Here is a 72,089-nt window from a genome sequence, read left to right as displayed (position 1 = left end):
AACTTTGGTACGGATGTCAACTGGGGCAACTCCATTTGCTTTGGCCTATGGGATGGAGGTTGTGTTACCCATTGAGGTAGAAATTCCCTCAATTCAAGTTTTGTCGAAAGTGAAGCTAAATGAGGCATAATGGGTACAAGCCAAATATAACCAATTAAATTTGATCGAAGAAAAAAGATTGAAAGCCATTTGTCATGGTCAGATGTACCAGGGGTGCATGATACGAGCACACGATTAGAAAGTCCATTCCCGAGAGTTTCACGAGGGAGATTTGGTTATTAGAAGGATCCTACCTATTCAAAAAGATTTTCGAGGAAAATGGATGCCAAATTGGGAAGGATCTTATGTTGTAAAGAAAGACTTTTCTAGAGGAGCTCTAATCCTTACTGAGATGGATGGGTCGAAATTACCCAACCCAGTGAACACCGATGCGATCAAGTGATACTTTGCCTGAAGAAAAAAAGAAAAAATAAAAAGAGAGAAAAAAGAAAAGAGAAAAAAATGAAAATCAAAAAAAATGAAAAGAAAAATGAAAAACAAATAAAAGGGGGTTCAAGATGAAAATCCGTAAAGGGCGTCTTAGAACCAAAAGAGGCCTCAAGTTTAAAACCCATAAAGGGCAGCTTGATTATCGTTCAAATTCAGTATTCGTGCATGGTGGAGGTTCTTAATTGATTTTGAAGTCGAAAGAGCTCATGATTTGAGCAGTAACGTCAAATGATGGTTAGAGTTGGGACTGAAGACTGAAAATATCCTATGTAAAACAACCAGAAAAGAAATTGAATGCATATGAGATTCAATAATAGTTTATGGCATTTAGTATCTAGAGATTTGGTAGTCTAGAGGGAACTTCACACCCTCACGCCTCGTCACAATTCACGAGATCCTTTTAACAGAAGCTACAGTTGAGTCACTGTACGGTGTGTCAGTTCAAAAGCATTTGTATTATTGATATCTGAAGACACCTACTTCATTTTCTTCTATTTTCTTTTCCAGTTAAAAGCTTGTCATGTATTTACCTAAAACCTCTTTACATACATATAAATAAAAAGAGGTCTTTTCTGATTAACACCCTGTTGCAAGCATCCTACTTTGAAAATTAAAACACACATAGTTTAACTTGAAAAACATGAGATCATCGTGTATTGTTGTGATTTTTTTTTTATAGAAATGTGTAGGTTTTCTAAAACTGATAATGGTTTTAGCATGAGACTTACATGAAACTAAAACCTGGGAGTACATAGAAAGTTTTCACAAGATGGGGCTAATCTAAAACATTTGTCACTGATCAAGATGGGAGTACATAGAAAGTTTTCAGCTGGGGTGAACCAATCGTGATTTCTGTACCCAAGATTGGACCGAGTCACAAGATGGCCAACTAGAAAGTGTTTCCCATTGAAAAGGAAATACACTAAAATTGCATTATTGCACTCATTTTAGGCATAAACAGGAGCATAACATTCATAATTTCATGATAACAGATGTAAGTAAGCATCAACAGGTAAACTGAAAGAAAGCTGGAGGTTGAAGATGCTGAAATTTCAAGATAAAAATAACCAATTCAAAGTCCTCAAAAGGGAAGGGTTCAAATGACACTCGAGTCAAGGCAGATTCCTATATCTGGTGGCAGCGAGACATGGTCCCACAAGAGAAATGATTCTTAAAGATTCTCTATATTCTAAACCTTCGGGTGTGGGTTTTAAATTCTCAAACATACGCTGATGATTAGCAATGTTTAATTTCAAGTTCGATCTTCAAAACAAATTGACCCCGATTCAATTCCTCCAAAAGTTTGGAGTAAATCAAATTTCTTTAAGAGATCTGATTACCCAAAAGAGTGGAACAAATTTTTCTTCTTTCAGATTTGGTCTTCTTGAAGAGCAACGAAGAAAATCAAATTCGGTTCAATCTTCCCTGAAGAGCAGTGAAGAGGAATCAAAATTTTCTCAAGTGTGATCTCCCCTAAAGTGTAGCGGAGTAGATTCTTCTTATTTCAAATTTGGTCTTTCTGAAGAGCGGTGAAACAAATTGACTTCGATTCAACCTTCCCTGAAGAGCAATGATATGAATCAAAATTTGTCAAGGTCTAATTACCCGGAAAAGTGGGGCGGATTTTTCCTCTTTCAGATTTGGTATTCCTGAAGAGCAACGAAGTAGATCAAGTTCGATTCAATTCCCTAAAGAGAAGCAAAGTAAATTAAAATTTTTAAGTATAATCTCCCATAAAGAGTTGCAGAGCATGTTCTTATTCTCTCAGGTTTGATCTTCTTAAAGAACAGTGCAATAAATCAACTTCGATTCAACCTTTCCTGAAGAGCAGTGAAGTGAATCCAAATTTTTCAGATCTGATTACCCAAAAAAATGGAGCATATCAAATTAGAATGAGCAAAGAATGAGCAAAGAGGGGCAACTGTGGATGCTCGTTTTATCCGAAGGTCCAAATTAGAAAACTAGAAAATTACTGCCACCATTGGTGCTCTATTTGTCGTGACAGTGGCAAAGAGCAAGGGTCTCAGTTACCACAAAATGCTGAAAATGCAACCTTTTGTCCTTCCTCTCACATGCAAGACCAAAAACCAAGAAGGACATCATAAAAAAAGGGTAGATTTCCTCCCCTCAGCAATTGAAACAATAAAAGAAAACATGCAAATGTGATCTTTTTTATCATCAGCAACCGAAACAACAAAAAAATAAAAATGAGACTTGAGACTTTTTCTTTATCATCAATAGCCAATGCTTCAAAGAAAAAAAATAAGGATTCCTCCTTCATATATGAAACGAAAAAGTAAGGGGGCTCTCCTCAGGCGGGGGATCGAAAATCAAAAAAGAAACCGATCCTTTACATTATTTTTATAACCAGTAATAGAGAAGGGATCCATTAACAACAACAAAAATTAGCAACACTAAAAAGAAGCATCAACAACCAAAAACAAAAACAAAAACGAAAAGAAGGGAAGAACTTAAAAGGGATGAATACTCATCTTTCTCATTAAAAAAACGATGCCACCAGCCTCGGGATTCAAGCATCTCTAGTCGTCGAGTGTAAGCCTTCGTGTTCTCCACCTTGTTTCATCGATTTGAAGTTTGAGGGGGCCTATTTCTTTGGGTTTTGGTGACCTTAGCTTCGGTTTATGAGTGAGGGAGAGCGTTTAGACTATTCTAGGCTCATTGTCGGAGCCGATTAACGGTGTCAGTCATGGTGGCCGGTGTGAAGAGGTAAAAAGAATGAGAGAGAGAAAAAAAGAAAACAAAAAAGGAGATAAGAAAAAGAGAGCAGAGAACAGCGAGGGAGAATAAGATAAGGCTTAGATTTAGGTAAGTTTAAAAAAGGGTTAATTTCCTTTCAAGGGCTCGGACTTTTTTTATTCCATTATTGTTACCTACAATATTAATGAAAAGTTTGACTTTTGGCTATCTATTATGCCTGCATTATATTTTGGTCCCTTTTGGCAGGTTCATTTCAATTTAGGCCTATTTTATATTTATTGGCTTTATTTTTCTGAACTTTCATTTTAGTCCTAAACCATGTTATAGTTTTATTATGATTCCACTGTTTAGGTTGTATGATATTTTTGTTAATAGCCATGATTCTTGTTGGTTTTATAGTTTAACCCTTAAAGTTACTATCTTTTTACTTTGGTTATCCATTTACATATTTGTTTAATTTTCTATTATTTGCATTTAAGCTTCCTATATTTATGGTATTTTGTTTAAATCCTCTTTGGTTTCTCTTTATCATAAGGGCACATTGTATATATTAATATGTCTATAAATATAGTTTATAATGTTATTATTATATCTATATACATATTTTTTGTACAGTTTGCCTCATTTTTCACGTTTTGTAACTTATTTTGTATATAAGTTTATATATGTATATATTAATATGTTCTGTATCGCATATGGCATATTACAGTGTATATTTATATATATATTTCATGATTTACATCATTTTTATGTTGCACATTGAATATCAATTTCAAATACATATGCAATATTTATCTTTGAGATAACATTTTGTGTGAGAAATTTATGGAAACGCGCCTTAATTGACATGGAGTGTATTTTCGAGAATTGTTCATATAAAATAATATATATATAATGTCCCAATGATTTTTTATATATATTTATTAAATATATGTATTCTCTAGAAAAATTAAATCAATATTATTTTATATGGAAAATTTTTGTAAACGCGCCTTGACTAACAAGGAATGTATTTTCAAGAACTATCCACGCAAAATAATATCCCTTTTCTATATTCAAGTGATTTCTTTATTTTATATATATATATATATATATATATTAAATATATAATTTAAGAAAAAAAGTATGGTAATGATCTTTTGTATGGAGAATCCATAAAAGCGCGCCTTAACTAACAAGAAGTGTTTTTTAGGATTGTCCGTACGAAATAATACCCTTTTCGAAATTTTTTTCTAATAGGATAATAATTTAAATGTATATTCAAATTTGCAAATTTCAATATTTAGATAATGTATAATCGCTTAGGTACCAATTTTAGGCGGTGTGGGGGTTTATCCTTCCCCACGAATCAACTCTCGAACCCTTTTCAAAATGAGTTTCTGGTTAAACGCACATCACTTTTTATCTTTTAAAATTATTTTTTTAAATTATTTTAAAGGATATTTTTAAGTGTTCGACCTAACTAATCCAAAAGTCGATGGCAATTCTAAATTTATTTACTTATTTATTTAAAAACCCAATATTTTATAAAAAAATTAAGTTTGATCACTCCTGCCATAGCCCAAAAAAACTTAAGGACCGTTTCGACATTGAGTTTGATTCAACTAAAAAATTTGTAAGTTTAAAGTTCAATTTGAACTCAAATAAGAATTTGGAGTTCAATTCGAGTTCAAAAGACTTGAACTCAAATATTCTCAGATTCAATATGATTGAAACTCGAATTTGAGCTCGATCAAACTTGAACAAACTCGAACCTAAACTTGAAGTACAAGTATATATATATATAAAGTAACATATAAATGATAATAAAATTAATAATTTAATTTTAAAAATAAAAAATTTAATATATTATATTTTTTAGTTACGAGCTTTTCGAGTTAGGAATCAAATTGTTTGTTAAAAACTTGAGTCGAATTAAATACATTTGAATTACGTGTTAACATAATTTTAATCAAATCAAACTTGAATAACTTGATATATGTTTTGTGAGATTTGCGATCCTAAGTGGAACACAAACAACTTGAGAAAAGAAAACCATCAATTGTCACCATTACTTTGAACATCCAAAACCAATATGGTAAGTTGTTGAAGGGTTTCAACAATAAGAAGATTCAAAAGTTGAAGGCTGCTGTTCACTACTTTGCTTCATCTTTTCATATGCTCGGCGTCCTTATGTCCCATTTCAACCACAAGGATTAAATCAATATTTTCATTGTTATTTTTTGGGTTACGATCTCGTCTATTTTTATTTTGGGTAAATTATGCGCTTTGTATCTAGGCTATTTGTTTGGCTCGTTTTAATACTTAAACTTTCAATTTCTTCAAAATCATACATTAGGTTTAGTTTTTGTTTAGTTTTAATACCCGCCATTTAAAACTTAACGGGTGATTTGGCGCATTTTTATGGGTAAATTGCATCATTCATCACTAAACTATCTTCTCACTCCTATTTTGGTCACTAAATTTTATTTTTTAATTTATTTACTTAACTTTCAAATTTAAATTTTTTATTTTAATTATATATTAATAAAATAATAATAAAAATGTCATGTCAAAAAAGTATTAATAAAACAAATTAGAGTGATTAAAATAGGAGCAATTTAAAAGTTGTGTAGTTAAATTGAAAATTTGTAAACTTTAGTACCAAAATAAGATTGACAAGATAGTTGAGTGATGAATGATATAATTTACCCATAAAAAATACAATCGTAAAGTTTTCAACGACAAGGTACTAAAACGAAACAAAACTAAACGTTAGATATAGTTTTAAAGAAAATGAAAGTTTATGTACTAAAACGGATCAAAATTGATAGTTTAGGCATTAAATGCGTAATTATAATTATATATATATTATTTTTAATACACGAGGACTTATCATCTCACGTATAACATTTATTAATAAATTACATAAGTTAATTTTATGAACAGTTAAGGATATAAGGAGCCCCGATAAACTTAAACAGTAACAAACTTGAGTTCTACTCAATATTTAACCAAGTATGGAAATATAAAATTTAGATTCAACTTGAGATATAATTAAATTATTTGAGTTTGAAGTGTTTAAACTTGACTTAATTATTATCTAATCAAATTCGATTTTTCTTCACAAACTTGAATAGTTTACAAATACTAGTATCTCATTTATATCTCTATAACAATGGTTAAACTTGTATGACAATGATTAACTGGGTAAATTATGTTTAGTACCACAATTATCATTTTTGTTATGTTTTAGTCACCTAATTAATTTTTGTTCAAAATCACACTTAGTATTACCTCCTGGCTTCATTTTGGTCAACCACCGTTAAAAAAATAATGATAATATCGACGTGTCACATAAAATAATACCATCTCATCATTGAAAAAAATAATTTAATTTGATTAATTAGTTTCTGTTTTCACTTAAAAAATTTATTTGATTAGTTGATTTAAACGTTGAATTCTAACATTAAATAAACATTAATAACTGTAGTCACAAAGTAGGTGACGAAAAAGATTATATTTAAAAATGGTAATTGTTCTTTGGGTAAAATATATCTTTGTCTCATTGACCATTAAACTATTTAACTATTTTATTGTACTATCGTCTTTTAATTTTGTCAATCAGACCACCTAATTATTTAATTGTTGTCAATTAAGTCACTTTTTGTTAACAATTGACGGAAGTTATTTTTTAATTTAATTATTTTATTTTATTTTCCAACAATTAAATTGTGACATAGTAGTAGAAGAATTAATCGCGCAAAATAGAGGCGTGGGAATTGAACCTCAGGCATTTGAGTTATATGAATGCCCAAACTACTGAGCTAAAACAACTTGGTTATAGAATACAAAATATAAATATATCATAATATAATGAACAGAAGAAAAAACAAAAAAAATAATAATTTTAACAGTTTTTAATAATTTTATATATTTTAATAAAATAAATCGAGTTAAAATATAAAATCATTAAAAATATTTTTTAATTAAGTTAAAAAATTAATTTAATGATTATATATAAATATATATTTTTTTGTTAATTTTATCAATCAATTTAAATTTTTTAATTTAAATTTGAGTTTATATATATATATATATATATATAAAAGAAATTATTAATAAACATTTGAAAATTATTACTTAAGTTAAAGAGATTCAATTGGATGATTATTCATATAAGTTATACTTTATTAGATAATATATATATATACACACACATAAATGAAATTACTAGAAAAAAAAATATTACTTGGATTAAAAATATTTAATGATTATATATATAATTTTTTGTCAACTTTATCAAATAATTTCATATATTTTTTAATAAAAATAAACTGAGTTAGAAATATATATAATTATAAAATTATTACATTTTTAACTTTTTTTTTATGTCATTCATTATATTATATATGTTTTGAAAGTTGGGTCTCTTAATCATGTAGTAGGTCTGGCTATGTAGTTTAGGCGCTAATTTTTAACCTAACTGCTGCAAGTTCGATTCTTGCTCCCTTAATTTTGTGCGACTACTGTAGACAGTGGTTTTCGTCCCATTTTATTATTATTATTATTATTAAATAAAAATTACAAGCCCAATTGGGCCTCAAAAAATACAAGTCCAGATCCCTAAACCCAAAGCACAATACAAGCAAACTCGATCCAGGCCCAGAACCCGGTTCAGGTCCAAAATCACCCCAGCAAGCCCAAAACCCATCTAAGGTTTCTGTTGAAGATTCTAACCGCCCGTTGTTTGTAGCCGTTGGATCTTACCATGATCCAACAGTCCAGGTTGATCTAGATTAAACCCTAGGGTTTCATCATAACCCTAGGGCTATGGTGCCACTGCCTAGCCCGAAGATAAGTCGTCGCCGCCAGATGTTCCTCTTAGCCACCGCCACGTGAGTCGTCGTCGTTGAACACCACCGGCCATATCCAGAAGATCTCGTAGTTGCCCCTAGTCATCGCCATAGATCGGTGACTCACCGGGCTTCATCCATCCGACTAGTTAAAAGGAAGCACCACATGGCCTATAAAAAAACCCCAAACCTACAAGAAGAAAAGACCAATAGAAAAAAAAAGCAGCCAAACAACACACCAACAAAAAATAGTAGAAAAAATCAAATAAAGAAAAAGAGAGAAGAAAGAAAACTTATCTCGTAGTAATTGAAGCCTCCAAACCGTCGTCGAACCGTCGGATATTTCGGAGGTAAACACTTAGATCTAGGCCGATTGACTAACTTTTAGGTAAAAGGGAGACCAAATTCGGGATTAGGGAAAGTCGAGGGTCAATTTGGGGTGTTTTTATTACTCCGACCGATGTCGACGGTGGCGGAGATCACTGGGGAAAGGTGGTCGGCGATGGCCGGCCGTCCCTCTGGTGAGGGAGTTTAGAGAGAAGTCAAAGCTTCTCTCTTTTATAGAGAGAAGCAGAAAAGAGAAATGTGAAACTTAAGCCATTTTCGGCTGGGTTTAGTAGGGGTGTATACGAGCTGAGTCGAGCTCGACTCGACTCAAGAACTCGCGAGCTTAAAATTTTCAAGCTCGACTCGAACTCGAAATCCTGAACTCAAGCTCGTGAGCAGCTCGAAAAGGCTCGAAATGAAAAAAATTCTTAAACTTAACTCGATTGAAGCCTCAAACTCGAACATGAACCTTAAATACATGAAATCTTACTGTATTTTAAAAAAAAAATCAATAATAAATATTAATATATTAATAATTTATTTTTTTTAAAAATAAAATCTTTATATATTATATTTTCGAGATGCTCAAGAGCTTTTCGAGTCGACTATCAAGTAGCTCGTTTCGGCTCGTTAAGAACTCGAGTCGAGCTCGAGCTCAAAATACGGAGATAACCCCTCCTTGAAACGACGTCGTTTCAAGGAGGGGTTATCTATGTATTTTGCGCGTGGGTAAATCATCCCCGCAACCCCTGTAGTTTGTAATTTTACAATTTGGACGTCGTTTCAAGGAGGGGTTATCTGTGTATTTTGCGTGTGGGTAAATCATCCCCGCAACCCCTGTAGTTTGTAATTTTAAAATTTGGTCACTAAAATTAATTTCCACATATTTTAATTTGGATCTTGGATTTTATTCTGTTTATATTTTAGTCACTAACTGTATTTATATATTTCTGTTAAATCCAAATTAGTCCATATTGGTTTAATAATTTACATTTTGATCCTGACATTTAGTTATGGTTAAATTACAATTCCAGTATCTAGATTTCATGATGTTTTTTTTAGGGCCACAAGTTTTTAATATTTTATAATTAATCCTCGAATTTAATATTTTTTATTTTGAATATTATTATTGGTTTATCATTTGAAACACCTAATATGATATATTTTCAAGTGTTGCCTAGATCTTTATTATTTTTGTAATTTAATCCCTAAAATTACTATATTTATAATTTTTATCCTTTATTTACAAATTTTGCTAGAATAAATATTTTCGTATATTATTTTATACAATTAATTTAAAGAAATACCCCTTAACTAACTAGGTGTGTATTTCGAAGGATTGCTCAAATAAGATAATATTTTTTATGTTTTAAATGAATTTTTTTATCTATTTATTGTATATAAATTAGGGTAATACTATTTAGTAAGAGTAATCCATAAAATACCTCCTTAACTGGTTAAGAAGATATTTTCGAGGATTATTCTATAAAATAATCCCTTTTATTTTTCTAAAAAATATCAGAATTAAATATTATTCGAATTTGTCAATTTCAATATTTAGATGATGTATAATCGTGGAAGTACCAATTTTTTGGCGTTGTGGGGATGTTATTCCTTCCCCACAAGTAACTGACTCCCGAACCCATTTTCAAATTGAAATTTTGGTCAAACGTGTATCAAATTTTTATCTTTTAAAATTATTTTTCTTAAAACTATTTTAAAAGGTATTTTTAGGTATTCGTCCTACCTAACCCAAAGGTTGATGGTGACTCCAAACTCATGTATTTGTTTTATTTTAAAACGCAACATGTTCCCAAAATTAAGTTGGATCGGTCCTCGAGAAAACTCTAAAAAGACGACAGGGACCGTTTCGACAATTTGGCGACTCCTCTGGGGACATCTTTTTTAGAGAGTGAATCTGTAATTGATTATACATCATCTTTTTAGTTGAAAATGGCAAATATGAATGATATTTTTGTTTGCATCACATCACATTTTTTTAGTCATACTAATGTGATTAGTTTTGTTTCAAATTTCTAACCTTTTTTATGTTGATTGTTCTACGATAGAGGTAAAGGATTATGAGTTTCCCCTCACAGACTACAACTGTTTGATATTGAGAGCTTAACTGTGCTCTGTCCCATTATATGGGGTGAACGCTAAGCTTACGTGAGAAGAATTATTTTTTCCGATAGGGTTAGCAAGTAACCTCTGGGATACATATGCCTCATGTTTACAACTGAAACATCGAGTTTCCTTGCATGGACATGGGGAAATAATCCTCTCGAATTGAACTCAATCCGTTTAAGCCTATAATAGGTGAGGATCGAGGGTCTGGCAGGCTCAAGGCGGCACCAACAAAGGACAATTCGTAGGGTGTTCAAATTTTCGAACTAATGCTTTAACCGACAGTTCAGTCGGTTAACGGTTAAGAAAATTTTTAGAATTCGGTTAACGGTTAATTCGGTTTGAAATCGGTTAATTAACCGAAATTAAATTTTAAATATTAAATATATTATATAACATATGGGCTCAACCCAAATATTTAAAACCCAATTAATAATTTAAGATCCAATAACTTTTAAACCTAAATCATTATTAAATAATTAAAAATTTTATATTAAATTTTTAATTTTTAATTATATTTAGTTAAATTAATTGTAACTGTTTTAAATAAAAAAATATTAATATATTATACATATGGGCTCAGCCCAACCATTTAAAACCTAATTAATAATTTAAGATCCAATAACTTTAAACCTAAATCAATATTAATTAATTAAATTATATAAAATTTTTATTTTATAATTATATTATTTAAATTAATTATAACTGTTATTTGAATTAAAAAATATTTAATTTTATATAAATTAGAAAATTTTAAAAATTTTAGTTAATTCGAAAATTAACCAAATTAACTGAAATTATTCGGTTGGTTAATATTTTTGAAAAAAAGTTCGGTTCGATTAATAGTTAAAGAAAAAGTTCGATTAATGGTAATTCGGTTTTCGGTCGGCCACCAAATTACGAATAAACAACCCTAAATTCTATACCCTGTTAGTACTACCGAATTTCTGCCATTTTATACGGAATTTCTGTCGGTAGGGGAAACTCATTCTAACCTTTTCCTCGAAGCTATTTTTGTAAGAAGCATGAGAACTAGAAAATTATGCGGTTAGGTTTTATATTTTTTTTTCAAAGTTTGCGAACTAGAAAACTGTTAGGATTTATTAGAATATTTCTTGATTATTTGATTATTGATTGTATATACTAGCGCATTCTGATGTTTTTTAGTATTGTTACATTGCATGATCATTCATAAATAAAGGTATTGGTTCACAAAGTGTCATCAGAGTAGAAAGCAGTCATACAATGAACAAGAGTTTTCATAACAAGGAAATAAAGAATGCATAAGTAGGTCATGGTCTGAAGAAACTCAAAGAAAGAAGGGGGATAGTCTAACCGAAGACTACATATCAGTGCTACCGGATATCGCTCCAGTCAATCTGAAGCAATATGATCTGCAAGGGCTACGTGACATTTGGGAGAGCTGGGAATCTGATACGAGGCATGCATTCTAGTAAAAATATGGTGACATAGCTATTCTAATGTATGTGAAGGTAAATGACCCTTGATCAAAACACTGATTAAGTTTTGGAATCCAACATATAGTTGTTTTACTTTCAACAAGGAAACATGATTCCCACACTGGAAGAGTACACATCTTTGTTTCATTTAGAAACGATACACTTTGATAGAATCTACTCAAAGGCAACAAGAACACAACTTTTCAAGAGCAAGCTCGAAAAGATTACCGGAATGAGGGAAAAATTGGTAGCTGACTGAATTTGAAAGAAATGAGGGCCTGGCTATTTTCCTTAGTCGTGTATTAAAGAATTGATCTTCAGACACATTCATATTGAGAAGAGCATGGAAATGTTCGCTTTGGGAATTTACGGGTTAGTGATTTTTCCAAAAGTTCTTTTCCACATAGAATCCACTTTAGTGGATTTATTTGAACATGTGGAAAGGAAGGTGAATCTTGTTCCTGTAATTTTAGCGGAGACATTCAGGTCGCTTAACAGCTGCAAAAGAGCATAAAGTAGCCGCTTTAATGGATGCATTCAGTTGCTTACTGTGTGGATCCGTATCTATTTTTGGAAGATTGATCGGGAATACAATTGTCGATTCTCAAGTCCTTATTCACCCTTGAAGGATTTCCTCACCAAAGAGTGGCCTGAACATCTCACAAAAAAATATTGGGTTTCACTTTTCAGGAATGTCAAGACCACAATATAGGCATGTCCCCTGGTTAGCCTTTGTGACATATTATACAAATGTGGGATTCTGATTAGGTAACTCTGTTAGGGTTATGGGGTGGAGTAGGTTATGCTCCACTAATGGTGTTAGGTAATATAGGGCCCGCCAATTTGTTCTAGTCACCTCAGGCCTAAGAAAGTCTTAGTTTGTACACCACGGAGATCATTACAAGAAGACCGCTCGTTTAATGTCAGATGCTTGGAAGTCAACCTTTCGAATCGATGTGGTAGCAGCGAAGGCCATGTTAACACCAGATTATCTGGCTTGGAGGGCTATAAGGAAGAATGACATCATCCCTTTAGTTGATTATGATCAAGTTATTCCTTTAGAAGAGTAATTCAGATATGTGTCATCTGAGTTGAAAATACTGAAGAATGAGTATGAAACCGAAATTTCCAGGAAGCAAAAAGAGTGTGAAAATCTTAAGCAACATAATTTTATGTTGGACCTTGATAGTGGTTTTTATAGTAAACAATTTGAGCTCATGCGAAAGAGAAAATGTGAGGTTAAATCCAATTTCATGGACTTACAGAAAGATTACCGAAAAATAAATCGAGCATGGGAAATTGCTGGACTAGGGAAGACTTCAGAACAATGGAAGTTGGAACTCAAGGCTGAAAAAGATCGTCATCTTAAAGACTCAGAGCTGAAAGAGAACACCGGGTTAAAGAACAAGAGCTTGAAACAAAAAAAATCTTGGGCTAGAGCATTAAGTGGTGAAAGAAAAAGAAGCAAAGAATTGAGACAAAGGCACACCTTGAGAAAAAAATGAGAAAAAGAACTCACCATTGAAGTAAAAGGTTTTCAAGTTGAGATTGCAAAGCTCAAAGTTGAAAACCATAGAAGATTCAGTAAGATGGAGGAAGGGAAGCAAAGAATAGGTGAACTTGAAGCTGTGAAAAGACGGACCATTGAATAATTGAAATTAGAAAGGCAATATCGAGATCATATGCTTCAAGACAAACATGATGAAGTTTTCCTTTGGATGAAAAGATGTGGGACAAAGAACGAGAGAATAGAGGTCCTTAATCAAGAAATGCAAGAAATGGAAGCAAGACATGAGAAAGAGTTAACTCAGGCTCAGGCAAAGAATGAAGAGTATAATACTTACATTATGCAGTTAAAAAATTCCTTATTTACAGAAAATGGTTGGCACAGGTCGACAGATCTAAAGGTTATCCTTGAAGAAAATAGTAATTTGCAAAGAAAAGTTCATGATCTAGAAGGTGCCTTGCGAAGTCGTCAAGTACAGATTATTGGTCTTGAACACACTATTCAAAGTACCAGGCAACAGTGGCAGAACGAATGTGATCACTCTGAGGACTGGAAAAAATGTGAATAAGGTGATAATCATGAATCAATTAAGTAGTGTTGCAAGACAGCTGGGAGAGATCGATATCCAAGCAAGAGTCATCGAGAGCTATATAAATCTACCATCGGATTTGGGAAAAAGGGTTACTTGGCTTGTCAATGAGATAATGGAGCTGTATAATAGAGCTAGTCCTTTTCTGTAATGGAATCTTTATGTAATGATGATGTTTTTGTCCTAAATGAAAGTTGTTATACGTCTGATCACATTTTATGAATCAATGCCTTTCCACATGCATTTGCATTTTATTTAAGTTTAGTGTTCTGCATTTTATTTGCCTTATTACAATCATTTGTTTAGCATTTTATTTTTTATATAATTTACATTCATCTTCAAAACACCAAAATTAACAAAAAAAAGGTTTTGTTTTTTTCGTAGAATACTGGACACCTATAAGCATCCATACATACCTAGAAAAAAACCATGGACGATAAAATCGCCCAAATAGAAAGGACTCAGATTGAAATGCAAGAAAGCTCAGGAAGAGATGAATGAACGAATTTTGAAATCCCAGAATGATCTGATGGAGAAATTTGCAAGCATGTTACAAGGAAGAAGTATAGACCGAGAAAATACCCCAGCTATTGGTAATACCACCGAAGAACCTTTGTATCCTCCGGGTTTTACACTACGAGTGAATTGTGAAAAATCTCCATTTATTGGTGTTACCGAGGAACCTTTATGCCCCTATGTTTTACTCCACCTCATGTTAGAGCACGACAAGACATGGCTGCACAATCAGGAAGAATAAACATAAGCTTACCTAGTGCCTTTATAAACCAACAACAAACTGAAGATGTTCCAAATCTCGACAAAGAAAGTAAAAAAGAACAAACTAAACAGTTTGAGGAAAAATGGAAAAAACTAGAAGAAGAAATTAGGGCTATGAAATAGGACCCTAGCATGTATGGAATTGAGGCTAAATAATTGTGTTCGGTTCCTGATTTAGTGTTACCGCCTAAGCTCAAAGTTCCTAAATTTGAAAAATTTGATGGCAAAAAATGCCCCTATGATCATATCAAAATGTTATGTAGAAAAATGATGGGTTATATAGGGGATGATCAATTGTTGAATCATTATTTCCAAGAAAGCTTAGCGGGTTCTGCCATTTGATGGTATAACCAATTAAGTAGTGCTCATATCAAATCTTGGAAAGATTTGGCAAAAGCTTTTCTTGAACAATACAAGAATGTGAAAGATATAAGGCCCAATCGACTTGTGTTACAGAGCATGGAAAAGAGATCTAATGAGAATTTTAGACAATACGCCTAGAGATGGAGGGACATAATTGTACTTGTGCATCCACCCCTTGAAGAAAAGACACAATTATGCTCTTTGTAAACACTTTAAGAACTCCTTTCTTTACTCACCTCATAGGGAATTCCTCTAAAAGTTTTGCTGACATAGTTACAGCTGGTGAGATGATTGAAATGGCAATTAAGAGTGGCAAACTCGATAGTGGTGAATCTAGCAAGAAGCCATCAATGAAGAAGAAGGAAAGTGAGGTCAATAACGTGAGGAAATATGAATCCAATAACATTACGATGTCTCGACCTTAGGATACATGATCATCAACACAAAAACCTGCCAAGAAAGGGACAAGGAAGCCAAGACAAGAAAGAGATAAGCCCTAATTTGATCCAATTCATATGACCTATAAAGAGTTATTTCAGATATTGTATGACAAACATGTAGTGTCACCCTATCACGTATCACCTATAAAACCTCCATACCCCAAGTCGTACAATACTAGTGTGCAATGTGAATATCATGCAGGGGTTCATGAACATTCTATTAAAAATTGCATTGCATTCAAAAGAATCATCCAGAGCCTTAGAACAATGAATGTCATAAATTTTGGTGACAATAAGCATCCAAATGTGGCCCATAACTACGCAGGGACGAGAATAAATGTAGTTACTGAGGAAAAGGGAAAGAAAATTATAATGCAAGTTAGTGAGGTGGAATCACCTATATATTGGGTGTGGGGTCAAATGATTAAGATTGGTCTATTGATGCCCAATCTGTCAGCAGAACAATTTGATAGTGAAAATACATGTCATTACAACCACTGTAAAGGAAATGTTATAAAACAGTGTCTAGATTTCAGTGCTTTGGTATAAAAGATGATTGATAGAAAAGAAATGGAGTTTTTCAAGGAAGTACCAAAAGAAGAGAAAATGGAAATTTGTGCATATAAGGGATCATCTAGAGGGGTTTACAACTCTAACTGTCCTCTAATTATTACGCCAAGGACTCACGTATCAGAGAAATAACTCCAAAGGTGTTTATCACACCTCCATATCCGTTCCCTATAAAGATAACCAGTAGGTACCATGGAAATATGACTGTAAGACGGAGGAGATAGTAAAAGAAAATAAAGAAATAGATGAGGTTGGAAATTTTACTCGAAGTGGAAGATGTTATTCCAAAGAACCTAAGAAGCAGACTACCATTGAAAAATGAAAGAATGTTGACATGAAATTAAGAGAAGATGAACCTGTTATCAATGAACCAGTGACTGAGAATGAAGTTGTAGAATTCTTGAAATTTCTCAAACATAGCGAATACATCATTGTTGAGCAGTTACACAAACTGCCCGCTCATATATCAGTCTTGGCACTTCTATTAAGCTCCGAGGCACATCAAAATGCTTTACTGAAAGTGTTGAATCAGACCTTTGTGCCGAAAGAGTTGTCAGTAAATAAGCTAGATAGGTTGGTCGCAAATATACAAGCCGACAACGTTATTTCTTTTTCTGAGGATGAAATCCCCTCTGGGATGATCGACAATCCTAAAGCCCTACATATCAAGGTTAAGTGCAAAAGGCATATTCTGTCTCTCGTATTAGTGGATAATGGCTCTAATTTAAACGTAATGCCATTGGTGACTTTGAAGAAACTACCAGTCGACAGTACATTTATGAGAAATAGTCATAGCATTGTCCGAGCTTTTGATGGAACCAAAAGGGAGGTGTTAGGAAACATCGACATTATTTTAAATATAGGCCCAACTACATATGAGGTGGAGTTCCTTGTGATGAATATTATACCCACTTACAATTACTTACTGGGGAGGCCTTGGATTCACCAGGCAGGGGCAGTTCCATCGAAATGCACCAAAAGCTAAAGTTTGTAATTGAAGGGAGATTGGTATGTCTTAATGCTGAAGAAGACATCATTGTCTGTCTCTACCACTGATCCATATATTGAATTGGATGAAAAAGCTATTGAATGCTCGTTTAGATCATTGGAGTTTGTTAATGCCACATTCATGGCTGAAGGCAGAAAGATACCTAAGACCAAACTTTTAAATTGCATTAGAATGGAGCTAAAATTGACTCTAGGGAGAGGAGCAAAAATAGGAAAAGGGTTAGGAAGTCACTTACATGGACTAGTTAATCCAGTTTTTCCCATCACTAAGAAAGATCATTTCAGTTTAGTATATCATCAGACTGTAAGGGAGAAAATAAGAAGTATTAGGATGAACCAAGAGAAGAGGAAAGCAAAGCTAGTTGGAGAAGACATCATCTGGGACCCAATGACTTTCCCGCCATTGTGTAACAATTTTGTGTCTGAAGGACATATGTTTCAAGAAAATCAGTAAGACAAAGGGTTGATTGTTGAGAATACTTTGAAAGAGCTGAGTATCAATGTCATATCAGACGATGAATCTGAAGAATGGTGAGCTATGTGCATCTACCCCGTACCACCAGGCTTTAAGTTGAATAATTTGACTGCGGAGGAATTACATATAGTTTTCAAGTCTTTTTTAGAATAATACACAAGAACTTTCCCTATTGCTTATACCCTGGGGCAATAGTTGATTTTGTGTAAAGGGTTAAACTATGTGTTTTTCTTACTTTCAATGAAAGATGTATTCCAACTAATTCCAAATGAGAAATATTTTCTCATGCATTGTTTTCATTTTTTGTTATATATATGTATTATTTCTTTTTATATCGATATGGGATAAAATTATCCTATATATACTCTCGTTCATTTCTTTTTTCAGGACCTCATATATCAATAACATGAATGCTGATGACACTGACCCGAAAATTGATTTCGAGCATCCTATATGTAAAGGGGAAGTCAAGGATTGAGATGATGGTGAGGGATGTGACTTACCTTACGAGCTGTTAAAAATGGTGGATAAGGAGGATAAGTAGATTTTGCCTCATGAGGAACCTACTGAGATCTTGAATTTGGGGTCAAATGAGGATATGAAAGAATTAAAAATTGACACTACTTTATCTGATGAAGGACGACAGAGTTTGACCAAATTGCTTCAAGAATACAAAGATGTATTCGCTTGGTCGTATGAAGACATGCCAGGCTTGCATAGAGAGTTGGTGGTACACAAATTACCGATAAAGCCTGAATATAAACCTATACAACAAAAGCTGAGAATAATGAAACCTGAAATACTGCTAAAAATTAAAGAATAAGTGAAAAAGCAATTTGATGTCGAGTTTTTTAAAGTGGCCAAATACCCCTAAGTGGGTGAAAAATATTGTCCCAGTACCAAAAAAGGATGGGAAAATTCGTATGTGTGTTGACTACCGAGATCTCAATAGAGCTAGTCTGAAGGATAATTTTCCTTTGCCACACATAGACAGCTTGGTGGATAACACTGCTAAAGATTCCTTGTTCTCATTCATAGATGGTTTCTCTGGCTACAATCAAATTAAAATGCACCCTGATGATATGAAAAAAAACAACATTTGGCATTATATGGGGAACATTTTGCTATAAAGTGATGCCATTTAGGCTGAAGAACGTAGAAGCAACATATCAAAGGGCTATGGTAACATTATTTCACGATATGATGCATAAAGAAATAGAAGTTTATGTCAATGATATGATTGTTAAAGCCAAGTTCGAGGAAGAACATGTCGAGAATTTGAGAAAGCTTTTCCAAAGACTAAAGAAATGCTAGTTGAAGCTTAACCCATATAAGTGTACCTTTGGGGTGAGATCTGGAAAGCTCTTGGGGTTTTTTGTGAGTAAAAAAGAAATTGAAATAGATCCACATAAAGTTAAAGCCATTCAATATTTACCACCCCCGTGAACACAAAAAGAGGTTCGAGGATTATTGGGAAGACTAAATTATATAGCTCGATTTATCTCGTAGTTGACTGAAAAATGTGATCCCATTTTTCGTCTCATCTGCAAGAATAACTCAGGGGCATGGAATGACGATTGCCAAGAAGCTTTCGAAGTAGTTAAGTGATATTTGTCAAATACCCCAATCTTAGTGCCACCCATCCTAGGTAAACCCTTAATTCTTTATTTATCAATTTGTGAAAATTCAATAGGGTGTATATTAGGACAACATGATCAAACTGAGAAAAAAGAGAGGGCTATCTACTATCTCAGTAAGAAGTTCACTGAATACAAATCATGATACTCGCCAATTGAAAAATTGTGTTGTGCTTTGGTATGGGCTACCCTAAGGCTCAGGCAATACATACTATATCACACCATTTGGCTTATATCTAGACTCGATCCTTTGTAGTATATGATGGATGTACCTAAAATATCTGAAGATTACCTTGTTGGCATATTTTGTTGTCAGAGTTTGACATTCAGTATGTAAACCAGAAAGCGGTTAAAGGGAGTGCCATAGCATAATTTATTGCAAGTAGAGCTTCTCAAGAATATGAACCATTAAACTTTGATTTCCCATATTAAGACTTAATGGAAATTTCAGTGGAAGAATTAGTCATGTCCACCAATGAATATTGGAAGTTGAATTTTGATGGTGCTTTGAATGCCTTAGGGCATAGGATTGGGGCAGTTTTGGTCTCACCAAATGGGGAGCATTATCCTTTTACCAGCTGACTCAATTTTGATTGCACAAATAATATGGCTAAGTATGAGGCTTGAGTTCTGGGTCTTAGAGCTGCCATTGAACGTAAGGTAAAAATGCTCAGGGTATATGGGGATTCAGCTCTAGTAATTTACCAACTTAAAGGAGAATGGGAGACAAAATATCCCAAGCTTATAGAATATCGTAAATTGGTTTTGGAACTTATCAAAGAATTTGAACAAGTAATCTTCAATTACCTCCCCAGAGAAGAAAATCAAATGGTAGATGCCTTAGGCACTTTGGCAGCCGCATTCAAAGTAGATGAACATTCGAACATGATGCCAATCAAAATGTAGGCTTATGAGTACCCAACCCATTACTTTAACATTAGGAAAGAAGAAGATGGAAATCCATGGTATTATGACATCTTGCAATACATCAAATATTAGAGTTATCTTGAACAGGCAACCGAGAATGATAAAAGAACTATTAGAAGAATAGTTCTTATTTTTGATTTAATATTAATAAAGAGCTATAAAGTAAATCAGGTTCGATTCAATCTTCACGAAAGAGTAGTGAAGTAAATCAATCTCCATGAAAGAGTAGTGAAGTAAATCAATCTCAAGTCTGATCTCCTCTGAATGAATAGTGGAGCAAACATATCTTCCAAAATGAATCTAACTACCCGAAAAAAGAGGTATAGATCAAGTCTGATCTCCCCTGAATGAATAGTGGAGCAAACCCATCTTCCAAAATTAATCTGACGGCCTGAAAAAGAGGAACAAATCAAGTTTGATCTCCCCTGAAAGAAGAGTGGAGTAGATTTCCCATCAAAACATGAAGTCAACTGGACGAAAACTCATTGTCTTTTCGTTTTTTCCCTATTCTTGTTGACACAAGAATGAGCAAAGAGGGGCAGCTATAGACAGTGGTTTCATCCCGTTTTATTATTATTATTATTAAATAAAAATTACAAGCCCAATTGAGCCTCGAAAAATACAAGTCTAGATCCCTAAACCTGAAGCCCAATACAAGAAAACCCGATCCAGGCCCAGAACTCGGTTCAGGTCCAGAATCACCCCATCAAGCCTAAAACCCATCTAGGGTTTCTATTAAAAACTCCAACCTCCCATTGTTACATTCGTCCATATCTAGAAGATTTGGGTGTATTAAATGCACCCAGCTAGTCGTAGTCGCCCCTAATCACCGCCATAGACAGGTGACTCACTGGGCTTCTTCCATCCGATCGGTTAAAAGTAAACACCACGGGGACTATAAAAGAACCCTAAACCTACAAAAAGAGAGGGCCAACAGCAAAAAACCAACAACCAAATAATACAACAGAAAGTAGTAGAAAAAATCAAAGAAAGGAAAAGAGAGAGAAAATAAGACTTATCTTACCGTCGTTGAAGCCTTCAAACCGTCATCGAACCGTCAGATATTTCAGAGGTAAACACTTAGATCTAGGTTGATTTACTAGCTTTTAGATAAAAGAGAGGTCAGATTCGGGATAAGGGAAAGTCGAGGGTCGATTTGGAGTATTTTTATGGCCGCCGTCAGCAGCAGCAAATATCACAGGAGAACAGTGGCCAACGGTGACCGACTGTCCCTCCGGCGAGGGAGTTTAGAGAAAATTCAGAGCCTCTCTCTTTTAGAGAGAGAAGCAGAAATGAGAAATGAGAAACTGACACGATCCAAATTAGCTCCAACTTTCTCCATTATTTCATCACTCCATGGATGGTCTTCATTGTTGTTTCCAGGGGAGTTCTTCCTTATCCTATCTTATGTTATATCATTTATGCATTTTATTCTATCATAAGCATGCATTTACATGTTAATTATCCTATCATTATCCTATGTTTAGTTGATCATGTTATTCATATCATTCAAATATATTCTATGAGTACATATCATTTCTTAGGATATTATTACTACATGTTTCCATTTATCATTTATTTAATATTCATGCATACAACATATTCATATCTCTATAATTGATGCACATTTTTATTTATTTATGTAAAGCATGTTTCCATATAGAATATTTATCATTCCACGTGCATCTTGTTATTTTATTAGAATTGGCTTGTATTAGCATTTAACATGACAACATGTTTAGGTAGCATATTTGCATTCATTTTAACACTTAAGATTTTCAAGTTTGTGTTTTGCATTCAACTAAGCATATTTTAATAATAAGCATACATATCATTCATGTATCTCAATTACACACACCCAAGTACTTATCATTTTTCACGTGTTGTTTTACATTTACATTCATCATGGCAGAATAATTCATTCGTGTAGATCATTTGCATTTCATCTTATCTCTTAGTTTTTTCACGTGATATTTGATGGTATTTAATAAACATGCAACCATGGTTCACAAAACACAAGGACATTCACAACAAGTACTTTGTTTATAATAGGCCACTATCATTTAAATAACTTGCTTTCTTTCACATGTAGGAACATGTAGAATCTGCCCCATGCTGGACGGTTTAGTGGAACACTAGAAGACAAATCCAACTCATAAAACATGGCTACAAAGGTTAGTGGAATATGGCACACAATTGGAAGCTTGTTGGAGCACTAACAAGACATAAAGAACTCCCCACAATTTAACAAAGATAAAGCAACACGTGGGACACTAGAAAATGTTTAAATTCAACTGGAAGTGCTTCATGACAACTCAAAAGCACCAACCCTTGTTTTGTTAATTATTTTCCCACTCAAATTAAGCTTGGAATGAAGATAACACATGCCAAATTGCTGCTGCACGTCCTATATTCATTTGCACTCAAGGAACAGCCCATGTGCATGCCAAGATGCTTGTCTCCACTTAGTTTTGTCTCCACTAGCCATCACTTGAAGGAAGGATTCGGCCAAGGCACTTATCTCCTCCATTTGACCGAATATATGCATGAAAATCATGCTCAAAATATGTTTGGATTATTTGACAAAGAGTGCCACATCAACAAAGCACCATTCGGCCAATTATGATGGAACCTTCGGCCATGCAAAGTGTAACATACGGCCATGCATGCTCAAGTCCTATAAAATGGACTTTCATATTGCATTGTAAACTTAACATTGAATTTGAATTAAAATTGAAATTTTTCTCTTATTGAGTCCTTTGTGACTTTTATCGACTTATCAAGTAACTTGTTACTTGTGGCATCATTCCTTTTCACCTTGATACTTGTGGTTCCTATCTCTTTATAGATAGTGGGTCAAAGTCCTAATTACTATCCCTTAGAACGATTTGTAAGGATGGGTCTTTGCTCTTTATAGCATTGGTTCTTCCTTGGTTATTCTAAGATACTATCATATTTACCATTCCATTATTTCGTAAAACCATTTCATAACCATAACCAAATGTATTCCGCTACCATCCCTTAAACCGACCATTTACCACCTTAATCTATTCATTTGTTACCATTATCTTATGCAGGTTGTTTTGCTTCCTTCCTAGATCCATAATCAATCGTTAAGGTAAAAACACCTTACATCAAGTGGCGTCAGAGCTTTGGTGGAAGAAGCAAACTTATATCAACCGGTAATCCGAAGAAGCAACGTAAAAAAAAAGAAGGACGAGTGAGTTGCAAGTGAAAATTCAAAAATCAGCAAAGAAAAGTTGAGAAGCACTTATCAACAAGTTTTATCATCAAGTGAATCAAGTAAGCCTTGTTAATTGATTGTGGTGATAGAAAGGTTGTAAAGTGACTTTGTGTAAGTAACCTTTTTTATTATTTCTTTTTATTTCTAAGCCACCCTTTCATTATATTTTGTTTTTCCTTCCTACTAACCCTTTTTGCAGCATCGCACATCAGTAAAATTTACTTGATATAGTTTTTGAGTAAAGTCATTTAGGACTTGAACTAAAGAGAATTGAGCGGTAAAAGGCAAGAGTGAACACCAAGGGTAAAAGCCATCCCGAGTTAAATACGAGTGTAAGTTTTCTTTGGAGTGTATTGGTGAGGTATATTTTTTTCCATTTTTTTATTATTAATCATGTCTCGTATTTCGAGAGACAATTATCATGTTTCAGGAAAAGGTGATAGCAAAAGTTACGATGTTGCACCTAAATTACAAACGCAAACAATGATTCGTAAGTTGTCAAGATTATGGAGGGAAGAAATAAGAACCATTTCAAGAGAAATAAATGTTGTAAAGCACCTTCCGGATTTCATCTCTAGCTTGAGTCAAAGACCAAAAAAAGATGGCGTATTTTCTCAATCGAGGAAGTACATAGAGAAGACTACTCCAACTAAATGCAACTTACATCCAGATTTTAGATGCTATCATTGCATGGGAAAAGGACATGTACCTAGTCAATGTCCTATTCGGAGTGCTACAAAGTCTAAAGTTGTAGCCAACCATCAACCAAAAGAAGAAATCAAAGTAGAGGCGAATGAAGAAGTTAATCCGAGACAAGATATGAGCAAAGATGCAAAAAGCAAGGGAGAAATCACATCCGAGGATGTTTCAAATCACAACACCAATAAGATCACTTTGTCACCCCAAACGCAAAATCAAGTGAAGGAAGGTCACATACAATTAATAGAAAGTTTTGAAAAAGCTAAAGAAAATGAGAGAAGAGCTAAAGAGAGTGACAAAGATGAGGGAAAGAAAATCAACATATTTGTGAGAGAAAAAGAGATTCAAAAAGAGCATAAGAGTGAGAATAAAGAGCATAAAGAATAAAAGGAGAAAGAAATTTCATCTCACACTAACCTTAATTTTCTTCCTCCTCTTGATTTTTCATTAATACAGGATGTTGAAAACATTTCAAAGGATGTACCTCTTGTGGTTCAAAAGAATGTGTTAATTGAATATCCAAGAATTGTGAATTTTGACATCCCGAGTGCAAAATCAATCACGACGAAAACTCAGCAACCAATGGAGAGTCTAATCATCAAGCAACCGTTGCCCATTAAACATCCACCCTAGTTTACTAGTTCTAATCATTTTGTTAATAGTTTTTCATTCACTAACCTTTATTTATTTTACAGCAATTTGATTCATTTAAGTGGTGTTATCCAGCCAATTAATGATGACAAGAATATTTTTCATTTTGAGTTTGATTGGTACATCAAATCCAGCCACCACGATGGTGTGAAATAAACATTGTGTCCTCCCATTAAGGTATGTGAAGATACCTCATTTGAAGCCAAGAGGTTGGACAGTTCGTATAGAACATCCATTGGAGGAAAGCATGAGGATTCAATCCTTCCTATATCAATAAGGTCTTCAATGAGAAACTATTTCTATTTTAGGACAAATCTATCTAAAGAAGGGGAGGATGACACGATCTACACTAGCTCTAACTTTCTCCATGATTTGATCACTCCATGGATGGCCTATAGCTAACACTTCAAATCTATTAGTAAAACCACAACTACGCTAAACACTTGCCATATTAACGAATGGAAACTTAGTCTCCATAAAGAAGAATATAAATGGGATCATATCTTTAACTGCGTGTTTAAGATGCCTAATTGTCTGAGATTGCACCAAACCTCGAACATTCCAACAAAGAAGTTTCATTGCTCCCAGATGGCCATCTAAACTTGGCCTATCGATATAAATTGGTTTAGAGACTCATTTTCTTTCGACACATCCCTCGAACCATCTGGCTTACCCTGAGCCAGCTCCACTTCCTCTCTTATTCTGGGCCTCTTCTTTAATTCTAATGCTGTTATCAGATTTTCATCCTCCAGAGTGTCCATAACTATATCAAAATCCAGTGGCCTATTATTATCTTGAACCGCCTCTCGACCCATTCTTAGAGTTCTCTCCACATTAAGCTTTCCGAAAGCTATTTCTTTTGAACTTTATACTTGCGTGAAAATATAACAGAATTTCTCCCCTTTTTAGGGATAGAATAAAGTCAAATCGGACATAGTGATGAGATCCATCCTTTAATTGGAATTTCTTCTTCCGTTTTAGCCCCAATTGAATGTCCATATGCACCCTTATTCTCATGATTTGCTTGTAATCAAGCGTTGTTGTATTTGCATCGCACTCCATGAAGTTTGCAATGAAGTTCCTAAACCTCTGGCTATCTTTTCCGTCATGAAACCTAGAGGAGCATCATGAACTAAAACCAAATAGTTGACACGTGTTAAAGGAACTATTTTCAGATCTTCCCCTTCATTGATACTGTGAAGTATCAACAGATGGGAATTGAAATTCCATGGACCCCCGCCTCAATTCGACCTGCATCCATAGCTAAAAATAGTCTAAAGAGAAAACTGTTATTCCTCAAATCCGAAATTGCAATACCTCCCACTAGATGCTACACATTAGCCAGCGTTGATCTCATTGATTGAAAATTAACAATGTTGGAAGTCAAAAAAGTACCCACAAAACGGTTTTTGTAAGAAACATCTACGTTCTTCGGATTATCCTCCGTTTCAAAAACCTCTTCCTCACCCATATCCAATTTTTCTACAAGATCCGCTATAAAACAAAACTTTGAAAAACAAAGCGAGAATAACAAAAAGAAGAAGAAGAAAAAACCGCGTGCCAAAAGACACAGTTAGGGATGTAAAATCGGATAATCGTTCAGGTTTTAGTCGGATTCTGTCAGGTCGGGTAAAATCGGATATAGGTCAAGTCAGGTAAATTTGATGCTTTGACTCGGATCAGGTCGGATCCAGGTCAAATCAGGTTGGGCCATTTTCAGGTTGATTTGACACCAGGTACAGTTCGGTTCAGGTCGGGTTACTTTCAGTTTGAATCGATGTCAGTTCAGGTCAAAACAGTTCAGGTCCAAAGCAGATAAAGACCAGGTCAATTCAGGTTCAGATGGACTTCATGCTGATCTCATTCAGATCGGGTGGCATCATTGGCATATTAAATTCAGGTCGAATCTTTATCAGATACGGATTGAGTTCAAATCGGGTCAATTTTTATTTTTGGATTAATTATTTTCGTCATTCGCTAATGTTGGACTGTAATTTGTAATTGTATATGATTTAGGGTAAATTACCAAGAATATAAATAATCATGGATCAATTTTATGAAAAATATAATATTAAGGACTAAATTGAACAAATGTGAAATTACAAGTAAAAATTTAAATAAATTAAACAACTCGCATTGATGAGGGACCAAATCAAAATAATTTTAAAATGTAAGGTTGAAATTAATATAAAAAGTACTAAATTATACCCATTTAAATAATTTTTCCCCAATTAAATAATATAAATAAGTAATAAGTATGGGTCAATTTCAAATGCAAATATAATTTTAAGGACTAAATTGAACAAATATGAAATTATAAATAAAAATTTAGATAAATTAAACAACACAAAGGGATCAAATCGAAATAATTGTAAAATGTGAAGAAAATCTGTAAAATTGACTAAATTGCATTCATTTCAAAAGTTGAGAAACAAAATTGAAAGATATATATATATATATATACACACACTATGTATGAACTATATATTATGTATAAACTATATAATTTATTAATATAAACTATATATAAACTATATAGTGTATATAAAAAGTATATATATTGTATATATAAACAATGTATATAAACTATATAATTTATATTTATATTATCATATACTATATATATATATTATATTTAATATGTATAAATTATATAGTTTATTAATATAAACTATATAGTGTATATATAAATTATATATGAATTATATTATAATATATACAGCTTATATTTATAGTATAATTATAAATTATATATACTTTGTATAAATTATATAGTTTATATAGTTTAAATATAAAGTATATAAGTATATATAACTATAAATCATATATATATATATATATATCAAGTATAAGTATATTATATATATAAAGTAATTATAAATACTAAAGTATATAAGTATATAATATAATTATATAAGTATATAAAGTATATATATACATATATAATAATATAAGTATAAGTATATATATATATAAGTAATATAAAGACTAAAATTTATAAGTATATAATATAAAATATATATATATAAAATATAAAGTATATATATTTATAATATATATATATATAATATAAAGTATATAATATAAAGTATATAAGTATTAAATATAAATTATATAAGTATATATATAAACTATAAAGTATACATATATATACACTTTATATTATATGCTTATATACTTTATTCTTTATAATTATACTCTCTCTATATAATATACTTATACTTTATATTATATACTTATACTTAATATATAATACTTATATATTTTATATTATATACTTATATAATTTGTATTATTATATATGTATATATATATTCTTATATTTTATATTATTATTATTATTATTATTATATAATATATATACTTTATACTAAAACTTTATATATATATACACTTTATACTTTAAAGTATATATACCTTATAGTTTATATATATAAACACACAAACTTATAATGTATTAATGTATTAATGTATTAATCTATACATAAGTATAATGTACATTATATATACATGCATCATATTATCATAATATTCATTATATATATATTATAATTGTTTTAGTTTTCCCCAACTTTTGAAATTAATGCAATTCATTCTATTTACATTTTTTCCTCATATTTTACAATTTTTTGATTTGATCCTTTTATGTTGTTTATTGTATTTAAATTTAAATTTGTAATTTTATATTTGTTCAATTTAGTCCTTCAAGTTATATTTGTATATGAAATTGACCCATACTTATTTATATTTTTGTAATTTACTTAAAACCCTATAAAATGTAAATCACACGATAAATTTATTTTCAAATTATGTTCACCAACTTTATAAATGTATGCAATTTATTCTATTTTTTATATTAATATCAAATCCACATTTTATAATTAATTCAATTTCATCCCTCGACAATGTGTGTTGCTTACTTTATTCAATTTTTTATTTCCAATTTCATTTTTGTTCAATTTGGACTTTATATACATATATAAACTATAAAATATAAGTATATATGTATATGTATATATATATATATAAAGTATAATGTACATTATATATATATATGCATCATATTATCATAACATTCATTATACATATTATGCATATTATATATATATTTTAATTCTCCCCAACTTTTGAAATCAATGCAATTCAGTTAATTTTACAATTTTTCCTAACATTTTACAATTTTTTTATTTGATTCTTTTATGTTTTTTTATTGTATTTAAATTTGTAATTTCATATTTGTTCAATTTAGTTCTTCAAGTTATATTTGTATATGAAATTGACCCATACTTATTTATATTTTTGTAATTTACTTAAAACCCTATAAAATGTAAATCACACGATAAATTTATTTTCAAATTATGTTCACCAACTTTTTAAATGTATGCAATTTAGTCTATTTTTTATATTAATATCAAATCCACATTTTATAATTAATTTTATTTCATCCCTCGACATTGTGTGTTGCTTACTTTATTCAATTTTTTATTTCCAATTTCATTTTTGTTCAATTTGGACTTTATATACTATAAAATATAAATATGCTATATATATATATATATATATATATATATATATATATATATATATAATGTACATGTCATTATTACATATTATACATATTATATATATATATATATTAATTGTTTTAATTTTCCCCAATTTTTGAAATCAATGCAATTAAGTTAATTTTACAATTTTTTTATTTGATCCTTTTATGTTTTTTATTGTATTTAAATTTAAATTTATAATTTCATATTTGTTCAATCTAGTCCTTCAAATTATATTTGTATCTTAAATTGACCCATACTTATTTATATTTTTGTAATTTATTTAAAACAAACCCTATAAAATGTAAATCACATAATAAATTTCTTTTCAAATTATGTTTACCAACTTTTTAAATGTACACATTTTATAATTAATTCAATATCATCCTTCATCAGTGCGTGCTGCTTAATTTATTCAATTTTTATTTCCAATTTCATGGTTGTTCAATTTGATACTTTATATACATATATAAACTATACAATATATGTGTATGCGTATGTGTATGTGTATGTGTATGTGTATGTGTATGTGTATGTGTATGTGTATGTGTATGTGTATGTGTATGTGTATGTGTATGTGTATGTGTATGTGTATGTGTATGTGTATGTGTATGTGTATGTGTATGTGTATGTGTATGTGTATGTGTATGTGTATGTGTATGTGTATGTGTATGTGTATGTGTATGTGTATGTGTATGTGTATGTGTATGTGTATGTGTATGTGTATGTGTATGTGTATGTATGTATGTGTATGTGTATGTGTATGTGTATGTGTATGTGTATTTGTATGTGTATGTGTATGTGTATGTGTATGTGTATGTGTATGTGTATGTGTATGTGTATGTGTATGTGTATGTGTATGTGTATGTGTATGTGTATGTGTATGTGTATGTGTATGTGTATGTGTATGTGTATGTGTATGTGTATGTGTATGTGTATGTGTGTATGTGTATGTGTATGTGTATGTGTGTATGTGTATGTGTATGTGTATGTGTATGTGTATGTGTATGTGTATGTGTAGTGTATGTGTATGTGTATGTATGTATGTGTATGTGTATGTATGTGTATGTGTATGTGTATGTGTATGTGTATGTGTATGTGTATGGTATGTGTGTGTATGTGTATGTGTATGTGTATGTGTATGTGTATGTGTATGTGTATGTGTATGTATGTGTATGTGTATGTGTATGTGTATGTGTATGTGTATGTGTATGTGTATGTGTATGTGTGTATGTGTATGTGTATGTGTATGTGTATGTGTATGTGTATGTATGTGTATGTGTATGTGTATGTGTATGTGTATGTGTATGTGTATGTGTATGTGTATGTGTAGTGTATGTGTATGTGTATGTGTATGTGTATGTATGTGTATGTGTATGTGTATGTGTATGTGTATGTGGATGTGGATGTGGATGAGGATGTGGATGTGGATGTGCATGTGCATGTGCATGTGCATGTGCATGTGCATGTGCATGTGCATGTGCATGTGCATGTGCATGTGCATGTGCATGTGCATGTGTGGATGTGCATGTGCATGTGCATGTGCATGTGCATGTACATGTGCATGTGCATGTGCATGTGCATGTGCATGTGCATGTGCATGTACATGTGCATGTGCATGTGCATGTGCATGTGCATGTGCATGTGCATGTGCATGTGCATGTGCATGTGTATGTGTATGTATATGTGTGTGTATGTGTATGTGTATGTGTATGTGTATGCGTGTGTGTGTATTCGTATGTGTATGCGTATGTGTATGTATATGTATAAAGTATAATGTACATTATATATGTATGCATATATATATAACATTCATTATATAAAGTATAATGTACATTATATATATATATATATATATATATATATATATATATATATATATATATATATATAATGTACTTTTGAAATTAATGCAATTCAATCCATTTTACAACTTTTCCTTACATTTTACAAATTTTTTATTCGATCCTTCTATGTTGTTTATGTTTTAATTTTAATTTTTAATTTTATATTTATTCAATTTAGTCCTTCAAATTATATTTGTATTTGAAATTGAGCCATGCTTATTTTTTTTTTGTAATTACTTAAAATCCTATAAAATGTAAATCACATAATAAATTTCTTTTCAAATTATGTTCACCAACTTTTTAAATGTATGCAATTTAGTCCATTTTATATTAATATTATCTTCACATTTTATAATTAATCAATTTCATCCCTCATCATGTGTGTTGTTTAATTTATTTAATTTATTATTTCCAATTTCATGTTTGTTCAATTTGGTACTTTATCTACATATATAAACTATAAAGTATTAGTATATATATATATTATATATATATATATATATAAAGTAATAAAGTGTTTGGATATAAGTATTAAAGTATATAAATAAGTATTAAATATAAGTATATAATTATCATAATTAATATATTAAGTATATTTATTAATTTAATTATCATAATTAATATTTTATTATAACATTTAAAAAATAATATTACTAATTAGTATGATTTATTATAAACTCAAAATCTCACAATTTTATTAAAATCTTATATTTCATCAATCGTAATATATAAGTCAGGTAAATGTAAGTCATGTAAATATCATATCAGGTTAATAAAAAGTTGGATCATTTACAGGTCAGATTCATAACATGTCAGGTTGAAAACAGGTTGGGTAATACCAGTTATTTACCAGGTCAATCTTGGGATCAAGTTCATATCAGTCGGATATAGGTCGGGTTCGGGTATCATATTTTCGGTTCAATTCGGGTTCATGTCGTTCTTAGTTCGGGTGCAGGTCAGGTTCAGATCCACAATTCCCAGGTCCAACTCGGGTTCAGATCAACGCCAGTTCCGACTCGAGTCGGTTTCGGATTGCCACAGCGCAAGTCAAAAAACAGTTTAACTCGAGTCGCTTTCAATCAATTTTACAGGTGGGTCAACTTTTACACCCCTAGACACACTCTTATTTAAAATAATTTGATAATAATTAAATTATTTTATTGTTTAAAATATAGAAAACTTATTTTACATTAAACAAATTATAATTATAAATTAATTTAAAAAGAAATTATAATAAATAAAAATTATAAATTATAAATTATAAATCGTCCAAACACTGTAATTAATTAATAATTGGGTTTTTGAAGCCCAATCTGAGACTAACAGATTCGGCATTATGATGAGGGTTTAAAAAGTTATATAAAAAAGCCATAATATTAGTAATATAGGGTAATCTATATTTAACACTTAATATTATTTTCGATCCATTTTGGTATCTAAATTTTTTTTTTAAATCATATGTAATGTTTAGTTTATATTTCAATTTAATATCCATCGTTAAAAATTAATAAAACTGTTGATGTTGTATTTTTAATATTTTTCAATGATAAGATAATATTACTTTATGGTGACACATTAACATCATCGTTTAGTTTATTAGTGGATACCAAATTAAAACTTAAAGTGAATCTTAAATATGATTTTGAAAAATATGAGTTTGAGTGTTAAAACGGAATAAATTAATAGTTTAATACTAAATGTGCAATTTAGGTGTATATATATCTCTGTATACACTTCAATTTGAGTAAGTCCCTCTTCTTCCCAGCAGCTCAGCCACCAGCGACGTGTAAAGTGTAGCTTTTCGGTTCAGGTACTGCTCGCCTATCACCGCTTAAACATTTTATTATAACTTGAGTTCTGTGCGTTCGATGAATTTCCTTTCTAAAAGGAATATAATTAAAACAAATTATTTCGTTTAGAGTAGTATAGTATAATGGGATTTGGGGTTTCACTTTATTCGCAAAAACTGTGAAAATATCATATTCTTTTGTGCTATTATTATCATTGTTTCGCTGTTAATTGTAGATTGTATGCGTGTTGTAGTTTTTATTTCTTTCTATATATGTTGGAAAATTGAAATTTGACTCAAAACTGATGAAAAAAATTCATGAATGATCAGAATTAGCTTTTTATTTGATGAGACTTTATGTTTTACAGCAGGTAAATCTGTACAATGGTGGGATTTAAGAACAGATACATGGTAATGGAGGTAATGTTGGATCCAAATAAAGAAATATCAGGGGATGATCCCATTGTAATTACCCAATTTAACATCTCCAAAGCAATCAAGGATAGCATTCTTATCAACTTTGGTGAATGTGGTCTCGCTTCTTCGATCGGGTCTTTCCAAGGTATAATATAAACAACGGTGTCTATTCTTCTTACTTTGGTTTTCCATTGATTTCTGTTGAATGAAAGTTCCGCTTTTGCCCCGCTTTGCTTTTAATGATCTTTCAACTTCTTGTTTTTTTATTTATTTGTTTCAGTAAAATATGTCAATCGATTACAAAATTGTGCGTCATTAGAGCTACAAGAGATGAGTACCTAAAAGTTTGGTCCTCAATAACCTTGGTTAGGAGTATTGGGAATTGCCCTGTGATATTTAACTTGCTGGATCTTAGTGGTAAGTTCTTTAAATATGAAATCAAATTGGCATGTCTGTAATCTTTTAGTTGGCTACTGATTTTATACAAGTTTTATTTATATGTATTAAGCCAAAACATGTTTGTAATATTTTAACTACCTTATTCTTTAGTTGAAGGACGTGCTATCATTTTGGTTTTGTGAGCTTGGTGTCAAATTGTCAATGTTTACTAAACTATTAGGTGGTTTTAACAATTGTCAAACTTCTTTTAGCATGATAGGATTTTACGAGTATTGGTTAACTGATGTGAAGAATGTTTAGCATCGAGTGCTACACTTAGCCTGCAACTTTTAGGATTGCAAAATGACACAACAACCCTATCCTATAGAGCTTTGTTTCTATGAAAATTGAGTTCAGAGGTGGGGTAAATTTTTATTGAAAATCAGGATTGGTTTGAGATTGTTTTAGATAAAGTCCACCGTGCCTCCAATTTAGGATACTTTTTATAATTCCTCTCTTCAAATTTTATAACTATTTTACATATATTTTAGTTTGTACCAGAATTTACTGCATGCATTTGGTTTAGTTAGTAGATTTTTGGAAATGGAGCTCAAGTTTTGGGATGAACAGTTAGGAGTTTGAGAATTTATTTGTCAATGGGTCAAGTTCATGTGCTAGAACGCATGTTCGAACTTCGGCTACGTATTGGATGGAAATATTTGAAAGATCGGAATGGGCAAAAATTTGCCTCATTCTGACCTGCCCATATTATCGTTTTACAACTCCACTTTTAAATGATTTTGATGTGGAAATGTTAAAATTTGAACAATTTTCACAATTTGGTGTGAAATTCTTGAAATGACCGAAACATATCAGATTGTTTAATATTGTGTTCCGTTCTTTCATCTAGGAAGTATAAGGAATGTAAAAATGCTGCCTTGAAGTGTGATGAATTAAAGTTTGAACAATACAAGCTTATGGTTGGAGCACAGCTCTCAGCTGATGTTGGCCATATGCAGAACTGTCTTGAGAAGATCAAACTTTTGGAACACTGAAAGTACTTCGCATGCAGTAGCTGAGTTACCTGTGATGCTGGTATGATTTCATCCATTTGATATTAAATTGCTTTAAATTGGCGTACATTTTACCAATGAACAAATACAGTAGTTGATAAGGTCCATTTTTTCATCACCACATTTTTCTCGATATTTGGATTATCAACTTCCTTTGTTTGTGGCAGCAACGGCACCGGCTCCTGGCAGCTCAGGCACTATGGTGCTTACTGTCTCAATCGGATCTCTTATCTTAGGCCTTGCAGTTATGGTAACCTCTAACTAGTAAGCTATATCTTATTCTGTTTATTTAGTTTACCCTTTGGTTTTGATGTTGTGTTTGGAATAGTAGATATCATTCATATCGTGATGACCTCTTAGACCCATCCTTTTGAATATATTATATGATATTAGTCTGATATTCAGAACTCGTATTGTGTATGGATCTCCCATTAATATTTCTAGTTTTCTCTATGGTTTTGAATTGATAGATTATTTCAGTCCCCACCATGTTAATCTGTAATGTGAACTCGTTTATCAGTGTTTCAAAATGTCGTTGCCAATATCAATTCTTAGTTTTAAAAAATTCGCCTAAAGCGCCGGGCGCAGGAAAATCGCCTTCGGCAGGCGTAGAAGAAGAATATAAAACCCTATTTACCTTAACCCTAATAAATATGGTTTATATAACCTATTAAGCAGCCCAAGTATATAGCCCAACTCTAAATAAACTATTAATATTTATTTATTTATATATAAAAAGCCCAAAACAGCTTATTCCACTAAAAGTGGATCAATACATTTTTTTATCAGGCTTTTGGTAAAAAATATACTGTTTTTATTTTTATTTTTATGCTTTCTTTTTAATTTATCTATTTAATAGTATATATAATTATTTTTAAAATAATAAAAATAAAATTAAATAATATTACTTAAAAATTTTACAAATATAAAAATTAATTTTTATAATATTTAGATTCATTTGAATATTTTAAATTGATTATAAAATCAATTCATATAATTTAAAAATGATTAAGTGACATAAGAGTAAATCGGTAAGTAATGTGTGTGAATATATTTTAGAATTAATTTATAAATTTTTTTAGCATAAAGGTGCACATCTTCGTCTTGCGCTTAGGCTCAAGGGGATCTTTGCGCCTCAGTGCACCTAGCGTCATTTAAAACAAAGGCGATCATTTTCCTGGTGTGCCTGTCGTTGTATACGGCATGCTTTAGGCCTTGTGAACAAAGTGTCGCTTTAGGCCGAAAGCCAAAGAAAATTGCGATATCTTCCTAGAAAGCTGAATTTGAGAATAGACATGAACATGAGCCACATGAATTTTAGGGTTCAAATTCCAATTTTGAATAACATATCCGAACTGCATCATCCACAATGAGCACCAGCGTTAGCAGCATGATGCTAGCAGTGAATGCAAGGCGTTGGTAGTCTACCGGATTAGCAGATGAGTTGATCTCATCTTGCGGGAGACTGCCAAGCAACAGACACCACAGCCACTTGTCGATGTAATCTAAAGAGGCTCTTTGTTTAATTTGTTGCAAAATGAGAAAATAACTGGTTTCATTTTGACAATTGAAGATTTGTGACTTCATCTTTTCACCTCTGTTCATTGGGCTATATTTTCAACTCCCAGACTACTAGGGAAGTAAATAGGGTCTTGATTTTAAAACCCTTTACTTGTAATAAAGTCTTGAACACAACAGTAACTCAAAGTTTGGTCATCTGGCACGAGTTTTGATCTTAGTCAATTGGAATTTAGGGAGTGCCTAACCCTCTTGGTTTTGCATTGCATCCTCCATTGTAGAATGTTCATTAAGCAATGCAATAATTATAGGTGTGAGATGAGGTTGGTAAATCTTGAAATAATTGTACTAGGAAATAATTCGCCTCTCTTTTTCTTGCAAAAGTCTAAAATACTTTTAAGGTTAAAAAAATAATAGAAATGGATACGACCTAAAATGTTATCATTTTTATAATATTTATGATTGCAATCTAAAAAAGTTAATGTTTTAGATTATAACATTTTCATAATATTTACAATAGCAATCTAAAAAGGTTTATATTTTAGATTATAATTAAAAATATTATAAAGAATATAACATTTTAGGTTAGTCTAATTTAAAATACTATGTAACATTTTTTTTAACGGCAGAACTACCCTTTTTCTTCGGTTAAATAGCAAGAGTTAAAGAGAAACAATACAGTTATGGGTGACATCCATCATGAGATGAGATTTTAAGGATTATTCCTTTCCCATTGCACTTTGGTTTGCAAATGGTAAGTGCAGTGCGTTCCTTAGAATTTTAATGACTCCGGGGATAACTCGGATAGTTGACCTCTTTAAAAAATTTAAATTTTCATATATTTTAGATAATTTTTTACGTATTTTGTATTGATAATATGTTTTCGTCCCTTTAAAATTTTATAAGTTAACCTCTCAAAAAATTTTAGAGGTTCACCCCTAGCATTATTTCATTCCCATTGCACTTTGATTTGCAAATGGTGAGGCGTGTTTCACTAATACAATCTCACCAGAAGATGATAGTGTAGGTAGGGATGGAATCAGGGGACAATCGGGTAGTTGTTCACTTTAAAAATTTTAAATTATCATATATATATATATATATATATATATATATATATATATTATATATATAATATATATATATATTATATATATATATATTATGTATTTTGTATTAATAATATATTTTCGTCCCTTCAGAATTTTATACGTTAGCCTTTTCTAAAATTTTAGAAGTCTGTTCCTAGCATTATTTGTTTCTCACTACACTTTGGTTTGCAAATGGTGAGTTGTGTTTCACTAATATAATCTCACCGGAAGATGATAGTGTAGGTAGGGATGGACCTAGGGGACAACCAGGGTAGTTGTCCCCTTATATATTTTAGATATTTTTATGTATTTTGTACTGAAAATATATTTTCATCCCTCTAGAATTTTATATGTTAGCCTTTGCTAAAATTTTAGAATTTCGCCCCTAGCATTATTCCTCTCTCATTTCACTTTAGTTTGCAAATGGTGAGGTGTGTTTCACTCATATAATCACATTGGAAGATGATAATGTAGGTAGGGATGGACCCAGAGGACAACTGGGGTAGCTGTCCCCTTTAAAAATTTTAAATTATCAAATATTCTAGATATTTTTTTTATGTATTTCATATTGATAATACGTCCCTGTAGACACTCCTTTTGTCCAGGGTTCTCGTTCGAGTTTTTACTCCAGTTTATTTATATACTACTAATTAGTATCATTACCATGTTTTGCATGTGTTAATCCATTTAGATTGTTTTTAGTTTATTACCATGTATGTTTAATTATGTAGGGTGTTTAATAAATATACATATATAATATCTATGATATGTTTAATAAAATTGCACTAAATAAACGTTTTTATGATTACAGACCCAAATGAAAAAACAGATTACAACAGGCTTGAACCAAGCCCGAACTCACCAAGCCCGAACTCAACAGCCCGGAATTCAAGCCCAATAAAAAAGACTGAAAGAGCAGCCCAATGTTGTAGCCCGTTTGAGGAAACCCTAGACTAATTAGGGTTTCCTTGTCACCAGCTTCCATGTGTCGCTGAGCCTCCTCCGTTGGATCTGGTTTCACGATCCAACGGTCCCTAGATTTCTGTGATCCCGAGCCAGCTGCAGACTCACGTGAAACCACAACCCTGCTGCCAGATCACACATGCCCAACCGAACTACAACTCGGCTCCCCACTGCTGCCGCCCGTGACCTGCTCGCTCCAGAGCCCTGCAAACACACCAAACGAGAGCAAAAATAGAAAAGAACAAAACTGGAAAGAAATCTATCAATTAGAAATTACGAAAGAAAAGGAGGAGAAAGAAGACTCTCAGTCATCAGCAACAGGGAAGAACAGAAAATAGAAAGAAAACGGAAATCAACCAGAAATCAACAGGAAGAAAAACCATTTCAAAAAAACCGTAGATATCCACTTTTAATCCATCAGTAACCAAAAAAGGGACGAGAGCGAAGAAACTCACCTTTAAGTACTCACTGCCTTTGTTAAGAGTCCAGAACCCGCTGTAAGAAGGTAAAACCCTTCACCTTCTGTTGTTTCCCAGCCATGCATGACCGTTTTGGGTCTTGAGTTCAGGGGTTTTGTTGGGTTCTGGGTAGGACCGTCTAGGTGGGGTTTGGGTGATGGTTTGACTTCTCATCGGAGTCCTCCAGGGAGGGGAAATGTCACGGTGGTCGTGGTTTTGTAAGAGTATTAGAGGGTAAAGCCGGCTGAGAGGTTCTGTTAGGGGGGGGTTTTCGGTAAATCTGGTGTTAGTCTCGTGATGGGGTTGAAGTTTTCTGGTGGGGGTTAGTCTCGGTCTTAGACGGTGGCCGTGGAGATCTTTGGGTTTTCAGGCGGCGGTGGCTTTGGTTTTTAGGGTTGCTGAGAGAGTTTGAGAAGAGTGGTGAGGGGTTGTCTAGTTTAGGCTTGTTTTGGGTTGACCAGTTGGTCTAGGTGGTTATCGGGGTAATGGTGGCCACCGAGGATTGGTGGCTAGCCGGTGGCGTTGAGTGGTGAGGGCGAAGTCTCGGTTGAACCAGGTGAAGAAGCGAGAGAGAGAGAGGATGGGAGAAAACTACTGAAGCCTTTGGGGGGGGAAGGATTAGAAATGAATTAGGGTTAGAGATCTCACCCTAGTATTCCATATATTTGTACGCCAAAACGGCGTCGTTCGAGAGGGTCAAAACGGCATCGTTCGAGAGGGTCAAAACGGCAGCGTGTTGTTGTATGGGGGAGATGAACCGGTTTTTAGGATATTGGGCCATTAGCTTATTTGGTCCTGTTATCTTCGTTTCATTCCAGTTTGGTCCTTGAGCCGAGCTTTGCTGCAATTTTAATTTTGTATCTTAATTTTCAGCGCATTTCATTTTAGTCCAGTTATATGTTTTGGTTATTTTCACGCAAATTTGACATTGGATGTATAATTTGAAAAACTTTCATTTCGGTCCTGGTTTGTTGTTATGTTTGATTTTGAATGTGATTTGTAATTTTTATTATTTGGCAATTTAATCCTATGGCATGTTCGTTTAGTTTACTGTTAGGTTTACATTTTGCATGCCTAGCTTTATTTTATATTATTTCAGTCCTTCATGGCAATTTTAAATATGGAATTGAGTTATTAATATTACGTTTAATTTTATACGGTTTTACTTCAATGCATGTTTATTTTGTTGTATGTATGTGTAGTATAAGTGTACCTTAGCATAGATAATATTCTAATGAAATAAACATTATTCTAGTCATAATTTATTTATGAAGCCCCTGTAACTTGTAAATATGAATGTGGTAGGTTTAATAATGTCAAAATATTAAGATATCAAAATTCCTTTGTAAAATAGATAATTAAATGCATGTGAATGTTTATTTTAGACTCAGATGTTTGTTCAATGTATGGCATTATCTAATTAGTTTTTGCATGATATCCTCATTTGCATGACTCAACTTGATCACATAATTGGATTAAGGGTAATACTCTTTTAATTTAAAACTGTCAAAATGGCTTTTCTTAACTTACAGAAAAGTTATTCTTGACGATTTTAAATTACAAGGGTATCCCGACATTGTCAATAAAAATTGATATTCACTTTAAAATGGGCATGAAAAGATATGTTCGTCTATTAAATTCGTTGAGAAAAGGTCGTTAGAACTGACCTAAAGATCTGGTCTCAACATTTTTAAATAATCGAATATTCTTTATCTTTCTAATGGTTTGGTAATTTTAATTTAACCTATTTTGTTGCCTTTTGAATGTTAAAATGCACTTTTGTTGTTTTAAGGGATCAAAAATTAAATTAAATTCGAACTTGTAAAATTCGTTGCAAAGATATTAATTAATTGACTAGGTACCGATTTAGGGCGCTGTGGGGGTGCTAATCCTTCCCCACACGTAACCGACTCCCGGACTCATATTTTGATAACGCAGACCTCAAATTGTTGTTTTAATTAAAATTAATTTTATTTAAAATGACAACGCTTTTGGGTGTCCAATCACACCCTAATCAAAGATTGGTGGCGACTCCTCGAACCTATATTTTTTTAAAAGGAATCCAAAATTTTTCGAAACGAGAGGTTTTCTAAAATCGCATTGTTTTTTAATTAAAATTCAATTGAAAAGATAACAATTAAAAATGACGTGGTTTTCCAAATCTCGCCTCCCACGGTTTAAAAATCGTTTCGACAGCTTGGCGACTCCGCTGGGGACTTTTTTTTAGAGAGTCAGGCCGATAGTCGATTAATTAATTATCTTTGCAAACGAAAGTTATAAGTTCATTTTAATTTGGTTTTTGATCCCTTGTTTGTGTTGAATTTCTTGTTTTTATTTTTATTTGTGATTTGGTTTACAAATAAATAGTTGTACTAACGTGTGATCTACATGTTTCAGTTTTCTAACCTTTAGTTTGTTGAGTTTCTTGGATCGAGGCAAAGGATTATGAGTTTCCCCACTGTTGCTAAACCTTCAATATTCAGAGCCTTCTAACTGTGCTCTGTCCCATTAAGTAGGGGTGAAAGTTACGCTTACGTGAGAAAAATTATTTTTCTGCGCACGGGCTTTAGCTAGTAACCTCTGGGGTACATGCCTTATGTCTACAAGAAAACATTGAGTTTCCTCGCATGGATATGGGGATATGTATCCTCTTGAATTGAACTTGATTCGTTTTAAGCCTATAATGGGTGAGAATCGAGGGTCTGGCAAGCCTAAGGGGGCACCAGCAAAGGACAATTCGAGGGCCCTGTTAGAATTCTGCCTATTTTATATCGAACCTCTGCCCATTTTTCTTCAAAAGTCGCAGAGGGGGAAACTCATTCTAACCTTTTCCTCGAATTTATTTTTGCAAAAAGTATGCGAACTAGAGATCATGTGGTTAGGTTTATTTTTTGAGCAAGCATGTGAATTAGATACCATGCGGTTAGGATTTTTTGTGAACAACAAAGCATGTGGGTAGATATCATGTCGGGTAGGATCTACTAAAACATGATTGGGTAGTCAGCATGTGAGGGTAGGTTTTATTCGATGTTCACGGTACTTACTATCTTGTTGTTTATCTTATGCGTACTAACCCGTTTTTGTTCTATGTCGATTTTATTGTGCTTTTATTGCATTTGCATCCTCATGTCATCAAGGGGTGTTAATTCGCAAGTGATTGACTAACAAGAAGGCTGACCATATTGAGGCAATAAATTCTCCACTATGTAGTCAAAATCGGGAGATCCAGAGATGTTCAAGTGATCCATGAAGAATGACACCCGATGAATGACGATATCTGAAGCTGATTGAAGAATTCCTTTAATGCTGCAAAGGACGAGATGTTGACTCAAGAGATAGATACAATCATACCAAGGACGAGAAGATCTTTCACAAAGACATGAAGACTGTTTTGTGTTAAAGTGAAGATGGAGATCCCAAGATTCAATTTAAAGACATCCGACGTCATCAAAGGTGATGAAATACGCCGGCAATTTTGGAGGTGCAATTCCAAATCCCAGGAAGAGTACGACTCGAGAAAATGAAGAGATGAAGAATCACATTTGTATTTTGACTACATGGTGTACTTACTGAATTCTTGTTGTCTAAGTGAACGGTTGTTCTATAAGTGGTCACTTTTGAATTAAATCCTTTTGCATTTGCATTTTGCATTTGCATTTTGCATTTTGCATCCACATTTGCATTCACATCGCTTTAATTTAAGCATTTTTACATGCATCAATCATGAAAACATGAGAGTAACTCGTAAAGGAACTATGACAGAGAAATGCTGGGGAAGTCCAAGCATCACTATAATACAATGGAGAGAACCATGGAAGATAGGATTACTCAAATTGAAAAAATTCAACTGCAGTTGCAAGATGATCTAAGGAAAATACAAGAGGACATGCTTAAGGCTCAAGAAGATATGCTGTCTAATTGGCAAGTTTGTTGGAAGGGAGAAACCCGGAACATGGAAAGGCCCCTGAGCAAATGACTGGAGAACCACTTTATCCTCCAGGGTTTACCTCGGTACAGTCTCAAAATGTCCAAGGAACGTCTGTTCCTACCAAAGTGCACATAGATCCTGTCGGCGTTGCTGTGAATCTTCAACCAGGACCTAGTTCGCACCCCGAAGAAGTCTCTGTCACCAAGTCCCGGACCTTGATGAAGAGGCCAAAAAGAATGAAAACAAACACTTTCGGAACAATTCGAACAATTAGCAAGTGAAGTCCAGGTTATTAAGGAAGACACCAGTATGTATCGACTGGACGCTAAAGAATTTAGTCTAGTTCCTGATTTGGTCCTGCCTCCAAAATTCAAAACTCCCGACTTCGAGAAATTCGACGGTACTAGATGCCCTTCCGCCCATATTACAATGTTCTATAGGAAAATGACTGGGTACATAGGGGACGATCAATTGTTGATCCATTGTTTTCAAGAAAGCTTGACAGGCTCAACATTACGATGGTATAACCAACTAAAAAAGGCTGATATTAGGTCATGGAAAGACCTTGCTAAATCCTTTCTCGACCAATATGAACATATGAAAGATGTCAGGCCTAACAGATTGGTGTTGCAAGGAATGGAGAAGAAGCACAGTGAAAGTTTCAGACAATATGCTCAGAGATGGAGGGAGGTAGCAGTGCAAGTGCATCCACCATTGGAAGAGAGGGAAACAAATATGCTTTTCATTAGTACATTGAAGGCTCATTTTCTCTCACACCTTATCAGTATTCCTTCCCGAAGTTTCACTGATATAGTTACGACAGGAGAAATGATCGAAATGGCAATTAAAAGTGGGAAGCTCGAGGGAGCAGAGTCCAGCAACAAACCGCCGATAAAGAAAAAGGAAAACGAAGTCACCCAGGTGAGCCAATACGATTCCAGTAACATCACAATGTCCCGATCTCAGGGAACGGTGGCACCACCTCAAAATGACAATAGACAAGGGGTAAGGGACCCGAGGAGAGGGAGGCCTCAATTTGATCCAATTCCTGTGACCTATAAAGAATTATTTCACGATTTATACGATCGAAATCTAGTCTCTCCTTATCATGTGGTACCTATACAACCTCCTTATCCCAAATGGTATGATGCTAATGTTAACTGTGATTACCATGGTTGGAATCCTGGACATTCCATTGAAAATTGCACTGCATTCAAAAAGGTCGTTCAAGCTTTGAGAAGAAGGAATGTTATCAATTTTGCTGACAGTGAACAACCAAAGGTATCCCAAAATCCATTGCCAAACCATGCTGGAGCCGGGATTAACGCAGTCACTGAAGAGAAAGGAAAGAGGATTGTTATGGATGTTAGTGAGGTGGAATCACCCATGCTTTGGGTATGGTGCCAAATGGTTAAAGTGGGGATTATTGAAGCCTAGTCTATCATGTGACCAGTATAGCAGTGAAGAGGTGTGCCACTACCATAATTGCGCAGGACACAATATACAACAGTGTCCTGATTTCTTAAAATTGGTACAAGGGATGATGGACAAGAAAGAAATCGAATTCTTCAAAGAAGTGACTAAAAAAGAAAAAGCAGAGATTTGCGCTTCTGAAGGATCATCCAAAGGGATACACAGTGTTGGTTGTCCCATCGTCATTACTCCTAAGAATCAAGTGAATGAAAGGGTAGCTCCTTCAACTCCGTTCCCATACAAAGATAATAAACAAGTGCCCTGGAGGTATGATTGTCAAATGAGAGAGGGGGCAAAACAACAAGAAGAAATAAATGAAAAGTAGGGCACTTGACCAGAAGTGGTAGGTTCTTTTTCAAAGAGCTAGAGAAGAAGATTGCTGCTGAAAAAGGAAAGAATGTCGATGTTCAGATAAAAGAAGACGAACTCATTATCAATGAACTGGGGTCGAAGGATGAAACAGTGGAATTCTTAAAATTTTTGAAACATAGTGAGTTCGGTGTTGTGGAACAATTGCACAAGCTGCCTGCCAGTATTTCTGTCCTATCACTTCTTTTGAGTTCAGAGGCTCATCGCAACGTCTTGATAAAAGTTTTGGACCAGACCTTTGTCTCGAAGAAGTTACCCACAGAAAAGCTGGAGCGACTAGTTGCCAAAATGCAGGCTGATAACATTCTATCTTTTTCAAAGGATGAGATCCCTTCGGGGATGATTGACAATCATAAGGCTCTACACATTACAGTTAGGTACAAAGGGCACGTTTTATCCAGAGTACTTATAAGCGATGGTTCAGCGTTAAATGTAATCCCCTTGGTGACTCTAAAAAAGCTGCCAGTAGACAGTACCCTGATGAGGAATTGTCAAAGTATGGTTCGATCTTTTGATGGAACAGAAAGAGAAGTGTTAGGCAAGATTGATATTCCTTTGACTATTGGTCCAGCGACATTTGAAGTGGAGTTTCTTGTGATGGACATCAAGCCTACATACAACTGCTTATTGGGAAGACACTGGATTCATCAGGCTGGGGCAATTCATCAACTTTACACCAGAGGCTAAAGTTCGTATTTGATGGAAGGCTGGTATGCATTCATGCGGAAGAAGACATTATTGCTTCAGTTCCTGCAGCCCCATATGTTGAAGTGGAAGAATAAGCTATTGAATGTCCTTTCAGATCGTTTGACAATGCCACGTTTGTGGCCGAAGGCAAGAAAATCTCAGAGCCTAGATCGTCATACTGCATCAAAACGGGGCACAAACTGACCCTTGGAAGAGGGACCAAAGGTAGCCAAAGGCTAGAACGTCAGTTGTAAGGACCAGTTGGGCCAAATTACCCTATTGCTAAAAGAGACAGGTTTGGTTTAGGGTATCAACAAACTTTGAAGGAAAAATAGAAGGGCATCAAGAGGAATCGGGAATTGAGAGAGGCAAGATTGACTGGTGAAGACCCAAGTTGGGGACCCATGACCTTCCCGCCATTGAGCAGCATTTTCACATCAGCAGGGCATGTGTTTCAAAGGACTTCAAGAAGTGGTAAAGTGATGATTGAGAATGCCTTGGAGGATTTTGGCATTAATGTTGTAACCAATGAGGAGTTTGAAGGAATGAGAGCTACAGGTGTCTATCCTGTACCCCCAGGCTTTGTGTTGAACAACTGGACTATGGAGGAATCGCCCTTAGTTTACAAATCTTTTGCATAGTAGCGCACTAGAACTTTTCCCTATTGTTCGTACCCTGGGGCAATAGGGGATCTAATGTAAAGGGTTAAGCTGTGTGTTTTTACTTGCTTTCAATAAAGGATGCATTTCATTAGTCCAAAATGGAAAACACTCTCCCATGCATTTCATTTTTGGTTGTATAATGTATGTATTATTTCTTTCTATTTATTTGTATGGGAAAAGATTCTTCCATATATATATATGTATATATATCTTCGCTTCCGTTATTCTTTCAGGAACTCAGATATCAATGATACAAATGCTAATGACTCTGACCCGGAGATTGATTTCGAGATGCCCATGTGTCAAGGAGAAATCGAAGGTTGTGATGACGATGAGTGATGTGAACTACCTTTGGAATTACTGAAGAGGGTGGAACAAGAAGATAAACAGATTTGGCCTCACGAAGAGCTTACAGAGATCTAGAATTTGGGTACGGATGAGGATAAAAGAAGTAAAGATTGGTACCACCCTGTGTGCAGAATGAAGGCAGAGCTTGATAGAATTACTTCCAGAATTCAAGGATGTATTTGCTTAGTCGTACACGGATATGCCATTTCTGGGCACAAAATTGGTGGTCCATAAACTACGATAAAGCCTGATTGCAAGCCTATACAACGGACGCTGAGAAGAATGAGACCAGAGATGCTGCTTAAAATAAAAGAAGAAGTGAAGAAACAATTTGATGTCGGGTTTCTCACAGTGGCCAAATATCCTGAGTGGGTGCTGAATATTGTCCTAGTGCCAAAGAGGGATGAGAAAGTTTGAATGTGTGTCGACTACAGAGATCTCTACAGAGCAAGTCCAAAGGATAATTTTCCTTTGCCACATATAGACACTTTAGTGGATGATACTGCTGGAAATTCTTTGTTATCATTTATGGATGGTTTCTCTAGCCACAATCAAATTAAAGTACACTCTGAAGATATGAACGACGCTTGTCACTAATGGGAATACTTGCATTGTCTGAAAGATTAGCCAGTTGGAAAATCCTGTTGTCCGAATTTGATATCCAGTATGTAAGCCAGAAAGCGGTTGGAGGGAGCGCCATAGTAGAATTCATTGCAAGTAGGGCTTCCGAAGAATATGAACCGTTGAATTTTGATTTCCCGACTGATGATTTAATGGCTATCTTGGTGGAAGAAACAATTGCATCCACCGGGAGATACTAAAGATGGACTTTGATGGCTTCAAACGCCTTGGGGCATGGGATTACAACAATCTTGGTCTCACTATATGAAGCATTATCATTTTACCAGTCGGCTCAATTTTGATTGTACAAACAATATGGCCGAGTATTAAGCTTGTGTCATGGGCCTTAGAGCTGCCATTGAACTCAAGGTAAAAATGCCCAAGGTATATGGCGATTCAGCTCTCGTAATCTACCAACTCAGAGGAGAATGGGAAACGAAAGTCCCAAACCATGGAATATCGTAAATTAGTCTTGGAACTTATTGAAGAATTTGAAGAAATGACTTTCAATTACCTCCCCAGAGAAGAAAATCAAATGACAGATGCTTTGGCTACTCTGACAGCAGCCTTTAAGATGAATGTGCATGCAAATATGATACCTATTGAGATGAAGGCTTATGATTATCCAGCCCCACTGCTTTAACGTTGAAGAAAAGGAAGATGGGAGACTCAATACTATGATATCTTACAATATATAAGGTATCAAAGTTATCCCAAACAGGCGACCGAGAATGACAAAAGAGCCATTAGAAGAATGACAGCAGGGTATGTGTTCAATGTTGAGACCCCGAAGAAGCATGGATCAGATCCTATTAAGGTGTGTGGACTCTAAAGAAGCTAAATCATTCTTGAAGAAATTCATGAAGGAGTATGTGGTACCCACGCTAATGAATTTATGGAGATAGAATGCACACCCCTCCTCATCAGTTGCATATACTGACAATTCTGTGGTCGTTGGCTATGTGGGGCATGGATGATGGACTCTGACAATGCCTTGAACTTAAACAACAAGATGATGGACTATGTCTGTGAGCAATTCAAGATAAAGCATCATAATTCCACTATCTATCGCCTAAAGATGATTGGGCAGTGGAGGCGGCTAATATGAACATTAAGAGGCTTATAGAGAAGATGACTGAAACTTATAAAGATTGGCATGAGAAGTTGCCATTTGCTCTGTTTTCCTATCGGACTTCTGTACGGACGTCAACTGGGGCAACTCCGTTTTTTCTCTAGTTTATGGGATGGAAGCTGTCCTCCCTATTTGAAGTGGAAACTCCCTCACTTCGGGTTTTGTCAGAAGTGAAGCTAAATGAGGCAGAGTGGGTACAGGCCAGTTATGACCAATTGGATTTGATTGAAGAAAAGAGATTGAAAGCTATTTGCCATGGTCAGATGTACCAGAAGCGGATGATACGAGCACATGGTAAGAAAGTTCACCCTCAAGAAGTCCACGAAAGGGATCTGATGCTCAGGAGAATATTGCTCGTTCCAAAAGATTTCCGAGGGAATTGGATGCCCAAGTGGAAAATACCTATGTTGTCAAGAAAACCTTTTGGGGAGCTCTAGTCTTGATTGAGATGGATGAGTTCAATTACCTTATTCAGTGAACTCCGAACGCAGCTAAGAAGGGTTTTGCTTGAAGATGAAAAAAAGAAAAAAAAATGAAAAATGAAAAAATATAAAAAATGAAAAAAATGAAAAAAATAAATGAAAAAATAAATGAAAAAAATGAAAAAATAAATAAAACAAAAACAAATAAAAGGGGGGTTCAAGATGCAAACTTGAAAAAGATATCTTGAAACCAAAGGAGGTCAAGTTGAAAACCCGTAGAGGCGGCTTAAGTTTTAAATTCAGAATTCATGCACGGTGGAGGTTCTGAATTATTTTTGGAAGAGGAAAGAGCTTATGACGTGAGTAGTAACAACGACAGTTGGTGATCAGGATTGAGACTAAAGATTAATGAGTCTCTATGAAAGCAACCAAAGGAGAAATTGAATGCACATGAGATTCAATACTAGTTTACGGCATCTAATAATGGGAGATTTTGGGGTTCAAAAGTAGCTTTGCACTCTTAGGTGTCATCACAATTTTGGAGTTCCTTTTGATCGAAGCTACGCTCGGGTTTCTAATGGCGTGCCAGTTCAAAGGCATTTGTGTTATTGATATTTGAATACGCCTATCCTTTGTTCTTTTTCCAGTTAAAAGTTTTCCATATAGTTGCTAAAAATTCTTTGCATTTATAAATAAGTATATTTTTCCTTTTCAATTCCCCTTTACAAGCATTTGATTTTGAAAAAGTTAAAACATAGCTTAGCTTGTGGTACATGAGATCATTTTGTATTGTTATGCAAAAGATGTTGAAAAGACAGGTATTCTGAAGCTAACATTGGTTTTAGCATGTATGTTTGTATGGTTATGGGAAGCAGAAACCTTGGGATTCATAGAAAATTCTAGCCATTAATAGTTGGCCCAAAGAGAATGTCATTCATCAAGAAGTTGGTCATGGGTAATGGCAGGCTTCAAGAATGAGAGAAGTCAAAGTTATGTCAAGCCGAGAGATATGATTTTGAGATTGTTAACTGGGGTGAACAGGTCAAATGTTCGGTGCCCAAGACGAAATCGAGGTCCATCAAATCAAGGAGACGATGTTCCTTCGAAGAAGAAATGTGTTGAATTGAATAATTGCATACATTTAGGCATGAATAGGATCATGACATTGCATGATGACTTAAATGTCTACAGGTTTCCCCATGATAGTGGAGGATTGAATATTGAAGCATCAAGATGAGGATGACTAGTTTTGAAATCCTAAAAAGAATGATGACAACAATTGAGCCAAAGTAGATTCACATATCTAAGGGCTTCCAGACAAGTTTTCATGATGAAGATGAATTTTCAGAAAATTTCTCGAACTCAGAATTTTTGAGTTGGATATTTTCGAGCATACATTAATGATTGATGTTTGATTTTCAGGTTCAACCTTCGAAGCGAATCAAACTCAAGCCTTCACAAAAGAGTAGTGAAGTAAATCTCTATAAGCCTTCACAAGGAGGTAGTGAAGCAACATAAGATTGTTCGAGTTCTACTCCCTAAAGAAAATAGGGCGGACCCGTAGGAAGATTATTGTTCGAGTTCTACTCCCTGAAGAAATAGGGTGGACCCGTAAGAAGATTATTGTTCGAGTTCTTACTCCCTGAAGAAATAGAGAGCGATCCCGTAGGAAGATTATTGTTCGAGTTTTACTCCCTGAAGAAAAAGAGAGCGGGCCCGTAGGAAGATTATTGTTCGAGTTCTTACTCCCTGAAGAAAAAGAGAGCGAACCCGTAGGAAGATTATTGTTCAAGTTCTACTCCCTGAAGAAATAGAGAGCGGACCCGTAGGAAGATTATTGTTCGAGTTCTTACTCCCTGAAGAAAAAGAGAATGGACCCGTAGGAAGATTATTGTTCGAGTTCTACTCCCTGAAGAAATAGAGAGCGGACCCGTAGGAAGATTATTGTTCGAGTTCTTACTCCCTGAAGAAAAAGAGAGCGGACCCGTAGGAAGATTATTGTTCGAGTTCTTACTCCCTGAAGAAAAAAGAGCGGACTCGTATGAAGATTATTGTTCGAGTTCTACTCCCTGAAGAAATAGAGAGCGGACCCGTAGGAAGATTTTGTTCGAGTTCTTACTCCCTGAAGAAAAAGAGAGCAGACCCGTAGAAAGATTATTGTTCGAGTTCTACTCCCTGAAGAAATAGAGAGCGGACCCGTAGGAAGATTATTGTTTGAGTTCTTACTCCCTGAAGAAAAAGAGAGCGGACCCGTAGGAAGATTATTGTTTGAGTTCTACTCCATGAATAAATAGATAGCGGACCCGTAGGAAGATTATTGTTCTAGTTCTACTCCCTGAAGAAAGAGAGAGCGGACCCGTAGGAAGATGATTGTTCGAGTTCTACTCCTTGAAGGAAGAGAGAGAAGACCCGTAGGAAGATGATTGTTCGAGTTCTACTCCCTGAAGAAAAGAGAGAGCGAGCCCTTAGGAAGAAGAATGTTCGAGTTCTACTCCCTGAAGAAAGAGGAAGTGAACTCGTTGGCCAAAGATTTTTCAAATCTCACTTACCGTGAAGGAAGATTGGAGCAGATCCCTTCCCAAGTTCCCAATCGAGGAAGAAATTAGACAAAAACGCGCTGTCGTTTTTTATCTTTACCCTATTCTTGTTAACACAAGAATGCGCAAAGAGGGGCAGCTGTAGACACTCGTTTTGTCCAGGGTTCTCATTCGAGTTTTTACTCCAGTTTATTTATATACTACTAATTAGTATCATTACCATGTTTTGCATGTGTTTATCCATTTAGGTTGTTTTTAGTTTATTACCATGTATGTTTAATTATGTAGGGTGTTTAATAAATATACATATATATATATCTATGATATGTTTAATAAAATTGCACTAAATAAACGTTTTTATGATTACAGACCCAAATGAAAAAACAGATTACAACAGGCTTGAACCAAGCCCGAACTCAACAGCCCAGAATTCAAGCCCAATAAAAAAAGACTAAAAGAGCAGCCCAATATTGTAGCCCGTTGAGGAAACCCTAGACCAATTAGGGTTCCTTATCACCAACTTCCATGCGTCGCTGAGCCTCCTCCGTTGGATCTGGTTTCACGATCCAACGGTCTCTAGATGTCCGTGATCCCGAGCCAGCTACAACTCACGTGAAACCACAACCCTGCTGCCAGATCACACACGCCCAACCGGACAACAGCTCAGCCCCCACTGCTACCGCCCTGCTCTCGCTCCAGAGCCCCTGTAAACACACCAAACGAGAGCAAAAACAGAAAAGAACAAAACTAGAAAGAAATCTATCAATTAGAAATAACGAAAGAAAAGAAGGAGAAAGAAAACTCTCAGTCATCAGCAACAGGGAAGAACAGAAAATAGAAAGAAAACAGAAATCAACCAGAAATCAACAGGAAGAAAAACCATTTCAAAAAAACCTTAGATATCCACTTTCAATCCATCAGTAACCAAAAAAGGGACGAGAGCGAAGAAACTCACCTTTAAGTACTCACTGCCATTGTTAAGAGTCCAAAACCCGCTGTAAGAAGGTAAAACCCTTCACCTTCTATTGTTTCCCAGCCATGCATGACCGTTTTGGGTCTCGGGTTCAGGGGTTTTGTTGGGTTATGGGTAGGACCGTCTAGGTGGGGTTTGGGTGATGGTTTGACTTCTCATCGGAGTCCTCTAGGGAGGGGAAAGGTCACGGTGGTCGTGGTTTTGTAAGAGTATTAGAGGGTAAAGCCGGCTGAGAGGTTCTGTTAGGGGGGTTTTCGGTAAGTCTGGTGTTAGTCTCGTGATGGGGTTGAAGTTTTCTGGTGGGGGTTAGTCTCGGTCTTAGACGGTGGCCGTGGAGATCTTTGGGTTTTCAGACGGTGGTGGCTTTGGTTTTTAGGGTTGCTGAGAGAGTTTGAGAAGAGTAGTGAGGGGTTATCTAGTTTAGGCTTGTTTTGGGTTGACCAGTTGGTCTAGGTGGTTATCGGGTAATGGGGCCACCGAGGACTGGTGGCCAGCCGGTGGCGTTGAGTGGTGAGGGCGAAGTCTCGTTGAACTAGGTGAAGAAGCGAGAGAGAGAGAGGATGGGAGAAAACGGATGAAGCCTTTGGGGGAAAGGATTAGAAATGAATTAGGGTTAGAGATCTCACCCTAGTATCCCATATATTCGTACGCCAAAACGCGTCGTTCTAGAGGGTCAAACGGCAGTGTGTGTTGTTGTATGGGGGAGATGAACGGGTTTTAGGATATTGGGCCATTAGCTTATTTGGTCCTGTTATCTTCGTTTCATTCCAGTTTGGTCCTTGAGCCGAGCTTTGCTGCAATTTTAATTTTGTATCTTAATTTTCAGCGCATTTCATTTTAGTCCAGTTATATGTTTTGGTTATTTTCACGCAAATTTGACATTGGATGTATAATTTGAAAAACTTTCATTTCGGTCCTGGTTTGTTGTTATATTTAATTTTGAATGTGATTTGTAATTTTAATTATTTGGCAATTTAATCCTATGGCATGTCGTTTAGTTTACTGTTAGGTTTACATTTTGCATGCCTAGCTTTATTTTTTATTTTATTTCGGTCCTTCATGGCAATTTTAAATATGGATTGAGTTATTATATTACGTTTAATTTTATACGGTTTTACTTCAATGCATGTTTATTTTGTTGTATGTATGTGTAGTATAAGTGTACCTTAGCATAGGTAATATTCTAATGAATAAACATTATTTAGTCATAATTTATTTATGAAGCCCCTATACTTGTAAATATGAATGTGGTAGGTTTAATAATGTCAAAATATTAAGATATCAAAAATTCCTTTGTAAAATAGATAATTAAATGCATGTGAATGTATTATTTTAGACTCAGATGTTTGCTCGAATGTGTGGCATTATCTAATTAGTTTTTGCATGATATCCTCATTTGCATGACTCAACTTGATCACATAATTGGATTAAGGGTAATACTCTTTTAATTTAAAACTGTCAAAATGGCTTTTCTTAACTTACAGAAAAGTTATTCTTGATGATTTTAAATTACAAGGGTATCCCGACATTGTCACTAAAAATTGATATTTCACTTTAAAATTTGGGCATGAAGGAAAAGATATGTCTATTTAAATTCGTTGAGAAAAGGTCGTTAGAACTGACCTAAAGATATGGTCTCAACATTTTTAAATAATCGAATATTCTTTATCTTTCTAATGGTTTGGTAATTTTAATTTAACCTATTCATTTGCTTTTTGAATGTTAAAATGCACTTTTGTTGTTTTAAGGGATCAAAAATTAAATTAATTTCGAACTTGTAAAATTCGTTGCAAAGATATTAATTAATTGACTAGGTATCGATTTAGGGCGTTGTGGGGGTGCTAATCCTAGCATTATTTCTTTCCCATTGCAATTTGGTTTGCAAATGGTGAGGTGTGTTTCACTAATATAATATCACCGGAAGATGATAGTGTAGGTAGGGATGGACTTAGGGGACAACCGAGGTAGTTGTCATCTTTAAAAGTTTTAAATTATCAAATATTTTAGATTTTTTTATGTATTTTTTTATAATATGTTTCTTCCATCTAAAATTTAATAAGTTAGTATCTCCTAAAATTTCAGAAGTTCTCCTCTAGCATTATTCCTTTCCCATTTCACTTTGGTTTGAAAATGTGGTGTGTTTCACTAATATAATCTCATCGGAAGATGATTGTGTAGGTAGGGATGGACCCAGGCGACAATCGGGGTAGTTTTTATTTTTAAAAATTTTAAATTAACATATATTTTAGATATTCTTTTATGTATTTTGTATTAATAGTATGTTTCGTCCCTCTATAATTTTATAAGTTAGCCTCTCCTAAAATTTTAGATGTACATATATATCTATATATATATATATATATATATCTTTATGTTTTTTATATGCTATATATATATAATGTTGAGTTGAGGACTTGACTCAAACTTGAAAATCAATTCACTAATTATTAAAAAAAAATAAGTTATTCGAGTTTTATTTTATAAGCAACTCGAAATTGAAATTACGAGTTGAATCAAGTCGAATTTATGAAATTACGAGTCAAATTAAATATTTTAATATTGAATTAATTTGAAAAAATCAATTTTTTGGATCAAGATGAATTTTATTATCCATAAATAGTGTATAGGAGAAAACTCGCTGGAGTTAATTACTGCGTTTTAACCATATCAACCCACACGTACAATAATCTATTTTACAAACACCGCAACACATGAGCAAAAACATTAAATTAAGCCCGTAAACGAACCGAACACACACGAATGGAAGTATGTTTATGTTCGTTCATTTAATAAATAAACGAACACGAACATAAATGAACAATTTCTTTTTTATGTTCGTTCATTAAGGAATATAACTTGTTCATTTTCGTTCATTTAAATGATAAACGAACATAAACGAACAACACAAACAAAAAAAACAAACTTATTCGAGCACAACAAATGAATGTAAAAAAAGTAAACAACAAGAATAACAACTTAAAATTCATTAATATAACCTGCAACTTTAGAGTTAATTTGTTCGAATACAAAAAAAACATACATAAATCATAAATAAGTTATATGAACATAATAAAGTCTTAAAGTTAATTTGTTCAACAAAACAATCTTCTTAAAATCCAAACAAATTCAATAATCTCCGTAACATATTCAACTTGCCCTCTGTTTGAACATAAATGAACGAACATAAATGAACGAACATAAACGAACATATAATCGAACGTTCACGAACGTAAATGAACGAACAGACCCTTTGTTCGTGTTTGTTCATTTAATTAAACGAACGCAAAATCTTGTTCATGTTCGTTCATTTAATAAATAAACGAACTTCTCGCCGCACGATTCATGAACGGTTCGTTAAATGTTCAGCTCATTTACAGGCCTACATAAAATATATCAAAATAACTTCTAAATTTCAACCCTATTAACTTCTGGTGTTGAAATTTTTTTCTATCCAAATTAGGTTCTTAACATTATCTCATATTCAATTTCACTTCAATTGTCAGCTCTGTCACAAAAGATTACGTATCATTAGCAAGACAAAACTAAATTTTTTTTTTTTTTTAAATATTTAAATTTTTTTAAAGTATAATTTTTGAATATAACTTTTATTTGTGCATAAATGTATTTGGGAAATATTGCTTATGGGATATTAATTTAAGGGTAAATTACAAATTTGATAACTGAACTTTCATGTAATTTCTATTTACCTACCGTACTTTCAAATTTTCAATTTGTTCACTCACTTTTAATTGATCATGTTTTTGTCACTCAACCGTTAAAAAGCTAATGGTGTTATGACATGACAACCTATACAAAAACGACATCGTTTTATATCCTACAAAAAAAATAAGAGTAAATTATAAATTTGATAACTGAACTTTCATATAATTCTTAGTTCACTCACTGTACTTTCAAAATTTTCAATTTGCTCATTAACTTTATAGATTGAGTTTTTGGGTCACTATGTTGGGGTTAGACGAAAGGACAGCTGAAGGAGGTAGCGACAGTGAAAGGGAAAATTGAATGGGTTTTGGTCGGAAGAGGAGAAGACTTCAACGGTAGTGGTAGTGAGACGAATGGACGACCAGGGTGTCCGAAATCGATGGAAAGCTTTGGTTTCCCGACGACGGTTTCTCTACGACAAATGGTGAGCATCCTTGACGATCGACCACCATGGTTTTGATCGTGGTGGCTTGATACATACACCAGTACTGGAGGTGACGGTCACCGTCTAACGATGATTGGGATCAACTGCAAGACATCGAATGATTTCTTATTATTTTACAATGAACGATGAGCTTTCATCAACGGTGAAGGGTAGGGCTTCGATCGGGAGGCAACATCGATGCTGTTGGAGTTGGATGTGCGAGCCATCACTGGCCAGAGATGGGTTCGGCGATGAGGAATAGTAACGATCGTTGACAATGAGAAGTTTAATGGTAGAGTGAGCAAAATTGAAGTTTTTGAAAGTATTGTGAGTAAAATAGGGATCATATGAAAGTTTAGTTATCACATTGTAATTTACCCTGTGCGACGTTATAGCATACGTGTCTTTTAACGATTAAAAACTATTTCTCTAAGCCACATCATAACAGCATGAGAAGTTTAACGATAGAGTGACAAAAAAAATTTAATTTATAATGTTGAGTGAGAAAATTGAAAATTTTAAAAACACGGTGAGTAAAATAGGGATCATATGAAAAATTTTGGAGCTTGTCCATGGGCAAAAAAATATCAAATAATGCATCTGAAAAAAAAAACCGTGAAATAATTTGCACACAAACTTATTTACTTGAATAGGGTGAAAGCAAGTTCGAAGTTGTATCCTACTCCGTGTGAAAGAAGTGTAACACTAAAAAAGCAATGCGTCTCCCCATGAATGCTTATTTCTAATTTTATAGTACGTGTGACTCTATACACGTGATATAACAATATTGCTATCTGGAACGCTATGCTAAACACCGAGTTAATCACATGTATCAAAAAAGCTGCCCCACAACCAAGGTCGATGCAATTATGGCTCTTGCATTCGCAACAATAGGCAACCATGTATAAGACCTGGCTTCTCATTCCTTAAACACTCAAAACTCATTTGTAAACTTTGACTAGCAATGCGTCTTCGACGAGGCTGAGGCGATAAGATAGGAGCGCCATGCGTCTCCTCCACTCAAGGTTGAATACGCATTGTCTTCATGACGTCACCCAATGAGTCGCGTTCCAACTGCAGCATTCCCCATTCAGGTAAATAATATAGAATCAATTTTGTTTCAAAAAAAAAAAAAAAAACTCAACATTATTTAAAAATTTTTGCCCTTCTCCATGCGTTCCAATATGTCGACACCGTTTCTCGCTCGGGGCGGGGAAAGACCGATACCGACTTGGGGGTTTTCTTTTGAAAAGAAATTCGAAATGTGAGGAGTCGCCACCAATAATTTAAGGTGCGATTGAGATACATAAAAAACCGGATGATTTTAATAAAACATTTTATTTTTATCAAAATATTGAGTTTTAGGGTTCACAAAAATCCATAAATCAAGTTCAGGAGTTAGTTACGCGTGGGGAAGGATTAGCACCCCCACAAGCGCCCAAAAATGGGTACCTAGTTGATTACCCTATAATTAAAATCAGAAATTTTGAGTTCGATCTTTTTTTTACAGATGCAAAGTTAAAAAGGGTGTTCGAATATTAAGGTCGATAACATTCGCCCCTAGCATAAATGCGGGAGATCAACTATTGTGCCAATAATCGGACATTGCCTTAATTTCAGAAAATCATGATGCAGTTTTGAAAAAGATGTCGACCTATTTCGAGATTCACCAGCAGTCACTCCCTGAGCATACTTGCGAGAGATATACCATTATTTCCTAATAAGTGAACTTGCCTTGGGTTTTAAAAAATGCAGTCAAACAATTTATTCATCCTAATTAAACTAAGGGAAAATTAAGGTTTTTCTAGCTTAAAGTGTCGAGTTATGAAAATTAAAGAACCTAAAGGCACAAATCTAGAAATGTAGGTTCTAATACTAACCCTATTTGATTTTTAAACCAATTATTGAATCGAACAACCGAGATGGTCCCTCGAGCATTTATGTGAGGGCCGACTCGAATTATTCCCTAAATTAAGGGACTAAGTTTGAAATTAAGCAAAAAATGAAGGCTCTAAAATATTAACCTATTCAATTATGTCAATCTTAAAGTCTAATATAAGTTCGGGGACTAAAAGGTCAAAGATCTAAAATATCGAGTTCTAAAAGACTAAAAGTTTAAGGGCCTAAATAAAAAATTTCTAAAGTTAAGGACTAATTAATAACCAAATCGTAAATGTTATCTAAATTAATATATTAAAAAGGACTAAGCCTAAAGTGTTTTTTTATTATTGATAATTAATAAATTTTAAAAAGTTGAGCAATCGATTCGAGTAATTGGGCATTTTATGCGAAAATTCGACTCGAATTGCTTCTTAATTAAAATTAGGGTACCATCCTAATTTCTAGGTCCGATTTGATTTATTAGCCTAATCTAAGAACAAAATCTAAAAAAACTAATTACCAAAAACTAAGAAATACTAGCTATAATAAACACGATTAAATATATTAAATAAACTAGCACACCTCAAAGAAAAAAAAAAAGATTAATCATATAATTACAAATTACAAGATTAAGGAAATAAATTAAACGTAACAAGGGCTAAATTAAAACAAATCAAAATTTAATGGTTAAATCTAAACAAAATAAAAAAATAGTTTTAGGGATTAAAATGCAAAACAAACAGAAGTTATAAGGACCTAAAGCTAATTATACACTTTACTTAAGAAAAATAATATGTTAAACTAAAAAGGGAAAATACAAAACCAGTCCACAAAAATTAAAATAAAACTAAAAGGTCATTAAACAGGACAAAAATGTAAAAATATGCCTAACTTACAGGGACCAAACAATACTTTTACCAAAAAATATAACACGCATAAAATGGGAAAATCACAAAAACAACCCCTACAGTTGACTAACATGAAAAACACACATAAAGTAGGGGGACTAAACATTAATTAAACCAAATATTACAAAGCATAAACATAAATGGGTAAATTATGAAACATGTCCTTGTAAGTGGCTATTTTGTAAAAGCACGGGTAAGTTAGGGGGACCTAAGTGCAATTTCCCCTAACTTGTTTTTATAAACACTAACCTTTGATTTTTTCATTTGAAAAAAACAGAAATGCTTTCCCCTTCTCTCGACCGATCCACTGTCGGCTGATCTTGAACTCCTCCGGCCACCGTCCAAATAAAAAAAAACTGAAAAACGTAGATCTACGCACCTAGGACCTAACCTTGGGCTTAAAACCACCTAAAAAAACCTAAACTACCCAAAACCACCTAAACTCTTCGGCTACCCCAAACTCCGACGACACCTCTGACGACCCCAATAAGCTAGATATGTTATTCCTCTTTTAGCATTTTTACTATAAAAATTGTTAATAGTTTTTTATTAAATGTTTTTTGTTATTCGAGATGATTAGTGTTTTTGAAACAAAACTTAAAAAAAGGGTTATGGTTTTATTTCAAAATCCAAAAAGAGTCCTTTTTTATACATATTTGCATGGGTTCGAAACTATGAACACATAAAAAAGAACTATTCGAAAGCTATTGAAAATCTGGTTGTTATTACTTTGAAAAACAGGTTACAGTGTGTTTTCTTTTCCCAGAATCCAGAGAGTTTTATAGTGTTAATGCATGGCTCTTTATACCCATTACAAAGCAATTACAAAATGATTCCTATTTTGTTTATTCTTTGTTGTATTTGCAGGGGCCGCGTGAAGCTTGACGTGCATGGGTGGCTCTCTTTCGGTTGGGACAGAGAGAGGCAACAACTGATAGGGGCTGGGGGCAGCTACCCTAGGGTTTAGTTTAGACCCTAGGGTTTAGTTTAGACTCCGTCGGATTTTGGTTGGGTTTTGGGTTGGGTTATAGGTTGGGTTTGGGTGTGGTTTATTTTTGGTTTTATTTTGCAATGGGTTTTGGGGTTTATTTGGGTTTTTGAGTTCTGGTTGGGTTTGGGCTTGAGGCGCGGTTGTAAATGTGTTTGGGCATTGGTTTTTTGGTTTGTAAATAATAGTATTTATAATAATAATAATAATAAAATAATGATGATATAGGGGTAGATTTGAAAAACGGTGATTATACAATAGATTAAATAATAAATATATTTTTTAAAACTCATCCACATAACAAAATTCAATAAAGTTATTTTCTTGGGAAACTCTTTAAGAGAGAATGACTATCAACCCCCTAGACCCGACCCATACATTATGCCCAAATCTTGACGGTCACATGTTGTATTCAAAAATTCTTTCCATATTCAAAACATAGTCGAAATCTAAGAGAATAAAATATATATAACGGTAAAAATACGAAAATATCCAACAATAAGGTTCATATGGCAAACATATACATATACTGACATCGGAACATCGTATAAAACATGCCCAAAAACAAAATACTGGTAATACAAATACATATAGTAGTAAAAAAATCGTGTCACCAAAATATAACAAAACTGACATATAGAAATATACAGTGGGTATAAAAAGAAGAACGATCGATGCTCCTGATGCCAAGTCTGCTACCCTACTTTCTGGTAAAATCTAAAAAGTTAAAAATTAAAGAGTGAGCTAGAAAGCCCATTGTTCTCTTTGTGATGTATAAAAACATTTAGATAAATACTTTGGTAAAAACATCGTTCAAGCTTTGAGAAGAAGGAATGTTATCAATTTTGGTGACAGTGAACAACCAAAGGTATCCCAAAATCCATTGCCAAACCATGCTGGAGCCGGGATTAACGCAGTCGCTGAAGAGAAAGGAAAGAGGATTGTTATGGATGTTAGTGAGGTGGAATCACCCATGCTTTGGGTATGGTGCCAAATGGTTAAAGTGGGATTATTGAAGCCTAGTCTATCATGTGACCAGTATAGCAGTGAAGAGGTGTGCCACTACCATAATTGCGCAGGACACAATATACAACAGTGTCGTGATTTCTTAAAATTGGTACAAGGGATGATGGACAAGAAAGAAATCGAATTCTTCAAAGAAGTGACTAAAAAAGAAAAAGCAGAGATTTGCGCTTCTGAAGGATCATCCAAAGGGATACACAGTGTTGGTTGTCCCATCGTCATTACTCCTAAGAATCAAGTGAATGAAAGGGTAGCTCCTTCAACTCCGTTCCCATACAAAGATAATAAACAAGTGCCCTGGAGGTATGATTGTCAAATGAGAGAGGGGGCAAAACAACAAGAAGAAATAAATGAAGTAGGGCACTTGACCAGAAGTGGTAGGTTCTTTTTCAAAGAGCTAGAGAAGAAGATTGCTGCTGAAAAAGGAAAGAATGTCGATGTTCAGATAAAAGAAGACGAACTCATTATCAATGAACTGGGGTCGAAGGATGAAACAGTGGAATTCTTAAAATTTTTGAAACATAGTGAGTTCGGTGTTGTGGAACAATTGCACAAGCTGCCTGCCAGTATTTCTTTCCTATCACTTCTTTTGAGTTCAGAGGCTCATCGCAACGTCTTGATAAAAGTTTTGGACCAGACCTTTGTCTCGAAGGAGTTACCCACAGAAAAGCTGGAGCGACTAGTTGCCAAAATGCAGGCTGATAACATTCTATCTTTTTCAAAGGATGAGATCCCTTCGGGGATGATTGACAATCATAAGGCTCTACACATTACAGTTAGGTACAAAGGGCACGTTTTATCCAGAGTACTTATAAGCGATGGTTCAGCGTTAAATGTAATCCCCTTGGTGACTCTAAAAAAGCTGCCAGTGGACAGTACCCTGAAGAGGAATTGTCAAAGTATGGTTCGATCTTTTGATGGAACAGAAAGAGAAGTGTTAGGCAAGATTGATATTCCTTTGACTATTGGTCCAGCGACATTTGAAGTGGAGTTTCTTGTGATGGACATCAAGCCTACATACAACTGCTTATTGGGAAGACACTGGATTCATCAGGCTGGGGCAGTTTCATCAACTTTACACCAGAGGCTAAAGTTCGTATTTGATGGAAGGTTGGTATGCATTCATGCGGAAGAAGACATTATTGCTTCAGTTCCTGCAGCCCCATATGTTGAAGTGGAAGAATAAGCTATTGAATGTCCTTTTAGATCGTTTGACAATGCCACGTTTGTGGCCGAAGGCAAGAAAATCTCAGAGCCTAGATCGTCATACTGCATCAAAACGGGGCACAAACTGACCCTTGGAAGAGGGACCAAAGGTAGCCAAAGGCTAGGACGTCAGTTGTAAGGACCAGTTGGGCCAAATTACCCTATTGCTAAAAGAGACAGGTTTGGTTTAGGGTATCAACAAACTTTGAAGGAAAAATAGAAGGGCATCAAGAGGAATCGGGAATTGAGAGAGGCAAGATTGACTGGTGAAGACCCAAGTTGGGGACCCATGACCTTCCCGCCATTGAGCAGCATTTTCACATCAGCAGGGCATGTGTTTCAAAGGACTTCAAGAAGTGGTAAAGTGATGATTGAGAATGCCTTGGAGGATTTTGGCATTAATGTTGTAACCAATGAGGAGTTTGAAGGAATGAGAGCTACAGGTGTCTATCCTGTACCCCCAGGCTTTGTGTTGAACAACTGGACTATGGAGGAATCGCCCTTAGTTTACAAATCTTTTGCATAGTAGTGCACTAGAACTTTTCCCTATTGTTCGTACCCTGGGGCAATAGGGGATCTAATGTAAAGGGTTAAGCTGTGTGTTTTTACTTGCTTTCAATAAAGGATGCATTTCATTAGTCCAAAATGGCAAACACTCTCCCATGCATTTCATTTTTGGTTGTATAATGTATGTATTATTTCTTTCTATTTATTTGTATGGGAAAAGATTCTTCCATATATATGTGTATATATATCTTCGCTTCCGTTATTCTTTCAGGAACTCAGATATCAATGATACAAATGCTAATGACTCTGACCCGGAGATTGATTTCGAGATGCCCATGTGTCAAGGAGAAATCGAAGGTTGTGATGACGATGAGTGATGTGAACTACCTTCGGAATTACTGAAGAGGGTGGAATAAGAAGATAAACAGATTTTGCCTCACGAAGAGCTTACAGAGATCTAGAATTTGGGTACGGATGAGGATAAAAGAAGTAAAGATTGGTACCACCCTGTGTGCAGAATGAAGGCAGAGCTTGATAGAATTACTTCCAGAATTCAAGGATGTATTTGCTTAGTCGTACACGGATATGCCATTTCTGGGCACAAAATTGGTGGTCCATAAACTACGATAAAGCCTGATTGCAAGCCTATACAACGGACGCTGAGAAGAATGAGACCAGAGATGCTGCTTAAAATAAAAGAAGAAGTGAAGAAACAATTTGATGTCGGGTTTCTCACAGTGGCCAAATATCCTGAGTGGGTGCCGAATATTGTCCTAGTGCCAAAGAGGGATGAGAAAGTTTGAATGTGTGTCGACTACAGAGATCTCTACAGAGCAAGTCCAAAGGATAATTTTCCTTTGCCACATATAGACACTTTAGTGGATGATACTGCTGGAAATTCTTTTTTATCATTTATGGATGGTTTCTCTAGCCACAATCAAATTAAAGTGCACTCTGAAGATATGAACGACGCTTGTCACTAATGGGAATACTTGCATTTTCTGAAAGATTAGCCAGTTGGAAAATCCTGTTGTCCGAATTTGATATCCAGTATGTAAGCCAGAAAGCGGTTGGAGGGAGCGCCATAGTAGAATTCATTGCAAGTAGGGCTTCCGAAGAATATGAACCGTTGAATTTTGATTTCCCGACTGATGATTTAATGGCTATCTTGGTGGAAGAAACAATTGCATCCACCGGGAGATACTAGAAGATGGACTTTGATGGCTTCAAACGCCTTGGGGCATGGGATTACAACAATCTTGGTCTCACTATATGAAGAGCATTATCATTTTACCAGTCGGCTCAATTTTGATTGTACAAACAATATGGCCGAGTATTAAGCTTGTGTCATGGGCCTTAGAGCTGCCATTGAACTCAAGGTAAAAATACCCAAGGTATATGGCGATTCAGCTCTCGTAATCTACCAACTCAGAGGAGAATGGGAAACGAAAGTCCCAAACCATGGAATATCGTAAATTAGTCTTGGAACTTATTGAAGAATTTGAAGAAATGACTTTCAATTACCTCCCCAGAGAAGAAAATCAAATGACAGATGCTTTGGCTACTCTGACAGCAGCCTTTAAGATGAATGTGCATGCAAATATGATACCTATTGAGATGAAGGCTTATGATTATCCAGCCCCACTGCTTTAACGTTGAAGAAAAGGAAGATGGGAGACTCAATACTATGATATCTTACAATATATAAGGTATCAAAGTTATCCCAAACAGGCGACCGAGAATGACAAAAGAGCCATTAGAAGAATGACAGCAGGGTATGTGTTCAATGTTGAGACCCCGAAGAAGCATGGATCAGATCCTATTAAGGTGTGTGGACTCTAAAGAAGCTAAGATCATTCTTGAAGAAATTCATGAAGGAGTATGTGGTACCCACGCTAATGAATTTATGGAGATAGAATGCACACCCCTCCTCATCAGTTGCATATAATGACAATTCTGTGGTCGTTGGCTATGTGGGGCATGGATGATGGACTCTGACAATGCCTTGAACTTAAACAACAAGATGATGGACTATGTCTGTGAGCAATTCAAGATAAAGCATCATAATTCCACTATCTATCGCCTAAAGATGATTGGACAGTGGAGGCGGCTAATATGAACATTAAGAGGCTTATAGAGAAGATGACTGAAACTTATAAAGATTGGCATGAGAAGTTGCCAATTGCTCTGTTTTCCTATCGGACTTCTGTACGGACGTCAACTGGGGCAACTGCGTTTTTTCTCTAGTTTATGGGATGGAAGCTGTCCTCCCTATTTGAAGTGGAAACTCCCTCACTTCGGGTTTTGTCAGAAGTGAAGCTAAATGAGGCAGAGTGGGTACAGGCCAGATATGACCAATTGGATTTGATTGAAGAAAAGAGATTGAAAGCTATTTGCCATGGTCAGATGTACCAGAAGCGGATGATACGAGCACATGGTAAGAAAGTTCGCCCTCAAGAAGTCCACGAAAGGGATCTGATGCTCAGGAGGATATTGCTCGTTCCAAAAGATTTCCGAGGGAATTGGATGCCCAAGTGGAAAATACCCTATGTTGTCAAGAAAACCTTTTTGGGGAGCTCTAGTCTTGATTGAGATGGATGAGTTCAAATTACCTTATTCAGTGAACTCCGAACGCAGTTAAGAAGGGTTTTGCTTGAAGATGAAAAAAAGAAAAAAAAAATGAAAAATGAAAAAATATAAAAAATGAAAAAAATGAAAAAAATAAATGAAAAAATAAATGAAAAAATAAATGAAAAAAATGAAAAAATAAATAAAACAAAAACAAATAAAAGGGGGGTTCAAGATGCAAACTTGAAAAAGATATCTTGAAACCAAAGGAGGTCAAGTTGAAAACCCGTAGTGGGCGGCTTAAGTTTTAAATTCAGAATTCATGCACGGTGGAGGTTCTGAATTATTTTTGGAAGAGGAAAGAGCTTATGACGTGAGTAGTAACTACGACAGTTGGTGATCAGGATTGAGACTAAAGATTAATGAGTCTCTATGAAAGCAACCAAAGGAGAAATTGAATGCACATGAGATTCAATACTAGTTTACGGCATCTAATAATGGGAGATTTTGGGGTTCAAAAGTAGCTTTGCACTCTTAGGTGTCATCACAATTTTGGAGTTCCTTTTGATCGAAGCTACGCTCGGGTTATTCTAATGGCGTGCCAGTTCAAAGGCATTTGTGTTATTGATATTTGAATACGCCTATCCTTTTGTTCTTTTTCCAGTTAAAAGTTTTCCATATAGTTGCTAAAAATTCTTTGCATTTATAAATAAAGTAATATTTTTCCTTTTCAATTCCCCTTTACAAGCATTTGATTTTGAAAAAGTTAAAACATATAGCTTAGCTTGTGGTACTTGAGATCATTTTGTATTGTTATGCAAAAGATGTTGAAAAGACAGGTATTCTGAAGCTAACATTGGTTTTAGCATGTATGTTTGTATGGTTATGGGAAGCAGAAACCTTGGGATTCATAGAAAATTCTAGCCATTAATAGTTGGCCCAAAGAGAATGTCATTCATCAAGAAGTTGGTCATGGGTAATGGCAGGCTTCAAGAATGAGAGAAGTCAAAGTTATGTCAAGCCGAGAGATATGATTTTGAGATTGTTAACTGGGGTGAACAGGTCAAATGTTCGGTGCCCAAGATGAAATCGAGGTCCATCAAAATCAAAGGAGACGATGTTCCTTCGAAGAAGAAAATGTGTTGAATTGAATAATTGCATACATTTTAGGCATGAATAGGATCATGACATTGCATGATGACTTAAATGTCTACAGGTTTCCCCATGATAGTGGAGGATTGAATATATTGAAGCATCAAGATGAGGATGACTAGTTTTGAAATCCTAAAAAGAATGATGACAACAATTGAGCCAAAGTAGATTCACATATCTAAGGGCTTCCAGACAAGTTTTCACGATGAAGATGAATTTTCAGAAAATTTCTCGAACTCAAAATTTTTGAGTTGGATATTTTCGAGCATACATTAATGATTGATAATGTTTGATTTTCAGGTTCAACCTTCGAAGCGAATCAAACTCAAGCCTTCACAAAAGAGTAGTGAAGTAAATCATCTATAAGCCTTCACAAGGAGGTAGTGAAGCAACATAAGATTGTTCGAGTTCTACTCCCTGAAGAAAATAGGGCGGACCCGTAGGAAGATTATTGTTCGAGTTCTACTCCCTGAAGAAATAGGGTGGACCCGTAAGAAGATTATTGTTCGAGTTCTTACTCCCTGAAGAAATAGAGAGCGATCCCGTAGGAAGATTATTGTTCGAGTTTTACTCCCTGAAGAAAAAGAGAGCGGGCCCGTAGGAAGATTATTGTTCGAGTTCTTACTCCCTGAAGAAAAAGAGAGCGGACCCGTAGGAAGATTATTGTTCAAGTTCTACTCCCTGAAGAAATAGAGAGCGGACCCGTAGGAAGATTATTGTTCGAGTTCTTACTCCCTGAAGAAAAAGAGAATGGACCCGTAGGAAGATTATTGTTCGAGTTCTACTCCCTGAAGAAATAGAGAGCGGACCCGTAGGAAGATTATTGTTCGAGTTCTTACTCCCTGAAGAAAAAGAGAGCGGACCCGTAGGAAGATTATTGTTCGAGTTCTTACTCCCTGAAGAAAAAGAGAGCGGACTCGTATGAAGATTATTGTTCGAGTTCTACTCCCTGAAGAAATAGAGAGCGGACCCGTAGGAAGATTATTGTTCGAGTTCTTACTCCCTGAAGAAAAAGAGAGCAGACCCGTAGGAAGATTATTGTTCGAGTTCTACTCCCTGAAGAAATAGAGAGCGGACCCGTAGGAAGATTATTGTTCGAGTTCTTACTCCCTGAAGAAAAAGAGAGCGGACACGTAGGAAGATTATTGTTTGAGTTCTACTCCCTGAATAAATAGATAGCGGACCCGTAGGAAGATTATTGTTCTAGTTCTACTCCCTGAAGAAAGAGAGAGCGGACCCGTAGGAAGATGATTGTTCGAGTTCTACTCCTTGAAGGAAGAGAGAGAAGACCCGTAGGAAGATGATTGTTCGAGTTCTACTCCCTGAAGAAAAGAGAGAGCGAGCCCGTAGGAAGAAGAATGTTCGAGTTCTACTCCCTGAAGAAAGAGGAAGTGAACTCGTTGGCCAAAGATTTTTCAAATCTCACTTACCGTGAAGGAAGATTGGAGCAGATCCCTTCCCAAGTTCCCAATCGAGGATGAAATTAGACAAAAACGCGCTATCGTTTTTTATCTTTACCCTATTCTTGTTAACACAAGAATGCACAAAGAGGGGCTGTAGACACTCGTTTTGTCCAGGGTTCTCATTCGAGTTTTTACTCCAGTTTATTTATATACTACTAATTAGTATCATTACCATGTTTTGCATGTGTTTATCCATTTAGGTTGTTTTTAGTTTATTACCATGTATGTTTAATTATGTAGGGTGTTTAATATATATACATATATATATATATATCTATGATATGTTTAATAAAATTGCACTAAATAAACGTTTTTATGATTACAGACCCAAATGAAAAAACAGATTACAACAGGCTTGAACCAAGCCCGAACTCAACAGCCCAGAATTCAAGCCCAATAAAAAAAGACTAAAAGAGCAGCCCAATATTGTAGCCCGTTTGAGGAAACCCTAGACCAATTAGGGTTTCCTTATCACCAACTTCCATGCGTCGCTGAGCCTCCTCCGTTGGATCTGGTTTCACGATCCAACGGTCTCTAGATGTCCGTGATCCCGAGCCAGCTACAGACTCACGTGAAACCACAACCCTGCTGCCAGATCACACACGCCCAACCGGACAACAGCTCAGCTCCCCACTGCTACCGCCCGTGACCTGCTCGCTCCAGAGCCCTGTAAACACACCAAACGAGAGCAAAAACAGAAAAGAACAAAACTAGAAAGAAATCTATCAATTAGAAATAACGAAAGAAAAGAAGGAGAAAGAAGACTCTTAGTCATCAGCAACAGGGAAGAACAGAAAATAGAAAGAAAACAGAAATCAACCAGAAATCAACAGGAAGAAAAACCATTTCAAAAAAACCTTAGATATCCACTTTCAATCCATCAGTAACCAAAAAAGGGACGAGAGCGAAGAAACTCACCTTTAAGTACTCACTGCCATTGTTAAGAGTCCAAAACCCGCTGTAAGAAGGTAAAACCCTTCACCTTCTATTGTTTCCCAGCCATGCATGACCGTTTTGGGTCTCGGGTTCTGGGGTTTTGTTGGGTTATGGGTTTGGGTGATGGTTTGACTTCTCATCGGAGTCCTCTAGGGAGGGGAAAGGTCACGGTGGTCGTGGTTTTGTAAGAGTATTAGAGGGTAAAGCCGGCTGAGAGGTTCTGTTAGGGGGGTTTTCGGTAAGTCTGGTGTTAGTCTCGTGATGGGGTTGAAGTTTTCTGGTGGGGGTTAGTCTCGGTCTTAGACGGTGGCCGTGGAGATCTTTGGGTTTTCAGACGGTGGTGGCTTTGGTTTTTAGGGTTGCTGAGAGTGTTTGAGAAGAGTAGTGAGGGGTTATCTAGTTTAGGCTTGTTTTGGGTTGACCAGTTGGTCTAGGTGGTTATCGGGGTAATGGTGGCCACCGAGGACTGGTGGCCAGCCGGTGGCGTTGAGTGGTGAGGGCGAAGTCTCGGTTGAACTAGGTGAAGAAGCGAGAGAGAGAGAGGATGGGAGAAAACGGATGAAGCCTTTGGGGGGAAAGGATTAGAAATGAATTAGGGTTAGAGATCTCACCCTAGTATCCCATATATTCGTACGCCAAAACGGCGTCGTTCTAGAGGGTCAAAACGGCAGTGTGTTGTTGTATGGGGGAGATGAACCGGGTTTTAGGATATTGGGCCATTAGCTTATTTGGTCATTTTTTATCTTCGTTTCATTCCAGTTTGGTCCTTGAGCCGAGCTTTGCTGCAATTTTAATTTTGTATCTTAATTTTCAGCGCATTTCATTTTAGTCCAGTTATATGTTTTGGTTATTTTCATGCAAATTTGACATTGGATGTATAATTTGAAAAACTTTCATTTCGGTCCTGGTTTGTTGTTATATTTGATTTTGAATGTGATTTGTAATTTTAATTATTTGGCAATTTAATCCTATGGCATGTTCGTTTAGTTTACTGTTAGGTTTACATTTTGCATGCCTAGCTTTATTTTATTTTATTTCGGTCCTTCATGGCAATTTTAAATATGGAATTGAGTTATTAATATTACGTTTAATTTTATACGGTTTTACTTCAATGCATGTTTATTTTGTTGTATGTATGTGTAGTATAAGTGTACCTTAGCATAGGTAATATTCTAATGAAATAAACATTATTCTAGTCATAATTTATTTATGAAGCCCCTATAACTTGTAAATATGAATGTGGTAGGTTTAATAATGTCAAAATATTAAGATATCAAAAAATTCCTTTGTAAAATAGATAATTAAATGCATGTGAATGTATTATTTTAGACTCAGATGTTTGCTCGAATGTGTGGCATTATCTAATTAGTTTTTGCATGATATCCTCATTTGCATGACTCAACTTGATCACATAATTGGATTAAGGGTAATACTCTTTTAATTTAAAACTGTCAAAATGGCTTTTCTTAACTTACAGAAAAGTTATTCTTGATGATTTTAAATTACAAGGGTATCCCGACATTGTCACTAAAAATTGATATTTCACTTTAAAATTTGGGCATGAAGGAAAAAGATATGTTCGTCTATTTAAATTCGTTGAGAAAAGGTCGTTAGAACTGACCTAAAGATATGGTCTCAACATTTTTAAATAATCGAATATTCTTTATCTTTCTAATGGTTTGGTAATTTTAATTTAACCTATTCATTTGCTTTTTGAATGTTAAAATGCACTTTTGTTGTTTTAAGGGATCAAAAATTAAATTAATTTCGAACTTGTAAAATTCGTTGCAAAGATATTAATTAATTGACTAAGTATCGATTTAGGGCGTTGTGGGGGTGCTAATCCTAGCATTATTTCTTTCCCATTGCAATTTGGTTTGCAAATGGTGAGGTGTGTTTCACTAATATAATCTCACCGGAAGATGATAGTGTAGGTAGGGATGGACTTAGGGGACAACCGAGGTAGTTGTCATCTTTAAAAGTTTTAAATTATCAAATATTTTAGATTTTTTTATGTATTTTTTTTATAATATGTTTTCTTCCATCTAAAATTTAATAAGTTAGTATCTCCTAAAATTTCAGAAGTTCTCCTCTAGCATTATTCCTTTCCCATTTCACTTTGGTTTGAAAATGGTGTGGTGTGTTTCACTAATATAATCTCATCGGAAGATGATTGTGTAGGTAGGGATGGACCCAGGCGACAATCGGGGTAGTTTTTATTTTTAAAAATTTTAAATTAACATATATTTTAGATATTCTTTTATGTATTTTGTATTAATAGTATGTTTCGTCCCTCTATAATTTTATAAGTTAGCCTCTCCTAAAATTTTAGATGTACATATATATATATATATATATATATATATATATATATATATATATCTTTATGTTTTTTATATGCTATATATATATATAATGTTGAGTTGAGGGACTTGACTCAAACTTGAAAATCAATTCACTAATTATTAAAAAAAAATAAGTTATTCGAGTTTTATTTTATAAGCAACTCGAAATTGAAATTACGAGTTGAATCAAGTCGAATTTATGAAATTACGAGTCAAATTAAATATTTTAATATTGAATTAATTTGAAAAAAATCAATTTTTTGGATCAAGATGAATTTTATTATCCATAAATAGTGTATAGGAGAAAACTCGCTGGAGTTAATTACTGCGTTTTAACCATATCAACCCACACGTACAATAATCTATTTTACAAACACCGCAACACATGAGCAAAAGCATTAAATTAAGCCCGTAAACGAACCGAACACACACGAATGGAAGTATGTTTATGTTCGTTCATTTAATAAATAAACGAACACGAACATAAATGAACAATTTCTTTTTTATGTTCGTTCATTAAGGAATATAACTTGTTCATTTTCGTTCATTTAAATGATAAACGAACATAAACGAACAACACAAAAAAAAAAAACAAACTTATTCGAGCACAACAAATGAATGTAAAAAAAGTAAACAACAAGAATAACAACTTAAAATTCATTAATATAACCTGCAACTTTAGAGTTAATTTGTTCGAATACAAAAAAAACATACATAAATCATAAATAAGTTATATGAACATAATAAAGTCTTAAAGTTAATTTGTTCAACAAAACAATCTTCTTAAAATCCAAACAAATTCAATAATCTCCGTAACATATTCAACTTGCGGTTCTGTTTGAACATAAATGAACGAACATAAATGAACGAACATAAACGAACATATAAT

General features: G+C 34.4%; 1 protein-coding gene and 1 pseudogene across 1 annotated transcript; both read left to right on the top strand.

The window, feature by feature from the left end:
- The first annotated feature begins 33,308 nt into the window (after positions 1-33,308).
- On the top strand, positions 33,309-34,979 carry LOC120125956 (annotated as a pseudogene).
- Positions 34,980-52,543: 17,564 nt separating this feature from the next.
- Positions 52,544-62,209, top strand: LOC120126117. The gene is made up of 4 exons (XM_039144400.1): positions 52,544-52,597; positions 56,053-56,252; positions 59,880-59,959; positions 60,789-62,209. The coding sequence occupies exons 1-4, from the start codon at positions 52,544-52,546 to the stop codon at positions 62,207-62,209; spliced, it is 1,755 nt and encodes a 584-aa protein (XP_039000331.1).
- Positions 62,210-72,089: the final 9,880 nt, after the last annotated feature.

The sequence above is a fragment of the Hibiscus syriacus genome, unplaced genomic scaffold, assembly GCF_006381635.1.
Source record: "Hibiscus syriacus cultivar Baekdansim isolate YM2019G1 unplaced genomic scaffold, ASM638163v2 tig00110450_pilon, whole genome shotgun sequence".
In the NCBI taxonomy this organism is placed as follows: Eukaryota; Viridiplantae; Streptophyta; class Magnoliopsida; order Malvales; family Malvaceae; genus Hibiscus; species Hibiscus syriacus.
This window is presented reverse-complemented; position numbering and strand designations above follow the sequence as displayed.

Coding starts and splice junctions, on each gene's coding strand:
- LOC120126117 (XM_039144400.1), top strand. CDS start 52,544: ATGGGGCCACCGAGGACTGGTGGCCAGCCGGTGGCGTTGAGTGGTGAG. Junction 52,598..56,052: donor CGTTGAGTGGTGAGGGCGAA/GTCTCGTTGAAC, acceptor TGTTGGGGTTAG/ACGAAAGGACAGCTGAAGGA. Junction 56,253..59,879: donor CTTGACGATCGACCACCATG/GTTTTGATCGTG, acceptor TTGTATTTGCAG/GGGCCGCGTGAAGCTTGACG.